A 72089-nucleotide genomic window follows, 5' to 3' on the forward strand; every position below is an offset into this window, starting at 1 on the left:
CTTTAGTTCCTCTCAGTGGTCTGTCTGTTAAAGTTTGTTTATATTTATTCAGAATACAACGACTGGTCCCAGGAGTGAGAACCCCAAAAAGAGGGAATAAGGGAAAGCTCTATTCTTTAAAGACCTACACTTGAAAGTCACACAGCATTATTCTGAAGTATATCAAAGTCCCAAAGAGCATGTGAGATGGGATAAATATTAGTGTGACCCTCTTTGGAAAATCCAATCATTCATGCCAGGCAAAGAGATGGAGACTAGGGAACAACACAAGGGATAACCCAGATGAGAAAAGTACAGATGGTGGAGTTTGGGTATAAGAAGGGCCTCGTGGTTAGTGTGGCAGGGGCTGGGGCAGTGATTGACAACCAAAACACCTCCCTTTGCCTCCAATGGATTCTTTGCTTGTGGCTTCAGTGTGTGTTTCTCATGTCGTGGCATGATGACATTTTGGACTGGATAATTCTGTGCTGTAGAGGTGGCAGGGGCTGTTCACAAGCATAGTAAGATATCTAGCAGCATGCCTAGGCCCTACCTAGATACCAGTAACCACACCCCTTGCCAATGCGCAGTTATGGTAACTGTTGAAGAACAGTAGAGAGATCTACTTGGGTTTATGACAAGCACCCCAACTAGCAGGCACAAAGCTCCTGCTGCAGCCACTCCCCATATACTGGGAGACTTCTAGACATCCATTCATTTTCCTAGAGGGCCCAGATTTTCACCTATGACCCCATGACCCTTTAGCCTTAGGCCTGGCAAACAGGTTATGCCCTAATTCACTTTTTTAAAAAAAGATTTATTTATTTTTGCATACAATAGCTGGGGTGTAGGGGAGAGGTGCTGGGGGGGGCGGGTGGAGGGTGAGAGGATTCACCAGAGACAGAGTGGGGAGCAGAATAGGCAGACTGACTGAAATACACTGCTGAGGGGAGCAGTGGGCAAGACAGGGGAGGTCTGCTGTGCCATGTGGGTCAGCTCCCTGGCTGGGGATCGAATTCTTGCTGCTGTGGCTGCAGATAGCTTCATTGTGCTGATACTTAACCCCTTGCACCACCTGAGAGGCCCCCTAATTCACTTTAAATTCAGATTGATTGTCTTCCATAGACAATACGCATAAGTTGATACATACAAGAGGATATAGGAAATATCTCTGCAAGGGCTTGTGCTAACTGAAAGGTTTTTATAGTTAGAAAGCATGTGGGAGGTGGTTATTAGCAAGGGAAAGAAAGATGATTTCAGGCAATGCCACATTAGTTCAAAGGAAGGGTTGGGGAGCATCTTACCATGCAGGGCCTCACTAGTGCCAATCAGGAAATTCTGATGGAGGAAGATGGCGCCATGCACTTCTGGGACATTTGGAGCAAGCACACCTGGGCTAAGTTTTGGGCTCAGTTGAAACCACAGTTAAGTTAGATGTTAAGCCTGGGTAGGGCCTGGCATGAAGGACTCCGTATTTTCAATTTACAATTATAATTTTTTTTTCTATTTTTTAACACAATCGAAAGTATCACCAGGGAGAAATGGTTTCTCCATATCTGGCACACAAATAACAAGTTTTAAATAAGTGGTTGCTTAGAATGAATTGCATGTAGGAAAATGTCCCTCATCCAGAAGAATGCCCAGGACCACCTCTCTGAGAGCAGTCAGATCTGGGCTCCTTTACTCTACTTTTCAAGTCCATGCACAAGTGTCACTTCCACCATGAAGCCTTCCTCGATTGACCTCATCCCAGTTGTATAAGTTTCCCACTCAACCCTGACACCCATTCGTTTTTCTTTCTTTTATTTTTTTTATAAATTCTTTTTTTTAATTAATTTATTTATTTATACATACAAGCATTGGGTACAGTCAGAAGCGCAGGAGGGTGAGAGAATTCACCAGAGCCAGAGCAGGGAGCAGAGCAGGCAGAAGGACGGAAGTACTCTGCTGAGGGGAGCAGCAGGCAGCAAGGGAAGTCTGCGCGCCATGTGGCCGGGGATCAAACAGGCGCTGCAGAGGCTGCAGGCAGCTTCGCAACCCAGCACTCAACCGCTGCGCCACGGGGGAGGCCCCTCTTTTGTTTTTTTTAAAGATTTATTTTATATATTTAAACAAGCACTGGGTACAGTCAAAAGCGCGGGAGGGTGAGAGAATTCACCAGAGCCAGAGCAGGGAGCAGAACAGGCAGACTGACAAAATACACTGCTGAGGGGAGCAGCCGGCAAGACAGGAGAGGTCTGCCGTGCCATGTGGGACCCTTGCCGGGGTCCAGGGATCAAACCGGCGCTGCAGAGGCTGCAGGCAGCTTCGCAGCCCAGCGCTCAAAACTGCTGCACCACTAGGAGAGGCCCCCCATTAGTTTTTCATCTTTGACACTAGTTATTTAGTGTCCTAAATATTTATACACATGTCTTATCTCCACTATTCACAAAGTACCAAGGGCTTTGGAAGAACTTTGGGACCATCTGTTTCCTCAGCCTACTGCTTTCCCCACAAAAATAATATTCTGTCACATTACATTTGACATTTTCTAGAGCATATATGAATTATGAAGGAAACTTTCCCAATTTGTATTCCTTTGCAATGTACAACCTAGGAATCATTTTCTTAATAATTATTGTGCACTTACGTGGATGGAACTAAAAGGAATTATGCTCAGTGAAATAAGCCAGAAGGAAAAAGAAAAATATCAGATGGTTTCACTTATAGCAGGAATATAGGGGAACCCAATAAGACATCAGTGTAAAAAATATAATAACAGTACAAAACACAACAAAACAAAAATGGACAATTATAAATCAGAGCCATCCTGCAGGGGAGGAGAAGGGAGAGGGATCAGAGGGAGGGAGGGAGGAGCACAGGGGACTGAGGTGATGGTGCACGGGTGCATTGGGGAAGGAAACTCTATGGGGACTACACCTGAGGGGGTGGGGGGAAGCAAATATTGTTTAAAAATGAACAATGATGTAAAAAATTAAAAATATATATATATAAAAATTATTGTGCACTTATCAGCGCTCAGGACCTAGCCAACAAACCTTTACATGGATTAACTCATTTTATTCTTCCCATAACCCTATGAAGTAGAAATGTCCTTATGTCCCATTTTACAAGTGACTCACCGAGAGATCAATTAACTTGCCCAATGCCCAGTAGGAAGATTTAAACCAGGCAGTTCATCCCCTGTCTGCACATTCCTAACTGCTGTGACCCACACTGTCCCTAAGCTCTTCCTAGACCTACACCCCATCCAGTTCCCAGCAAGACCACAGCCTCCACATTTTTCCTGCATAGAATTTCTCCAGCAGCAAGTGACTGGGCTGCTGTCACCAAAGACTGGGACCTGGGTTATGAATTCACTGTGTTGCCCAATCGCAGGCCGCATGCTTTGCACGAAGCAGGCTCATCATTTTTGTTAAATACACAAAGGGGGCCTCCCTGGTGGCGCAGGCTATTGAGCGCAGCGCTGTGAAGCTGTCCGCAGCCTTTGCAGCGCCGGTTCGATCCCGGCCCTCTGGAGAGGGTCCCACATGGCGGGCAGACCTCTCCTGTCTGGCCCGCTGCTCCCCTCAGCAGTGTATTTTGTCAGTCTGCCTGTTCTGTGCCCCACTCTGTCTCTGGTGGCTCCTCTCACCCTCCCGCACATCTGGCCTGTACCCTGGTCCGTGTATTAATTAATCAATTAACACATCTGGCCTGTACCCTGGTTCTTGTATAAATAAATAAATAAATAAATAAACACATCTGGCCTGTACCCTGGTTCTTGTATGTATGTATGTATAAGTAAGTAAATAAGTAAATAAGTAAATAAGTAAATAAATAAATAAATAAATAAACGAAGAACGTAATGCTGGAAGTTCCTCCTGAGGTCTAACCCCTGGCCATCTGCCAGAGCCTATAGCGGGCCCTGCGCGCGGGAGCCAGACGCGGCACCTGCGGTCTTCGGCCACCAGGGGTCGCCGCGGCGCCGGGGAGACGGAGGGCGGAGCGGCCGAAGATCGCGGGCAGCATGTGGACGCTCGGACGCCGCGCGGCTGCCGGGCTCCTGCCCCGATCGGCCCAGGCCCGCGCCGCGGCCCCGCAGCCGGCGAAGGGCGCCCGACCGCATTCCCGCCCGGGCTGGCGCGCCGGGAGCGCCGCCGCCTGCGCGCCCCGCCAGGCCGTGAGTACCCGCGCGGGCCGCGCGCCGGCGGAGGGAGTTGGGGGGGGGGAAGCGCCGCGCACGTCCGGGGCGTCCCGGGCACGCGCCGCGCGCCTGCTCCCGCGGGGCCCGGGAGCGCGCTCCGTGCGGCCGCGCGCAGGCTGAGCGCACCGCGGCCCGGAGCCTGCGCGCGGCCCTGCAGCCCTCGCGTCCTTGGCTCGCGCTTACGCTGGCCCTGGCGTGTGCTTTGTGCTGCAAAGCAGGGGAAGTGGCATCCTGCCATGCAACTGCAGAGGCCGGGGTCGGGGGTGGACGCAGTCTGCTCTGTGGGACCAGCGGTCGTCTATACGCTTGCCACGTCTCTTTTCCAGAACTTAAATTTAAGCAGTCAATATAGAGTAGGGACTGTCCTATGCATGCCTGTACTATCTGCATTATCCGGATGGGTTACGAAATACAGAAACGTAACAAAATCCTGTAGGTAGTATATATGTAATATCTGTGCAAGCCTCAGCTGCTGTGAACATGTTTCCTCCTGGAAGAGAAATGTCCAGGCCGCTCAGTCCAGTAGCTGGAGAGCAGCCCTTTTGGAAAGTGGCCTGCGGCGGGCTCCAGGCAGAGGCGTGGCTTCTTCCTTTTCTGGGAAGGGAAGATAAAGGGTAACCAACACCCTTTTTGCGGAGCTGCTGTGAGGGTTGAAGTAGATTCACTTATAAAGTGTCTCTTCAGCACTTATAATTCCACTTTCTTGCCTTGGGGTGCAAAATAATGTTTGTCCCAGGGACTCCACGGCCTGAAAGGAGGAAGCCCTAACAGTGACTGTGGGGTTGAGGAAGATTCACAGGAGCATGGACCTGCTGTTTAACCGGGTTTTGAAGATGTCAGGAGAGCTAAGTGCGGTCCAGATGGGGAGAATGGCAGGGCAAAGGCCAGGAGGGAGGCTGCCTCTCTGTGTAGCTGGTGGCTGGGTGTATGAAGACAGCAGGTGAAGATCCTCACACATTTGGAACTCTGGAATTTGGACTTTAGCTTAAACTCCCCCACCTTTCACCCCCACATGTGATATTAGGCCCATAACATGTCTAGTAAGCTTTGGCATGGGTTGCCAACACTCCAAGTTGGGACCTAGATGATGAATTTCCCAGCTTCTTTAGAAAAATAGACAGGCCAAGCTGGTCTGGCATCCTTCTCTGTAGAAAGAGGACATTTATTATTTTTATTCCTTCTGAGCTGCTCTCCCACAGAGCTGCCAGGACCTGCACTTCACCCCCGCCTGTGTGGGTATGTGGATTGTTAGCAGTTTTTAATTTAGGAGACTGACAAGATGTGACATGGACTTTTGGATGGTACCTAGTGACTACTGTGGCTGAAGGCTTGTTGATTCAGAAGCTTGTCCAGCTCAGGGCTGGCACCCAGTAGGTGGGCACTCAATACACAGTGGGATGGCTAAGTGGTTGGCAACCTCTGTGACCTTAGGCCTTTTCCATACTAAGTTAATCATGATCATTTAACCTCCCCAGCCCACAGTTCCCTTCCAGGCCTGCAATACTTGTTGGGCTGGGTGGAATGACAGTGGCAGCTCCGATCTTTGTCCTGTTTCATTCTTTTTCAAGGTCTTACTGTCCTCCTGTTGATGCCTCAGGACGCCTACGTTCCAAAATTCCTCAGGACCTGAGTTCATTTAGGGGTCTCTTCCCTCTCCTGATTTTCTGTACCTCTTACTTCTCATTCTACAGCAGCTATCCAAACAGACATAGAATGGCAACTACGTATATAATTCCAAATTTTCTAGCAGCTACACTGAAAACAGTAAAGAGAAATAGATGACATTAATTTCAATAATATATTTATGTAATGATAGTATATCCAAAATATTATCATTTCAACATGTCATCAATACTGAAAAACAATTACTAGATATGTTACATTTCTTTTTGTGATCATTCCTCCAAATCCAAATCCACTTCCAGCTAATGGCAGTTCTGATGTTAAATTTTTAGCAAAATATATTAGATTTTATGAAATTCACAAATGAAAAGGTTAATTACACACTCAGGATGTTTCGAATACTCTCAAATTTTACAATAATGTCATTTTTTAATTTTAAAAATTAAGTAAAGCTTGGGCCTCCCTGGTGGCGCAAGGGGTTAAGACACAACCTATGAAACTACCTGCAGCCTCTGCAGCACGAGTTCTATCCCTGGCCAGGGAGCAGCCCACATGGCGAGCAGACCTCTCCTGACTCGCCCACTGCTCCCCTCAGCAGTGTATTTCAGTCAATCTGCCTGTTCTGTTCCCCACTCTGTTTCTGGTGAATCCTCTTAACCCCTACCTCTGGTCTGTACCCCAGTTCTTGTATGCATAAATAAATCTTTTAAAAAATTAAGTAAAGCTTAACATCCAATTCCTGAGTCAGTTTCAAGGGTGTAAGGGACACGCCCACAGTGATAGCTCCAGAGTGGGGCTGTGCAAGTCAGTGAGGCCCCTGGGGATCCTCATCTGAAAACAACTCCAAGTCTTAGAAGCCTTGCCACAGGGAGTTTTTCTCCCCTTCCTCAGAGCCAGCCTTTCTGTACCCCTATTTCCTCCTCTGTTCACCTCAGCCCTGTGCTCTCTGCCTTCTTTTTTCTGAGCCTGCAGGGAGAGAGGGGCACTATGGCCTAAGAGAATAACTGACAACCTCTAACCCCTCTCCTAGTGACAATCAGAGAACCTCTGGAGAATGTAAATCTTACCATAAACCTCATAAAGCCCCTGATGCCTCTCCAAGATAAAATCCAATAGTTTGCCTTCAAAGGCAGCCAGCCTCTCTCCATCACCTGCCTTGCTGTCTCCACTCTGTCTCTTTCATTTTCTCTCTTAAGGGGCTCCACCCCTCTCACCTGGGGCAGGTCCCTCTGCCAGAGCCCCCTCTCTGGCTTTCTACTCGCTCTCCTCCCATGATTTCATCTGTTTATCCACCTGGGCAGTAGCACTCACAGGGATCAACTCAGATCCATCTCCTGAGAGCTGGGCGCCTGGACACTCAAATAAGGAGGAAACCAACAGGTCATGCTGTCTCCTGCAGATCAGGTTGGGAGGACAATAGCCTGCAGTCAGAACCTCTCTCCTGGACATCAGCAGGCTTCTGCCTCCTCTACTTTTTACTTTTTTTAGTCAAATTGTAGGAGCGTAGTTGATGCTTTGCCTCTGCTCCTGGCATAACCACTACATACCACGAGCAGCCCAGAGCAGTCCTTCTAGTAGCTTCCATTGTGGTAGACTTGTTCTGTGTCTGTGCAAATAGCTGCATGAAGCCACAGGACACTTGACCTATGGCCAGTATTACTGAGGGACTGACTTTTTAATTCATTTCAGAAAATTTAAATAGCTGCCTGGAGAACTCAAAGTAAGATTCTGAAGAAATATTCCTGCAAAGCATTAACACGGTTACTTTTTTTTTTTTTTTTTTAGAGGCATGTATTTTTATTTATTTGTTTGTTTGTTTATACAAGCACTGGGTACAGTCAGAAGTGCGGGAGGGTGAGAGAATTCACCAGAGCCAGAGCGGGGAGCAGAGCAGGCAGAAGGACCGAAGTACACTGCTGAGGGGAGCAGCGGGCGGCAGGAGAGGTCTGCGCGCCATGTGGGACCCTCCTCCGGTGGCCGGGGAGCAGCCGGGGATCGAACCGGCGCTGCAGAGGCTGCGGGCAGCTTCGCAACCCAGCGCTCAACTGCTGCGCCACCGGGGAGGCCCTGACACGGTTACTCTTGAATACAGAAGTGGTGATGTTTAAACTGTGCATTAAGGGACTATAATTACTGAAAAATGGTAATGTTCTTAATTTTGGATTTTAGAATTTAAGCCTCCATTGCCTCAACCGAATTTTGAATGTCAAAAAGCAGAGTGTCTGTCTGATAAATTTGAGGACAACTGGAACTTTGGGGGACCCTGGGTAAGATAAAACACCTTCTCTATCTGAAATCACTTCCCCCTCCTCTCCTGCTCTTCCCCCCTTATATTACACAGCATATACATACATATACACACTCCTAGTACACATTATTTTCAATGAAATACTAAATTTTATGAATGTACCATAATTCATTTACCCCTTATTGTTGGGCAATTATGTTGTTTCCAGAATTGTGTTATTCTATTTGATATCTTAGTAGCTACAGTAGGCCAAGCTTCTATAACAAATAGACCCACAAATGCAGTGGCTCAAACTGTAGTGGTTTTGTGTCCCCTCTCTATGGAAATCCAGACTGTACTCGCGCCTGTGAAATGATGACAGGAGGCGGCTCCCTCTACCTTCCAGCTTGGCTATCACTATGTCTTCCTGTCCTCTGCATGGTCAAGGCCAGGTCACCCTGTCCAGGTTCCATTTGGCAGGAAGACACAGGCGCAGGGAAGGCCTGGGGGTATCATTTTACCTCCAATTACATTTAGTGGGTTACGTGTGGTCCCATGCACCCAGCTCCCTGCAGTGATGCTAGAAAATGTAGTGTAATGGGTGCCCTAGAAGAAGGGCCATGGGTTCCAAAGGGTGCCAGGCACTGCTGCAATCTACCCTCTGCCACTGATACTCACATGGACCTCCTTATACACACACGGGGATGGACAGATGGAGAGGAGCACCATAACTGCTACACACTCCCATTCAGAAAAGAGACGTGTCCGTGGCCCATGGCAGCAACAGAGACCCTCTGGGCAGCACTGGGACAATCACCGTCCTGGGAGAGGGGACCATCCCTCCACAAAACTCCAGTTCTGCGCCCTGGAGGTGCCCCCTGGTTTGTCACCTCTGTGTCCCTAGGGTGGCGAGCAGTGGAAATATACCCTTCTGGGAGAAAGCAGTCTTGCCACCCACTTCCTGCTGCTGGCAGGTTTGTTCCAGAGGCTGACTTCAGCTCTGGTAGGGCAGGCTTATTTGTCTTTGATAACAGAATTTTCTCAAAACATTTATTAGGCTTCTGATCTCTTAAGTCCCAGTCAGTCCCACTGCCAGTGACCACAATCAAATTTCTGCTCTGCATAGGAGCCTCCAGCTGCCTTCTTTCTTTGCATCCTCACCCCATGCCCAGCCCGCTCATCCTAAGGGCAAGCACATTGACTGGGGACCAGCCACCTGAGTTTTGCAACAGGAATGAAGTCTCTTTTTTGGCTTAATGAGAAGGCTTTGTTCTTCAAAGTCTTTACCTCTGCCTTTGCTTTCCCATCTCTCTGCTAGTGCTATATTCCATCCCCCTGCTGATGTGCCAGATTGCTCCTGCCTCATTGTTTCCATGTCACACCTGCAACACAACAGCAAGAGCCACCCCTTCACGGGACATTCTGACTGTCCCCAGAGCCACAGGCTTAGTAAGCGCGCTTACTAGGCCACTAGGTTAGTGCAGAAGCAGGTGGACAGTGGCCTTGCAAGCTTCCAACAGCAGTGTTTGTGTTCATGGGCCCCTCCACGGCCTCTTGGTGCTAGGGCTGCATTGGCATAGGGTGGGGTTGTCCTCTAGTGGCACCATTTCCAGACTCCCCCCTATACAGACTGTTGGGTGTTGCCCCACATCTCTCCAAGCGGTCCTTTTTTTTTTTTTTTAAGATTTGGGTTTTTTTAATGCATTCAAGAACTGGGGTGCAGGCCAGAGGAGCAGGGGGTTAGAGAATTCACCAGAGACAGAGTGGAAAACAGCACAGGCAGACTGACTGAAATACACTGCTGAGGGGAGCAGCAGGTGAGACAAGAGAGGTCTGCTGCGCCATGTGGGTCACCTCCCTGGCTGGGGATTGAACTTGTGCTGCAAAGGCTGCGGATAGCTTCATAGTGCTGAGACTTAACCCTTGCGCCACCAGGGAGGCCCCCAATCAGTCCTCTTTAGGTAGGACCCTTGCTGGATGCCCTAAGTGCAACTCCATTTTCAGGGTCTGCCTCTGGCCTCTGGGAACCGTGACTGGTGGCAGAGGACAGCCAGCTTCAGCCACGGCTCGACCCTCTGCAGTTAGGAAGCACCCACCAAGCTCTTTAGACTTGAAACCAGAGTCAGGTGTGTCTGTGTTTACCCCAAACACCTGCAGGCACATGTCACCCTCTCCTCTAGGTTCTCTCCAGTTCACCCTTCACTGGCTGGGATGGGTCCTGTAGCCTTCCCCAAGTTGTGCCCTTGATGGGGGTGATGGGCTAGGTGGGGAGGGGTGACATGGCACATCTTCTGTCTTGCATTGATTATCTAGTCACCACTGATAGGTTACTTTAGGCCTCTTAGAAACTCTCAGATGATGCAGTGGTCTGGGATACATCTTGTCATCTACAGGTAGATGCCCAAAGGGCTCTAAAACCCATACATCGATGTTTATTATAGCAAAATGTCTTTTGTTAACATTCATATACATAAATTTTACCACTTAAAAATATACCATTCAGTGGCTTTTAGTATGGTCACAAGATTGTATGACTTTCGCCTGTAACTAATCCAGAACATTCTCATCACTCCAGTTAAAACCCCATACTTGTTAACATCCCTCCACCCTGTCTCTGGCTTTATAGCAATTTTTAAAAACTAAAAAATAGGGCCTCCCTAGTGGCACAAGGGGTTAAGCACAGCACTATGAAGCTATCCACAGCCACTGCTGCAGGAGTCAATCCCCAGCCAGGGAGCTCTACACATGGCGCAGCAGGCCTCTCCTGTCTCACCTGCTGCTCCCCTCAGCAGTGTATTTCAGTCAATCTGCCTGTCCTGTTCCCCACTCTGTCTCTGGTGAATCCTCTCACCCCCTGCCCCCGCAACTCTGGCCTGTACCCCAGTTCTTGTATGCATAAATAAATCTTAAAGAAAAAAAACCTGAAAAATAGTGTGTATATCCAGGAATGTCTCCAAGTCATGTATCTTTGATAACTTTTCGAAAGATGAGCAGACCATGCAACTCAAGAAATACTGACAGAATGTTACCAGCCCTGAAAGCAAGCCTCCTGCTCACTCTAGTTATCTAGAAACTAGTTAACTCCTGCCCCCACCCCAGAGTAACTGCTTCAGTTAGCTTTGCTTGGATTTTTACTTTATATAAACCATATTGTGAAATATAAACATGTTTGTATGTGACTTTTCAGTCACAATATTGATGTGATATTGGTCTATATTTTTAAATTTATATGACACAGGGGTTAACATCTCAGTGCTGTCAAGCTATTGCCAGCCACTGAGGCATGAGTTCAATTCCCGGCTGGGGAGCTAACCCACATGGTGCAGCAGACCTCTCCTGTCTGCTCCCCTCAGCAGTGTTTTTCAGTCAGTTCGCCTGTTCTGCTCCCCACTCTGTCTCTGATGAATTCTGGATGCATAAATAAAAAATAAATCTTTGGGAAAAAAAGTATAAAGCCTACCTATGCTAATATGAAATAATTTCCAAGACATATTAAATAAAAACTACAAGGTATTTCATTTGTATATGAAAAAGAATATAAAATCCTGGAGGAGACTTCCTTCATAGTTGCTCTGGATAGGGACAGCCTATTTGGGAAGAAGGGCTCTCTCTTTAAACCCTTTCATGCTTTACTCTGTGCTTGTTAGATATTTGCTATAGACTTAAAAAATGTGTTGATGTTAATAAAGTGGAACAGTTTTACAATGTATGTTTTTGATCGTTTTGTGTTTCTCCTGCAGTTCTCTAGATGAGACCACCTATGAAAGACTGGCAGAGAAGACACTGGACTCCTTAGCAGAGTTTTTCGAAGACCTTGCAGATAAGCCTTACACATTTGAAGACTATGATGTCTCCTTTGGGGTACTTCTTTGCTTATTTTCATTTTTCTGTTCTCTCCCTAAGAATTTTAGCTCAGAGATTTCCCCTCCAGCAGAGTTAAACAACCAGCAGCAAGCAGTTATGGGTGGGACCAAAACACCAGGGTTCTTGTCCCATACCAGCTCCATCAGGCTAATGATGTTGAGTCTCTCACTTAGCCTCTTTACGCATAATTTCTGCTTAAAAATACAGATTCTCAAGCTTCACTGAAAACCCATGAAGGCTAGTCAGGGAGGGACCTAGTCTATGTTGTCTCGTCTTGCAGGCATGGGAACACTGCACGGACTGCTAGTTCTGAGCACAGAAGAGATATAGTCCAAGAGGTATTCAGACTACAGACTCCACGCCCACTCCCGGGAGGTTCTGATGAAGTGGTCAGGATGCATACTTTTGGAAAGCTCACTTAGGATTTTAATGTGGATCTCTGAGTTCCACCCCCAGAGATTTTGATTGAATTGGTCTGGGTGCGGCTCAGGCACTGAGGGTTTTCAAATCACTTCCCAGGTGATTCCAATATGCAGTCTGCATGAGAACCTCTGGGCTGGATGAAATTTGAGCCCCAGTTCCGGAAGTCTAGGGAGTGCTGTTCTTTATCAACTGGCCACTGGGTGGCAGAGTTGAGCAAGAATCCACCTATGCACTTAGAATTTCTGTCTATGCCTTAGGGAGCAACTTTTTTTCCCCAGTGGCCTAAAATCCCCTACAGAGGGTTAATCCTCTTCATAGCAATTAATATCAGGAAATGTAATCAAGTGTGCATCTTGGATTAAATCATGGAATTATTGAGGTCTGGCTAAAGAAACAGAGATGGTGTTGGCTATTGTGTGGGTTGCTGGAGAGAAGGGACCCCTCAGATGTAGCAGCCAGCACAGTCTTAGAGGTATCAAAACTGTTTGTAAGGACAGAGAAGAACTTGGTGGTAAAAATTGAGGCAATAGTGCAAAAAAGGGGTTGATTTCAGGGCAGGACTTTAGAGATGCTTGGGAATCACAGCCTCGCCAGCTTGATCAGCTGAGGGGTGAGCAGAACTGGGGAAGTCACAGATCTCTGCCCCAGCTTTCCCATGGGTAAAGAAGACTTGGGGAAACCAAGTCTCTGGCCAAAGTGCACACTTGCAAATATTTATTATCATGCCACAAAGCCATTGCACACCTATTTCTATATGATCAGTGAAGCCTAGCTTGACCCAAGCTCCTCACATGAATATCTCATTAGAAGCAAAGGTGCCAGAATTCTAGCGTCCGGACTGTATTTATCTCATTGAATCAAGCAACAAAAAGCTCTGCTCAGTTGAGGGTCGCAGGCCCTTACCTGATCCGACCTTCAGAGTTCCCGTAGAGAATTCAGCTGCTGGGCCTTCCAGATTCTATAACACGTTCCTGCAAGAGAAGAAGCACCTATTTTCCTAGCCAATCCATATACTTTGAGTATCATTGCACTCACCCAGGCAAAGTGATTTTTTTTTTTTAAGATTTATTTATTTATTTATACAAGCACTGGGTACAGTCAGAAGCGTGGAAGGGTGAGAGAATTCACCAGAGCCAGAGCAGGGAGCAGATCAGGCAGACTGACGAAATACACTGCTGAGGGGAGCAGCAGGTGGCAGGAGAGGTCTGTCGCGCCATGCGGTGGACCAACCGGTGCTGCAGAGGCTGAGGGCAGCTTCGCAACCCAGCGCTCAACCACTGCGCCAACGGGGAGGCCCCAGGCAAAGTGATTTCTAAGAAATCTTCACATCTCTAGTGCAGATGTGGAAAGCTAAAGGTACAGAGCAGCAATTTGTATAGCTTGGCCTTCTGATTAAGTACTTTGAAATGCTGTTTACCCTGGACTATGAATTCCTTGAGAATCCTCTCAGTGCTACCTTATATATTGTACATACAAGATAAATCAACTGAAAGTGCATTATAAACAACAGAACACCTGTAACACTGTCACTTGGACTTTGCTGGAGTACAGTCTTTCCCTGCCCTCAGCATCCAGTGGGATCTAGCCTTGTCCATGAAGCCTTTCTCGATGCTCCAGGCAGATACCACCCTCCTCCCTTGCCCCACACTGAGGCTGACTTTGTGGAGCACTGGCTGCCCTGTGCTGTAACTCTCCATTTACACATCAGCTCCCAGGCTGGACTGAGCACCTTTGCACCAGGACACTGTCCATTCTCGGTATCCCAGTGCCTGGAACAGCACCAAGTACATAGCAGAGATTTTTTTTTAAATATTTATTTATGCATACAAGAGCTGGGGTATAGGCCAGAGGTGTGGGAGGTGAGAGGACTCACCAGAGACAGAGTGGGGAGCAGAACAAGCAGACTGATCGAAATACACTGCTGAAGGGAGCAGTGGGCGAGCCAGGAGAAGTCTGCTGTGCCCTGTGGGCAGCTCCCTGGGCAGGGATCGAACTCATACTGCACTGGCTGCGGAGAGCCCCATAGGTTGCATCTTAACCCCTTGCGCCACCAGGAAGGCCCCATGGCAGGGATTTGGTACATGTTTGATTCACTGCACTAAGGAAATGGGGCCCATATCCTTTTCCAAACACACCTTCATTGATGCCACTCGGCCTTCATATCTGTTTTACCAGCTTGCTACTAGCCAGGTAGGCAAAGGAAAGCAGTAACCCAAGAATGCACTTGTTCTGTTTTCTCCCTGTGAAGTGGGAGAGTTGAGTAGCTTCTTGCATCCTGTGGTCCAGTGGGGTGGGTAATGGTGCATGTCAGTGTGGGGTTCCAGGCCTAGCCAGTAAAGAGGACTGTCCCCCAGTGCTGAAGGTACCTCCCATCACTAGGTAAACACAGAGTCCACTGCACTTGACCCCAAAGGTCTGACTGGAGACTGTGAGAAGCACCAGCTGTTTGAAGAGTTGCCTGGAAGCCACCTTCCTTTTATTCCAGGTGGAGCCCAGTCCTCCTAGAAAAAAATTTTTTTTTTGAAGATTTATTTATTTTAATACAAGAACTGGGGTATAGGTCAGAGGCGCGGGAGGGTGAGAGGATTCACCAGAGACAGAGCGGGAAACAGAACAGGCAGACGGACTGAAATGAAGTACACTGGTGAGGGGAGCAGCGGGAGAGACAGGAGAGGTCTGCCGCACCATGTGGGAATCTCCCTGGCCGGCAGGAATCAAACCCACGCTGTAGAGGCTGCGGACAGCTTCACAGCGCTGCACTCAACCTGCTACACCACCTGGGAGGCCCCTCTTAGACATTTTAATAAGAATTGCTTGCTGCCTTGTCCTTCCTTCACTAACTTGACAAGTAACTGCCATAAGCACAGCCTATTTTAAGATCAGGATCCCATGTAAGAATTTTGGACATGGGAGCCTCCCTGGTGGCACAAGGGGTTGGGTCACAGCACTGTGAGGCTGTCTGCAGCCACTGTAGCATGAGTACAATCCCCAGCCAGGGAGCTACCCACATGGCACAGCAGGCCTCTCCTGCCTCTCCGGCTGCTCCCCTCAGCCGTGTATTTCTCCGGCTGCTCCCCTCAGCCGTGTGTTCTGCTTCCCACTCTATCTCTGGTGAATCCTCTCACCACCACCCCTACCCCGGCCTGCATATCTGGCCTATACCCCAGCTCTTGTATACATAAATAAATCTTTAAAAAAAAAAAGAATCTCTGGGCCTGGGAAAAGATTTCCCCACCCATTGACAAGTACAATTTCAGCTTCAAGGTAGGGACTGTTTGCAGACCCCTGAAGACTCTCTCTGGATCCTGGGTTATGACCTCCCTGCTCAGGGGCATCATTTTGTTGGATGTGAAGACAGGGTCTGGGTTAGCATCCTGAATTTGTATTTTCTTTCTAACACTCCCTAAATGAATTACTTGCATTTTGTAAGCAGCAGGTTCTTCAACTATTAAGTGGGTGACATAAGCCTCAAACTTCTCCAGATTTTACTTTAGGACTAAATAAAACCAAAGTGCTTCAGATGCATTATTTTTATTCCATAAGGGAAAGTCAGTGTTTAATATTAGGAGTGTGAGAAACCACACACGTGAAATCCTCAGACTGCATGTACTATCTCATGTGTGTCTGTTTCTCCAAATGAGTTGGCAGCAGCAAAAATCACTGTTTTTGCTCCCACTGTGTGCAGGGCTGCTGTTGACTGGCAGGATCACCAGCTGTGGCCAGGCTCTGTTCTCAGAGGTTAATGCCCATGTCTCAGCAGCTGCTAAATATTTTGACTATCTCCCTCCTCCTCTTTCCCCCGCAAGTTTACCCATGCACCTAAAATAGACTCAGGTTGCCCCTTAAGGAAGAATAATAATAATGAGCAAAATACCCTCTTGATCTGGTCCACTTGCAGATAGTGTCAAGCGCATAAAGAACCAGTGAGGCAGAGCTAAGAAGGCAGTTGGGAAGAGTTTCCTTTCTCCTCTTGCCACTTTCCTTGGGAAATGGCTTCAAATACCAATGAGGGAAAATCTCATTACACTGAACAGGAGCAGGGGTGGTGGGGGTGGGCAGCAGTTGAGTGTTGAGATTGTCTGCCTTGTGCTTAACCTTGGCACATGTTATCACAGCGCCTGGTTGGCATCCACTCCCTTAATTCATTTGCAAATATGGTTTTTGCATTCATTCAGTATTTTGCAGGGAGAATGGATGTGCTAGGATGAAAAGATAAATCTGTTTTCCAGGAGCTTCAAGCATTAGAAGGAAGGGGGCAGGTGGCCCATAAATAAGCCAGCAAGTCAGATGTAGCAAGGACAGTATAGAGGCTGTAGGGACATGTGCAGGTCTTGGTCCCAGCTGAGGGGCAGCAGGTCCCAGAGGCACCTGAGCTGTGACCTAGGAGGAGCTGCGTGTCTTGTGCAGGTACAGGGTAGTTGGAGCAGGTGTCAGGTGCAGGACACAGCTTGAAACTGAGTTCTGGAAGTCTTCTCATGGTTCTCTCATTAATATGTTCTTCAAGTTTCGGGGTTGGGAAGATTGGATTTTGGCTTTCAGCAGATGTACCACCCTCCCCAGATTTGACCTCCTGTTCTAAGGTGTGATGGTGATCAGGAGCTGGTACAGAGCCCATAGCAACCATCAGCCCCTCGTACTGAGTCCCTGGAGAAGGCAGCTCGGATGTCATCCTGAGGATGGGGTGCAATAAATAAGACTCAACCTAGAACCCACATCTTTAGACCCGGCTCTCTGCCCTTTCCACTGCATCCTATCACTCCCCACATGAGGGTATAACGCACTGTGGGGCATTCAAGGGCCACAAATAGTCAAATTAGAAATGTGCCTTCATTCCCTGAATGTGGTATCTCATGAAAAAATAAGGCATGTGAAAGTATTATGGGAGGAGGAGAGGATGGAGAGTGGCCACTGATGAGTGCAGGGTTTCCTTGTGGGGTGGTAGAAATAGTCTGGAATTAAACAGTAATAGTGTTTGCACCTTTATGTTGTTTTTATACTAAAAACTGCAAAACAAAATTTCTTAGTTTTAAGAAATTTTTAAATCAATGAGATGTAGTTTTACCAAAATAGTAAACTTTCAGGAGAAAAAGAAAACAACTCGTATATACTATGATCCAGGCCCATTGTTAAAAATGCATTTAAAAACCAGCAGCCAGTACCCGAGTGTGAACAGTTCATGTTATTGAGAGAGTGGGATCTCTGAGCCCAAACAGACCTGGGTTTAAGATAAGCTCTGCCAGTTACTAAGTAGTCATTATCACACCTTTTGTTTCCCTCACCTGTAAAGTTGGGATAATGACCCCTACCCCCATGTGGTTCCCATGGAAGCAATTATACAAAGTGCCAACACAGTGCTGCCTCTGAATAGGTACTGAATAATGGTTTATATTTTCTGTTGATGCTTTCATTTTATTTATGCTCTCTGAATTCTCAATATCTCTATAATTTCTCTACATTTTTTCAATCAAAAAAATGTTTTTTTTTCACTCAATTATGCCCTCCCTATCCCACAGCTATCAGTTATATTACTATTAGGACTTTCCCCCTCCATTTCAAAAGTTTTCGTGTTTGTGAAAGTGTGTGTAAGAATGATTCAGGGCCCCACAATTGCATGGGGCTTTGAGGGGCACAGAGAAAGGCTGCCACATATCTGCCGCTTATAGTAAAGAGGGCTCTTTCCTGCTCACCAGTCCCAATAAAGCTAACTTAGCTGGTAGCTGTTTCTTTAATATCCTGTCCATTCTGAAGACCTAAGGCCTGGGGAGTAAAGGGCTTCTTTGTTGAAAGGGTGTTTTCAAATTTAAATGAGCATTTATTGAGCAAAAAAGTCCTAAGGGTCTTTGAAGAATTCAGATTCTATAGAGGGAAATAAGCTGGAATGGAGAGGCTGAGGAGCTTAAGAGATGCCTGGGAAGGGTTTGGAAATAAAAAGTCTGGTCTGGAAAATCTGTCTTCTACCAGCAGAGCTGGTTACTGCAATGCAGGTGATTTGCTTACTGCTTTCCTTCTTACTTTTTTCCTTTTGTTTGTAATGAACTTGTCATCTCTATGTTTTAGGCTTATTTGTACTCTGGTAGTATTGGTGCCTATATTTTCCACCTTCTACTATAGGTTCTGGCTGGTAGCAGAGAGAAGCAATATAGTGTCCTCATTTGGCAGCAATTAGATTTCAGAGGATCCCAAACATCGCCCAGGGTTTCTGTTTCCTTGTCTCAAAACAGCAAGTGATCATTCTCACCTTGCTGACCTCAGAGGGAACTGGGGAAATCACAGACACCTCGAAGATCTTTCGGGTTTCGTTCCAGATCACTGTAATAGAACAGATATCATAAAAAAATTGAGCCACACAAAGCTTGTTTCCCAGTGCATATAACTTCCGTTTACATCATATTGTAGTCTATTAAGTGAGCAATAAGAGATTGTGTCTAAAAAAAGAACATACTTTAATTTAAAAATACTTTACTGCTAAATGATGCTAACCATCATTTGAGATATTAGAAAAATGGCACCATCAACTTGCTAGGTGCAGGCAGGTCACAAACAATCGATGTGAAAAACAGTATCTGCAAAGTTCAAGAAAATGAGGTACAACTGCATTAGTGTGACTAATCATAGTCTGATTCTGAGAACAATCTTCTGTTTACATAATCTCTTATTTCTAATCACTAAATTAAAGACATTCCTTTATGGTGTTAGTGTGTACCTGTATACTTGGAAGTGTTGAAATCTAACAAAATATGACGCTACTATGAAAAAGTGGTAACTTTATCTTATTTTCCTCCTGCCTTTTTTCCCACTTGCTCCACTAGAATGGAGTTTTAACAGTTAAACTAGGTGGAGATTTAGGAACCTATGTGATCAACAAGCAGACCCCAAACAAGCAAATCTGGTTGTCTTCTCCATCCAGGTATGTTCAGAAGTCAATCTATCTTGACAAACTTGATATGACATTGTATCCCATTTAAGAAATGTTACTTCGTATATTAGTATCTTTACAAGTGAACCTTTCCTGGTGTTTTACACTCTCACTAGGAAAGCTGACACTGTTTATGTAACTCCCCTGGTGATAGTGTTGTGGTTTTTGGAGTCTGTGGGTTTGGAGTGCAGGGTCCTTGGGTTCACTCTGGGAAAGGTTTCACCAGAGCTTCCGTATCAATGACACGTGGCGAGTTTCCCTGGCGATTTTCTCCACAAGACAGAGACTTTAGTTATATTTAAAGGGCAGGTTTATTAGGGAAGGGATAAAACAGTTAAAGACATTTAGATAGACACAATGGGCAGGAAGAGCTGTCCCAGAAGGGACAGGTTTGCTAAGAGAGGCCTGCATGGTTGCAGGCAGGTGACCTTGACAGGTCATGGGCAGGCAGAAAGGCTGCTGCCCTGCAGAGGGAGAGAATTGGTGAAAAGAGGCACCTGCATAGTCACAGGTGGGCAGTGGGCATGCTGCCCCAAGCCTGTGCAGAGACTGCAGTGATATAGTCTTCTTCTGTTTGGGAGGGCTCACTCCTTGTGAGTCGTCAGTTGGTTGCTAATTTTGGAGAACTATGTAGAATTTGAAAAGGACCAGAGATTCTACAGTGGGCTCAGTCTCCATATCTTTACCTTTGGGGTCTGTTGGGCTCAATCGCCTTAATATTTCGACCAGGCCTCGGGATACTAGTATACTAGTGTCTACCATACTAGTTTCCTCTGTTCTGCCCCCACCTCCTCGTGTGAGCCAGGTTTCTGGTCTTGTGGCACATCCTTGTTCAGTTTTTTTTTTTCTATTCGTGTCCTCCATCAATAGTTTCACTGCTGTATGCAGACAGATAACACGATATGAACAAGATTCAAAGTGAAAAGTTGATAACTTTTCAAAACTAGGCCTAGAGCATTTTTTTCTCTATCAAATCATCGCCCTGCCTTATAAAAAGCTACTTTTGATATTGCAGCATCTGACAAACTGTACTTTGTCTTCAAAGCAAGTTAAAGTTTAACCTCTAGTTTGTTTTGAGCACCTCAGCAAAGGGCTGATTGAATTCCTTTTGCAGAACTGGACTGTGCTCTTTGTGGGGCTGGGGAGCACTTTAAGCGGCTACTCCAGACATTTAATCCCTCCTGCCTTTTCCATTGATGTGCTTTCCATCTAGTGGAAGAAAAGATTGTGTTGGGGCCACCTGCCCTGCAACTCCAGGCCTGAGAACAAGCAGGAAGAGAGCTTGTGGCTGCTGTTGAAGTGGTTGTTAGAAAGTATAAGAGAATCATGCACCAAAAGCTTCCAGACCAGTCTTCCTGGGTCATTCATTAGCATTTCCAAAGAGAACATATTGACTGTGACTTGGGAAAAGCCCAAATATAACAAGCCTGCAGTTCTTTGAAAGAAAGCCTAATGGTGTTTGCATTAAAAAAAAAAAAAAAAAAAAAAAAAACCTCCTCTCCTGCCCCAACATTGTCATCATTTTTAGGCAGTTAATATTACACTGTTTATCTTACTATGAGATATAATTCTTTGTTCAAAATAAATAAAGCCCAATGCCTCCCTCCTCCCAACCCCATCTAGGAATTTAGTCATAATTCAGCAAAAACAACTGCAGAAATCATGTCCTTTCTAGCAGTCTTCTTCCAGAGATTATACTGCTTTTTACACTTTAGATGACTTAAGTGGGGGGCCTTTACCCTTTGTGGACCTGTTATCTATCCTGTTATCCTGTTCTCTTTGGCCTCTGTCTTACTAACCCTGTCGGTGGCTTGAGGAGAGATGTACATTCTCATCCTTCATGTCCAGAGACCAGGTGAACCAGCTCAAATGGAGCTATTAGCTTGGGAGATAGTGGCTTTCAAAATAGTAGGCAAGGCGCCAGAACCAGCTATTGGCGATGATATAGTTTTTGGAATTAATGGGTTTGGAGAGCGGGGTCCTTGGGTTCACTCTGGGAAAGGTTTCACCAGAGCTCCCCTTTCAGCATGTGGCAAGTTTCTCAGCCCACCGGTGACTAGGCAGGTGCTCCTTTCTGCCAACTCTCTGTCCCTCTGCAGGGCAGCAGCCTTCCTGCCTGCCCGTGACCTGTATCATGCCAGGCTTCTCCTCACTGACCTCCCTCAGTGGAGGCTGCTCTCCTGCAACCATGCAGGCCTCTCTCTTAGCAATCCTGACCTTTCAGAGCAGCCCTCTCTGCCCATTTGTGTCTATGCAAGTGTCCTTTATTCTTCTGTCCTTTTCCCTAATAAATCTGCTCTTTTAAATATAACTAATGTCTCTGTCTTGTGGAGAAACTTGCCTGGGAAACTCATTGCATGCCGCTGATAGGGGAGCTCTGGTGAAACCTTTCCCAGAGTGAACCCAATGACCCCATTCTCCAAACCCATCAACTCCAAAAACTACATCAGCTCCACTGAAAGAATTTCCTCTGTATTGTTACTGGAAAATGAAAACGTCCATATCATATTGGACACACCTACCAGCAATATGACCTACCACAGGCATATTTAGAAACATATGCTACTAGAGAAGACCAAATTCCTAGGAACTCCAAGTTGTGTTTTTTTATTTTTTTTTTAAAGATTTATTTTATTTATATAAGAACCAGGATACAGGCCAGATGCGCGGGAATGTGAGAGGAGTCACCAGAGACAGAGCAGGGAACAGAACAGGCAGACTGATGAAATACACTGCTGAGGGGAGCAGTCTGCTCGTCATATGGGTTGCTCTGAGGCGGGCGTGGATCGAACCGACACTGCAGAGGCTGCGGATAGCTTCACAGCACGGTGCTCAACCACCTGCGCCACCATGGAGGCCCCCTACTTTTTTATTTTTTTTAAGATTGATTGATTGATTGATTGATTTATACAAGCACTGGGTACAGTCAAATGTGGTGCTACCAAGAAACTGACAAAAGAGAAACTCTAGAGAGTAATAACTAGGCACATATTTTTTTTCTTTGGGTCTTTCTATTTAAGACGAATGACTAGTGTATCCTCTGGAACAATTCAGGGGATAATGCTCGAGATCTGAAAATGTGTGAACCCCAAGGATGAATCCCCAGGTGTCAGATTCAGATCTTTTGCTTTTCCTAACTCACCGATGACAAACTATGTCCAACGGTGTTTTTGAATTTTGGCCATTCATACACCATTGATATGACTTATCCCTTAGCTGTCATCACATCATTTTAGTGCATTCATAATGTACAGCCACTACCTCGAACTAATTCCAAACCATGTTCATCACCGCCCCCCAAAAACCCACCCCTGTATCCACTAAGCAGTCACTCTCTATTCCCTCCTATCCTCAGTCCCACCAGACTATTTTTTATTATTAAATTTTTATTTATTTTTGCATAGAAGAACTGGGGTGTAGGTCAGAAGTGCCGGGTGGGGGCGGAGTGAGAGGATTCACCAGAGACAGAGTGGGGAACAGAACAGGCAGATCTACTGAAATACACTAAGGGGAGCAGCAGATGAGACATGAGAGTCTGCTGCGCCATGTGGGTTAGCTCCCTGGCGGGAAATCGAACTCAGGTCTTCTCAGGGATAGCACTGAGACTTAACCCCTAGGCCACCAGAGAGGCCCCAGACTGTTATTTTTAAGAGTACTTTTCTTAAAGGGCTGTGCTCGTAGACTTACTGTTTATTTGTATTATCTCCTAGTGGGCCCAAGCGGTATGATTGGACCGGGAGAAACTGGGTGTACTCCCATGACGGGATGTCCCTCCATGAGCTGCTGGCCAAGGAACTGACTGAAGTCTTAAAGATGAAATTGGACTTGTCTTCCCTGGCCTATTCTGGGAAAGGCACTTGATATGCAGCCCATTCTAAAGACATTAACAGCTCTCTAGTGAAGACCCTGGCTTCCTTCTTCATCTGAGCATCCAATTTTTCCCAACCCTGCTTTTGAGGACAGTTGCATCATGTGTGGCAGCTCTGTGAAAAGACTGTGTCACCTCCCACCCTACCCCTGAGTTCAGATTTGTTATTTCCATAGATATTTTGGATTTATGGTCTGCTTTGCTACCTCACGGGATATCCCTATCTCTGATGATGTTCACTCATGCCTTTATTTATTATCTTACAACAAAAAAATAAGAGGAAAAATTCTGGAAGAAATTAATTTGGTTCAACATTCATTCCTGGAAGAACTTAACCACAAAAGCTACATGGCCAACCTCACCAATCTGTCTCAAAACAGCTTATTAAAGGGTGGCCAGTAGATGCTCCTGTGCCTCAAAACATGTAAACACTTCTAGCCCTTGACTATTGAAGTTCACCAACGATCTGGGAATTCTCAAGCCTAAGACTATTCCCCCTCTGTACTTTGTGTCTGCCAGCTGTGGCTGCACAGGGTAACTCAGAGAGAAGTGTGTGTGTGTCCCATACACACATACATATACATACACACAGTTAAATATGCGTGTGTGGATTTTTTGTTTGTTTAATCTAAGGGTCAGTTTAGAACCAACTGCTATAGCACAGGTCTGAGAATGCAAAAAATTTCCCAGTGACCAAGGGAGAAAAGCCATCTTCATAAGCTCATAGATACAGTATCACAAACAAGGTAATGGAGCTGAAAAAGTGCTTTGTATAATGGAAAGAGGTTTGTGTTAATGAAAAGAACCCTGGTCCTACACTTGGCTCAGCCCAAAAGTAGTTGTCTGTCTCTAGGTAAGATTCACAAATTCCTGAACCTCTTTCTCCACATGTTTTGTTGTTTTGTTTTGAAATATTTTTATTTATTTATGCATACAAGAACTGGGGTACAGGCAAAGGTGCAGGGAGTGAGAGGATTCACCAGACATAGAGTGAGGAGCAGAACAGGCAGATCTACTGAAATACACTGCTGAGGGGAGCAGGGGGCGAGACAGGAAAGGTCTGCTGCCCCATGTGGGTTAGCTCCCTGGCTGGGGACTGAATTCATTGCCACAGTGGCTGGTGATAGCTTGATAGCACTAAGACTTTAACCCCTGAGCCACCGGGGAGGCCCTCTTTCTCCACATGTTAAATGAGGTTGAACAGGATAGAATAGATTCCCAACTCAGGCATTATTCAGTGTTCCTTTCAGGCAACTCAACAGGTTAGCTTTATTTCCCTGAGGCAGATAATGGGATGATAATGAATAATTTTTTAAAGTTATATGGTAAATACATGGTTATTGATATTGTTCTGCTTGAATTCAGGTTCAAACAATAACCATCCTTAATGTGCCCTTACCATGTTTAGCCTGTACTACAAACTGAGTGTTTCCCCTGACATTCACAAAGATGGCAGTCTTAAAAGGTGGGGCCTTGGAGAGGGGATTAGGTCATGAGGACAGAGGCCTGGAGAATGGTATTAATGCTCTTATAAAAAGACCCCCAAAGAATTCCCTCAACCCTTTCACCATGTGAGGACAAGCCACCTATTAATCAGAAAGCAGACCTTCTTCACCAGAGACTAAATCTGGAGGCTTGATCTTGATCTTCCAGACTCTTCCAGAATGTGAGAAATAAAGTTCTGTTTTCAAGCCACCCAGTCTATGGTGTTTTGTTATAGCAGCCTGAGTGGACTAAGATCCCCTGCCACTTCCCAGGACCTCATTTCAATCTTTACTGACTCACTTTACAGGGGAAGAAAGCTAAGGGATGTTCAAACTCACCCAAAGTTATGCTCCTGTTCTTTTGTTTACTCCAACAAGAAAGATTTATTGTGACAATTCTATGCAAATGTGGAGCAAAGACTTTGGCAGTGGGTAAACCAAAAACACATTCCATTATTTTTAAAAAAGGTCTTAACAATAGAACAATATAAACACATGCTAAAGGGGTATTTGAAATGTTTCCTTTCTTCAGAAATAAAAATATTTTTTCCTCTGATGGAAATTTTTAAGTATAGTAGGTCAGAATCAGGGGGAAAACAAAATGTGTGTGTGTGTGTGTCTCAATTTTTTTTTTAAATATTTTATTTTATATAGTTCTTACATCAATTTTCATTTTTGCACAATGTATGCATTTTCATTTTGGTTATGTTCCCCATACAATTGCACACCCCCTTATTTTGACCCTAATCCTTCCTCTCCCTGCTCCTTCCCCACCCCCCACAGTGTGTCTCTGGTCCATAATTGCTTGTTGATTTTGATTTTTACTTTGTATTAATTAGTCTTTTTCCTGGTCCCTTATTTAGGTTTTCTAAATTCCTGCTATGCTTGAGACCATCAATGTGTGTGTCTAAATTCTGATGAAAGTTTCAGAAAAATGCTGTAAACATTCAGTATAACATGTTAAAAGAGGCAAAAAAAGATAGTATAATGTAATTTTTAAAAGCCTTCTATTAGGTTTAGCTTCTTGAATGGACACACTATTCAGAATGACTTACATCTCTGAAGATATACAGAAGCACTGGGGTGTGTTAAATAGAAACAGTTTTTAATCATAATTTTAAAAATTTAAACTTCCCACTTGTTTATTGACAATTGCTCAGTTTTTTTGAAACAGCTAACCCCTGGCGCAATACACTCAATACAAATCATTTCAACACAAGAGCAACTTAATTTCATAAAAAATATTTTCAAGATGTCCTCTACTCAACCTTGAATTTAGTTAAAATAAATGCTCATTTCATTTACCTTGGTGATAGATTCTGATTCCCTAGGACAATTTTTCTTATCACCTGCAAGTCTTGATTTTTGTTTTTAAAGATTTATTTATTTATGCATACAAGAACTGGGGTACAGGCCAGCGGTGCAGGGGGTGAAAGGATTCACCAGAGACAGAGTAGGGAGCAGAGCAGCAAGATCTACTGAAATACGCTGCTGAGGGGAGTGGCAGGCAAGTCAGGAAAGGTCTGCTGCGCCATGTGGTAGCTCCCTGGCCAGGAATCAAACTCATGCTTCAGAGGCTGTGGATAGCTTCATAGGTTGCGTCTTAACCCCTTGTGCCACCAGGGAAGCCCACCTATAAGTCTTAATGAACACTTTACCCCTTCTGCATATCTCCTAAAAATAATTTGACCAACTTTAAGTTTGATAGTTTGTATTAAGTAAGAGCTTTACAATATGTTTCTCAAACTACACCTGCCCCCAAATCCTAAGTAACCCCACTGCTACTGTTAGGGGAGAAAAGGATGTCCTAAAGCTAATTCCATACAGGCTTTGTGGACTTCACCCCCACCCCAGGCCAAAGCCAAAAGACACTGGGAACTCCAAATCCCATCACCACCAAAGGGAAGGTGGCTGGGACCTGAGGGCGGGGTTAAGCAGCCAGTTGTGGTATAAAGCCAGACACGTGGGCTTTGGAGGGGATCCCCCATTTTGGCTCTCTGCCAGCTCGAAGCATTCAGCCAGCTCTGAGAGTGCCTTTGGGTTTCCAGGTCGGCAAATCGGGTAGGACGCATTAAAGACTTTATTTCCCTATTTTCTCCCTGAGTTGTACATTTCCTTATTTCCTTTTCCCTTGTAAATAAACCTTTTATTAACCTTTTGTGTGTGCCTGTAGTGGAGTATTCATAAGTCCCTTTTAAGCACGCGCTTGAGCACCCACAGCCAGGCAACCCGTTTTACTTTATATCGGGGTTGCCCTATAACACTATCTCTAAAGAAAGACCCAAGCTCATAAATGTTAAGTTTGTATGGATTGGCTAGGAAAGGTTGCCAAAGGAGAATGGCTTCTTTACCCTGAAGTACACACTAAGATTAAAGTTATTTTAGGTTGTGTCCAGTTGAATTCTTGGCATGGATTTATCTTCTGCAAATGAAAGCAGCTACATACCAGAGAAGGGAAGGAAAGGCAAGGTATGAAATATCATATAAACGTGTTCTGCTATTCAAAACTATTATTCATGACTGTCTTTCTGTTTTTAGCTATTACTGGAATAAGAAATACTTTCAAATCTTTGGTTTAACTTAATTAGCCACAATATCCTAAGGATCCTAATTAATAGCCCCTTTGGCATATTTATGAGTGAACTAACCTGGTGGTGCAGGCGGTTGAACGCAGCGCTGTGAAGCTGTCCACAGCCTCCACAGTGCGGGTTCCATCCTGTCTCACCCACTGCTCCCCTCAGCAGTGTATTTCGTCAATCTGCCTATTCTGTTCTCTGCTCTGTCTCTGGTGACTCCTCTCACCTTCCCGCACATCTGGCCTGTACCCTGGTTCTTGTATGCATGAATAAATAAATCTAAAAAAAAAAAGTAAACTCACCTGCATCTTGCTGTCTGCTATAGAAATAATCAGAGTTTGTGTCTATCTTCCTTAATGTATAATTTAAGATATAGAATGTTGCACATCTCAGCAAACTGGGTATAGAAGGCATGTTAACTCAGCATAATAAAGACTACATGTGTCAAAAACACAGCTAACATCATAGTCAACAATGAAATGTTAAGAGCTTTTCTTCTAAGACAAGGAACAAGACAAGGGTGCCTACTCTAGTCACTTTTATTCAACAGAGAGAAAGTAATCCTTTTTTGGGGGGATTTATTTATTTATGAATACAAGAGCTGGGGTACAGGACAGAGGTGTGGGGGGGTGAGAGAATTCACTAGATTCAGAGCGGGGAACAGAACAGGCAGATTGATCAAAGTACACTGCTGAGGGGAGCATGGGCAAGTCAGGAGAGGTCTGCTGTGCCATGTGGGTTGCTCCCTGGCTGGCTGGGGGATCAAACTTGTGCTGCAGAGGCTGCGGACCGCTTCATAGGTTGCATCTTAACCCCTTGTGCCACCAGGGAGGCCTCCCTTTTTAAAAAAGAGATTTATTTATACAAGAACAGGGGTACAGGCCAGAGGCATGGGAGGATGAGAGAATTCACCAGAGACAAAGTGGGGAGCAGAACAGGCAGATGAACCAAAGACACTGCTGAGGGGAGCAGCAGGCGAGACAGGAGAGGACAGCCATGCCATATGGGTAGCTCCCCATCTATTTAGGAATCAAACCGGTGCTGCAGAGTCTGTGGACAGCTTCACAGCACCATGCTCAAACTGCTGCACCACTGGGGAGGCCCGGAGAGAGTAATCTTAATGAAGGCTAGGTCTCTTCAAGATGTCCAGAACAGGCCTTCCAAGACGCATCACCTTAGCAAGTGAATTTCTTCAACCTAATGTCAATTGAGGACCTGCAAACTTTTGCCCTTACCATGAAGATTAATAGTATTATAGTATTATAAAGATTTGGGTGGGCCTCCCTGGTGGTGCAAGGGGTTAAGCAGAGCACTTTGAAGCTATCCGCTGCCTCTGCAGCACGAGTTCGATCCCCAGCCAGGCAGGGAGCTACCCACATGGCACAGCAGACCTCTGTCTCACCTGCTGCTCCCCTCAGCAGTGTATTTCAGTAGATCTGCCTGATCTGTTACCCATTCTGTCTCTAGTGAATCCTCTCAACCGCCCCCACACACACCTCTAGCCTGTACTCCAGTTCTTGTATACATAAATAAATAAATCTTAAAAAAAAAAAAAAGATTTAGGGTTACAGCCAGAAATAATCTCTATATTGGAGAAACATATTAATGTGACAGGGCAAACATCTATCAGAGGATATGATTTTGTCACATAAGTCACACTCTTCTCTCCTATAAGCTCCCACACCATCCCTTAATTCCAGACAAAAAGGGTTGTTTAGCCTTGTTTAGGATTTATAGCCATTAGATTCTTTATCCATATGTAGTTTAATTTGTTCATTTCTCCTGCTAATCTAATATTTATTCGATTATTGAACCAACATGAGAAAGACCCCATCATATAAAACTTCAAAGATGCCACCAAAAAAAGATAGAAACAATAAATGAGTACAGTACATACAGTAAAGTGGCAAGGTTTTAAAAATTAAATTAAAAATGGACAAACTCTCAAGAGACATTCCTCCATAGAGGATAAACATATGGCAAACAGACACACAGAAAAAGGCTCATTTTCATCTCTTATTAGGTAAATACAAATCAAAACCACATGACCTACCTATCAGCTCACTCACACTTGTGAGTGATTTATATTTAAAAAAAAAAATGGAAACAAGTGTTGGCAAGGGTGTGGGTAAGAAGAAATCCTTGTACATTGTTGGTGGGAACATAAATGGACACAATCATTTTGGAAAACAGTTTGGACCTTCCTCAAAAATGTAAAAGTACAGCTACCATACAACCCAGCAATCCCAATTCTGAAGCGTATGAAATCATTAACTCAAAGAGTTATATGCACTGCAATATTTATTGTAGCATTATTTAGACTAGCTAAGATATGGAAACAACCTAACTCTTTGTTGATAGATGACTGAGTAAAATGTGGCATATATACATGATGGAATATTACTAAACTATTTTTTAAAATAGATGAAATTCTGCCATTTGCAGCAAAATGCAAAGAATTTGAGGGCATTCTAGAGTAAAATAAGTTAGGAGAAAAACATATTAGATGATTTTTTTCCTGTACGTGCAATATAAGGAAACAAAGTAGATAAGTGATAAAAACAAAATAAAAATAAGCTAGTAGACTTCTAAAACCAGGCGAAAGTGAAGTGTACCCAGGAACCTCAAACTGTTAAGTGAAGAAAACCCACTTTGTCTATTCTAAGGGTCTGGCCACCCTTTGTACAAGACAAAGAAAGCAGATTCCGGAGCCTCCCTGGTGGCACTAGGAGTTAAGATGCAGCAGTATGAAGCTGTCCGCAGCGACTGCAGCAGGAGTTCAATCCCTGGACAGGGAGGTGACCCACATGGTGCAGCAGACCTCTCCTGTCTTGCCCGCTGCTCCCCTCAGCAGTGTATTTCATTAGTCTGCCTGTTCTGTTCCCCGCTCTGTCTCTGGTGACTCCTCTCACCCCGACACCTCTGGCCTGTACCCCAGTTCTTATGTGCATAAATATTAAAATAAGAAAGAAAGCAGGTTCCTAGTGTGCTCAAAGATCCTTAATTGGTGTGAAGTTCAAAGAGCAAAAGGATTTCAAATAACAGACTTCTGATCAACTCCCAAAAATCAGTATCCCCTCATGGACAAATGTCCAGCCAAACAGACTAGGCACGGAGTACAGCAGCTGAGGCCTGAAAGCTTGCGGAGAATCCAAGGCGCCTCCTAGAAGGTAACCATAAGAAAGAGGTTAGGCAGTTTCCAGACAGCTTAGGCAGGAGAGAGCCTAAATTCACAACATACCATATAACCCACGAGGTCAAAATGATGATTGCCAAAGAGGTAAAGCCCCAGGAGTGACCTCTCCATGTCCCTCTCATTCCTCCTTTTTCCACCTCTCTTTATATCTGTCTGCTCTACCTTCCATACATCCATCTTTGCCTCACATCCATCCATCCACCCATCCATCCTTGCCTCACTCCCTCCTATTGTTACAGGGCAGGGAGAGGGGCAGCCCAAACCCCGCAAACCTGCCTATTTTAAATGGGTTCTGCCATCCGCCGCATCAACACAAAACATATGAGACTTCACTGGGAAGGAACTTTAATACAATTAGGAAACAATACAGGAAAGGCAAAGAATATAGTTTCTAAATCAAGTACCCAAAGTTACCCGTCCCCTCGTGGGTTAAAGTCCACCCAAGTGGGATTGGCCCAGAGCAAGGCCCCAAAGCCTGCCCCAAGTCTAAAGCATCTGCCAGTGGGGACCCACAGAAAAGGATCAGAAACCACCGGACAAGTCTGGAAGGAAAATCCAGAGCAAAATCAAAATCAAGACAAAAACCACCATGGTCACCTCCCATGGGTCTTTCACCCACATCTGTGTCACCCAGTCCACGACCAAAAGGCAAGCGCAGTTTCTTTATGTGTCTCTCGGCTCCATGTGCCTCCCCCAGGTCTCCTTCTGGCTCCATCCTGTTTCCTTCCTTCCTCAGTCTCCTCTGCAGCTTCTTCTCTCTGCTCAGCTCCACCCTCCATTTGGGGGGGGGGGCAGGGAACCTGGAACCTCTCCCTTTCCTGGGGACTACCCTGTTGCACTATCTGCCCCCCATTCCAGATGGGCCATAGCATTGGGCGCTGTAGTCCTGAGGTCCTGAGTTCCCTTCGGGTCTGGAGATGGGGGTGGAAGCCATTCAGGGCATCATTCACTGACTCAGAATTTGCTCCTCACTGTTCCTCTGACACATAGACAACAGCTCTGAGGTTACCAGAGGTGAAGAGAGTGGGACAGGAGCCAGGAAAGAGGGAGTGTAATGGTACATGATTAAGTGAACATACATAGAGTGACAGAGAGGTAGACAGATGGATAGACAGAAGAAAAAGAAATCAAGCTATTTGGAACAATATGGATGAACCTGGAGGGAAATGCTAAGTGAAATAAGTCAGAGAGACAAATACTACATGTCATTATTGATTGTGAAATCTAAAAAAAAAATTTTTTAAATGTCTGACTCATAGAAACAATAGAAAAATAGAAAAAAAAAAAAAGTAACCAGTAACAGGGGAGTAGGGGCAATAGGAAGAGGTCAGTTAAAGAGTATATATCGGGCCACCCCTGGTGGTACAGTGGTTGAGTGCTGGGCTGCGAAGCTGCCCGCAGCCTCTGCAGCGCCAGTTCGATCCCCGGCCGCTGGCAAGGGTTCTACATGACGCGACAGACCTCTCCTGCCGCCTGCTGCTCCCCTCAGCAGTGTACTTCGTCAGTCTGCCTGTTCTGCTCCCCTCTCTGGCTTGGTGAATTCTCTCACCCTCCTGCGCTTCTGACTTTACTAAAGAATATATATAATCTTTCAGTAATTTTAAAAAATGTTTTTTTTTCTACTTTTATAGCAGAGTTAATAAACCAGAACCAGAAGTTACAGAGACATTTCCAAAAATAGAGGAGGTACCATGTTCCTAGGCTCCAGGGAAGCTCAGTGGCCAGTGAAGCTACATAAGACAGTCGGCAGGTGGGCTGGGGGCACACTCTTGCTTTTTGGTTTTTGATTAGCACCAGGGACTTGGGGACTTGCAAGAGACCTATGAAACAGAGACATGTAGAGACACTTGTAAGATACACATGGGTGAGAGACACATGGGGAGGCTGAAAATAGCAGCCATTACCTTGATCTATCTTTGATTTTGCTCCTTTCCTTCCACACTTTCATGGCCCCTTTCAGCCCCTTTCTTTGGGTCACCCACCAGAAGGTGCCTTAGGCTCATGGCAAGATCTCAGGCCTCAGTAGCCCTACTTCTGGCCAACCCTGTTTGGCTGGACATTTACCAACAAGGTGATGGGTAGTTGGGGTGTTTTATTGGGAAACCAATATCCTTTGATTATAGGACAGGGTGAGGGACACCCCAGGACCCACCAAACCTGCCTGCTCTAAATAGTTTCTTCCATCTACTACATCAAGACAAACCACACTCAAGTATGTAAGATCTTTAATGGAAAGGAACTTTAATACAATTACTGTGCAATAAAGAGGAGATAAGAAAAGGCCAAAGAATATAGTTTCCAAATCAAGCACCTGAAACTCACCCATCTCCTCAAGGGTAAATGCCCAGCCAAACAGGCTGGGCCAAAGCAGGACCTCTGAGGCCCTAGTTTGCCACAAGTTTAAAACACTTTCTGGTGGGGACTCATAGAAAAGAAGCAGAAGGGGCCAGACAACTCTGGAAGTAAAAGAACAAAATTAAGGGCCTTCCTGGTGGCGCAGCGGTTGAGCACTGGGCTGCGAAGCTGCCTGCAGCCTCTGCATTGCCGATTCGATCCCCAGCCACCGGGTGTGGGTCCCACATGGCGTGCAGACCTCTCCTGCCGCCCACTGCTCCCCTCAGCAGTGTACTTCGTCAGTCTGCCTGCTCTGCTCTGCTCTCCGCTCTGGCTCTGGTGAATTCTCTCACCCTCCCGTGCTTCTGACTGTACCCAGTGCTTGTATAAATAAATAAATCTTTAAGAAAAAAAAGAAGAAGAAACTCTATATCAAAATGAACTCTGCCATTATTAACCTCGCCATGGATCTCTCAAGTGTCTCCATCTGTTAGGGGGAAAGGAAGTCCTAAGCTAATTCCATACAGGCTTTGTGGACTCCGCCCCCACCCCAGACCAAAGCCATGAATCAGGACATTGGGAAAGACAAATCCCATCACCACCAAAAGGAAGGTTGCTGGGACCTGAGGGTGGAGTTAAGCAGCCAGGTTTGGTATAAAACCAGACACGTGGGCCTTGGGGGGCTCCTCTTGGCTCTCCGCCAGCTCGCGGCTCTCCGCCAACTTTGAGAGTGCCATTGGGTTTCCAGGTCAGCAGATTGGGTAGGACTCATTTAAGACTTTATTTCCCTATTTTCTCCCTGAGTTGTACATTTCCTCATTTCCCCTTCCCTTATAAACTTTTTATTAACCTTTTGTGTGTGCCTGTAGTGGAGTATTAATAAGTCCCTTTTAAGCGCATAGGTGAGGACCCACAGCCAGACAACCTGTTTTGTATCGGGGCTGCCCTGTAACACTTCCATGTCGCCCAAGTCCCCAGTACAAGTCCAAGGCTGGAGAGGCAAGCACAGCTTCTTAACATGTCTCTCTGCTCCATGTGCCTCCTCCAGATCTCCTTCTTGCTCTCCCCTCCAGCTTCTGTAACAGGGTGGTCCCCAGGAAAGGGGGAGTTTCCCTGCCCCACCCAAGGGAGGGTGGAGCTGAGCAGGAAGAGGAGAAGCTGCAGAAGAGACTGAGGAAGGAAGCAGGATGGAGGCAGGAGGAGACCTGGAGGAGGCACATGGAGCCTAGAGACACGTGAAGAAACTGAGCTTGTCTTTTGGTCGTGGACTGGGTGACACAGATGTGGGTGAGACCCGTGGGGAGGTGACAATGGCAGCTTTTATCTTAATGTTGATTTTGCTCTTTTCCTTCTGGGCTTGTCTGCTTGTTTCTGACCCTTTTCTGTGGGTCCCCACTGGAAGATGCTTTAGACTTGTGGCAGGCCTTGGGGCCTTGCTCTGCGCCATTCCCATATGGATGGACTTTTACCCACGAGGGGACGGGTAACTTTGGGTGCTTGATTTAGAAACTAGATTATTTGCCTTACCTGTATTGTTTCCTAGTTTTATTAAAGTTCCTTCCCATTAAAGTCTCATATGTTTTGTGTTAATGCGGCGGATGACAAAACCCATTTAGAATAGGCAGGTTTGCTGGGTTTGGGCTGCCCCTCTCCCTATCCTATAACACTTCCTTCCTTCTCTCCAGCTTCTCCTACTGTAACAGGGTGGTCCCAGGAAAGGGGGAGGTTCCCTGCCCCACCCAAGGGAGGGTAGAGCTGAGCAGGAAGAGGAGAAGCTGCAGAAGAGACTGAGGAAGGAAGCAGGATGGAGCCAGGAGACCTGGAGGAGGCACATGGAGCCTAGAGACACGTGAAGAAACTGCGCTTGTCTTTTGGTCGTGGACTGGGTGACACAGATGTGGGTGAGACCCGTGGGGAGGTGACAATGGCAGCTTTTATCTGGATGTTGATTTTGCTCTTTTCCTTCTGGGCTTGTCTGCTTGTTTCTGACCCTTTTCTGTGGGTCCCCACTGGAAGATGCTTTAGACTCATGGCAGGCTTTGGGGCCTTGCTCTGGGCCAATCCCATATGGATGGACTTTTACCCACGAGGGGACGGGTAACTTTGGGTGCTTGATTTAGAAACTAGATTATTTGCCTTTCCTGTATTGTTTCCTAGTTTTATTAAAGTTCCTTCCCCTTAAAGTCTCCTATGTTTTCTGTTGATGCGGCGGATGGCAGAACCCATTTAGAATAGGCAGGTTTGCGGGGTTTGGGCTGACCCTCTCCCTGTCCTATAACACTACCTCCCGCTCAGCTCCACCCTATCTTGAGTGGGACAGGGAACATGGAACATCCCTCTTTCCTGGGGACCACCCTGTCACAATTTCTTTTCTACCTCTATGCACACTAATCCAATTAAAGTTCTTTTACACTAATAATCTCCTTTGTTTTTGTGCACACAGATGGCCAGACCCCTTAAAAGCCTGCGAGTTTGGTGGTCCCGGGGTACCCCTTGGTTTGTGGGCTAACAGAGTTTAAGCTATTGGGGAAAATTTTTTTTTCTCTACCCTTCTAGTTTTTTCAATTGGAAAATAATTAAATTGACTCCAGACAGATTTAATAAGATGGGGGGGACAACTAATTGCATAGGGGGTGGGAGGTGGGTTGGGTATCCACATAGATATAAAAGATTCCAAAGACAGTTCTGGGAAATGAGGTATACAAGCCATGCTGAACTAAAGAGAAAGGGGTAGGGGCCTATGACTTTAAAGGGAAGGCAGGCAATTCAAAGAAGATAAGATCAAAAGTTGGGCAAATAAATGTTGGACGAGCCATGAATAAACAAAAGGACCCAGGAAGGAATCTCACCAAACAGGACTGGCTGAATTCCCCAGTCTATCACACTATTCATATTCATTAGAATTAACTTCACGAAGACTGCAGAATTGAGGGGGACCTAGAGTCAGGGAGGAAGCAAGAGAGGAAGGGCCCTCTAGTCTGGTAAAGGACTAAGGGGCTTGCATGTCTGGGCTGGGGGAGGAACATTCACTTGAAGAGAAGTGCACCTGCTCCCCTCAGTCATACAGAGTGTTGCAAACCAATGTTATCTCAGTAAAAAATAAAAAAGAACCCCACCAATAGCTGACTTCCTAGACAGGGCCTTCAATCTAAACTCCTGTAGGAAGTTAAGAGGGAGGAGCAAAGATAAAGAGCTCTTCCTGGATCTCTGCTAAGTTTTGATTGCCCTCAGCTCCAAATAATCTTCATGCCAAAGTGATACACTCTGAGGCCACATATGTGCTCTCTCTGAATATGTACGCATGCATGTAAGTAACCCAGGAAGACTGAGTAACTCCCCCAAATGGCCCAAAACCACCTCCTTAAATAAATAACACTTTCAGTCAAATACAAAGATTATGGGGGTAAAGGGGGTAGGGAAGACCAGTAATGTGAGTTTACTAGGAAGGGCACAGTAAATAAGGACATGGTTGTTATGCAGATTTATGTTGCTGCCTTCTCCATAGATGAGACAAAGAGATTAATCATTTGGCTCTTCCCCAGTATAACCAGGGAGACACCCTTACAAATGCAGATTACCTTTCTTAATATAAATAGCTCTTACAAATGGGTAAGTTCTCAGTTTTCCCAGCTTTTCCTTCCTCCTATTTCTTAAAAATAAGCTGCCTACAATAATGTTTATGCTGTAAATATTAGTATACAAAAAGCCTATTTAAATGAGGCGGAGAAAGAGTACACATTCATGTGTAAATCATACTATAGCATCCAATATGCCTTGTTCCTCCACAGGAAGTTATGCTGTTTCCCTCTCTAGTGGAACTGAGGGGGAGGCCCTCCAGAGGCTATTTAGTGGTTCCCTGTCCTTCAATTTGTAACTGTAATCTAAATAAAAAGGGGAGGTTCCATGTTTCCTGCCCCACCTACGGAAAGGTGGAGCTGAGCATCCAGGGGAAGCAAAAAGCCTTGGAGAGGACACTGGGAAGAGAACACTGAAGGGGGGACCTGCAGCCCCAGGAGACCTGGGGGACATGGAAGGACACATGTGGGTTAAGACATGTAGAGACTTGAGTGAGAGTTACATGGGGAGGCCCCCCCCAACCTTTTTTTTTTTCCTTCACACAATAGAAGCTCTCCTGAATGACTGACACCAAATATTTTTCCATCTGCTATCCTAGTCCCTATAAAATCTTTTAGCTGATTGCTACTCATGTAACTCACATTATAATAATTTTAACCAGTAATACTCTTGTTAGGGGGAAATGATGTCCTGAGTGAATCCCATACAGGCTTTGTGGACTCCACCCCCACTCCAGACTAAAGCCATCAAGACATTGGGAAAGACAAATCCCATCACCAACAAAGGGAGGGTGGCTGGGACCTGAGGGTGGAGTTGGGCAGCCAGGTTGGATATAAAAAACCAAACACGTGGGCCTTGGGCTCTCTCTGGCTCGCGATCGCTCGCCTCCTGGCTTCACCGCTCCTGGCTGGCGGCCAACTCTGAGAGCGCCATTTTGGGATTCCTGATCGGCGGATCGGGTAGGACTCATTTAAAACTTTCTCTCCCACTTTTCTCCCAGAGCTGTACATTTCCTCATTTCCCCTTCCCTTGTAAATAAACCTTTTATTAACCTTTCACGTGTGCCGGCAGTAGAGCATTGATAAGTCCTTTTAAGCGCGCGGGTGAGGACCCACAGTCAGGCACCCCGTTTTGTATCGGGGTTGCTCTACAACACTCTGCCTGCTGTTACCAGCACAGTTTGTTAGGGGGAAAGACTCTCCTGACCCTCTTGGGGGTCAGTAAAATACTCCTTTGGGTGATGCCGAGATCTCCTGGTTCATGGGAAGTTTGTATTTAAAAGGTGAAAATGGTAAATATTGTGCTGGATATGCAGTATCTACACTCATTTTATCATTGAAATGTCACCTTTGCCTTTGGCTATACAGTCAAACACCTGAATTATAAGTGCTCACCTGGAACTGTGCCCTAATCCAAGACAAACCTTCATCATTTACATGGATAGTAGATAAGCTTTTGAAGCAGCTCCTAATTTTAAACTATTGTACAAACACCATAGCTTCCAAGTCATATAGGTCCAATTGGCCATGTGGCTCTGCCCCTACTTTCCAGCAGCTCCCCTGCTCAGGAAGTCCAATTCATGGCACAGTGGTTTTGGCTTCTGGACTTACACTACTATTTAATATTGTCTCTCCGTGCTTACTAAGTTTACTATTTGTTGTCTATAAACTTTGTGGAAAAAAATGTGCCTAATGAGGTGATGCTGGATCGGCACTTGGAGAGAATCTCAACAGCCGACAATTTGAACAAGATACAGATTTTAGTAAAGAAATATCTGAGGGGCCTCCCCGGTGGCGCAAGGATATAGACACAACCTATGAAGCTATGCGCAGCCACTGCAGCACGAGTTCGATCCCCATCCAGGGAGCTGCCCACATGGCCCAGCAGACCTCTCCTAACTCACCCACTGCTCCCATTAGCAGTGTATTTCAGTAGATCTGCCTGTTCTGTTCCCCGCTGTGTCTCTGGTGAATCCTCTTACTTCCCACATCTCTAGCCTCTACCCCAGTTCTTGTATGCATAAATAAATAAATCTTAAAGGAAAAAAAGAAATATCTGAGATCTGTTTTCTACCCTCATTATACTAAGGCAACCTCACAAAATTCCCAGCCTGTGTATATTCCCTCTGATGTGGGTCATGAAACTCAGAAAGGTCCCAGCCCTCTGGAGAGGGTCCCACATGGCGCGCCAGACCTCTCCTGTGTCACCCGCTGCTCCCCTCAGTGTACTTCATCAGTCTGCCTGTTCTGCTCCCCGCTCTGGCTCTGGTGAATTCTCTCACCCTCCCGTGCTTCTGTCTGTACCCAGTGCTTATATAAATAAATAAATCCAAAAAAAAAAAAAAAAACTAGGAATAACTAAAAATAGGTAGCAATAATTAAATTCCAACTTGTGATTGTTGGATCAGTCTCAAGGAGTGAACTCTGCCAGACTTATTTCCATGTCCAAATCCTCACTTTAATTATATAATAAATTCTGTAACTATAAATGAGACTTTTTTTTTTTCAGTTATTACCCTGTTAGATGGTACAAAGGAAACGTGGACACCAGGGCTAACAAGAAGCAGGTTTAATGCACCAGTGCTGACTCATCAGATTCGCATCCCAAGGTTGAGCCCCCTTTGTAGGAAGGCAGGAACTTATATACACTTTCAGTTTCTACAAGGTTCTGGGTGGGTTTGCATTGGCAGCTATACATGGCCAGATATGACGTGGCTGAATACTGAAAGATAAGTCGTACAGTTTTATACCAAGGGTGAGTAAAGGGTCAGCAGTCATGGGGACTCCCTCAGGTCCATCCTGCCTCATGATCGTATATGGTCTAATATTCATATCAGGGATTAAGTTGCAGACCAGGAACTGAACAAAAGGTTGTTACTGAGGTCCCCAGGCTGCTTATCCCAGGTCACCATGCTTCAACCCCTGCCCCACACTTGCACACTTTCCAAACAAATCAGTACCTTTGCTAAGGTTGATGAACCTGCATTGATACGATATCTGGAAGCATCAATCCTAATTCCAGAATTAGAATTTTTATCAGAAATTTTTCTGTTGGAGGAAGATGGAACCACGCCTATATGATAGGGCAAACATGTAATCACAGATTATCTGGTCTTTGTCAAATGAGTCACCTCCTGTCATGTGAGTCTCCTTCCTCTCTCCTTGAACCTTAATATATATAACCTTATTTTGCCTCATTTGCTTTGGAATTTATATTCACATAGATTCTCCATACATATTGTAAAAAATGAAAAAAAAGGGGGAGGCATACCAAAACTTAATACTCAATCTAATTGCAGTTTTAGCCACTCCCAAAAGTGGAATCTTAAAAGCAATTAATCTGGAGTTTCCTGGTCAGCACTAGGGAGATAATATGGTTGACCATACCCCCTGCCTTCCCTTTAGGGTAGGTAACTTTGCCTATGATATTCAATTTTTTATTTCTAGAAAATCTTTTCATGTCATACAATCCTTTGCGGAGGCTTTCTTTCTTTTTTTTTTTTTTTTTAAGATTTATTTATTTATTTATACAAGCACTGGGTACAGTCAGAAGCACGGGAGGGCGAGAGAATTCACCAGAGCCAGAGCGGGATATAGCACAGGCAGAGTGATGAAATACACTGCTGAGGGGAGCAGCGGGCATGGCAGGAAAGGTCTGTCATGCCATGTGGGACCCTCGCTGGTGGCCGGGGATCGAACTGGCACTGCAAAGCCTGCAGGCAGCTTCGCAGCCCAGTGCTCAACTGCTGCACCACCAGGGGAGGCCCTGCAGAGGCTTTCTGCTGGGAGAAAGGATGTCCTGAACAAACTCCACAAACTGGTTTTATGGACCCCACCCGCACCCCAGACCAAAGAGATCAAGACAAGAAGGACAATGTCATTATCACCTGAGGGAGGATTGATGGGAACTGAGGGTGGAGTTAAGCATCCAGGCTTGGTATATAACCAGACATATAATCACAAGTGGGCAGAACTACTGCTAGCCCATCTGATGCTATTTTGATTACTCATCCAGACCAATAAGAACCTGAAACGGAGAAGAGCATCACAGCACAGTGAATGGTGGCCCATTTCTTCACCCCCACTTACATGTAGCCACCCTGGATTACAAGTTCCAAGGTGCCATGAACCAGATTTCCTGAGCTGGGAACCTAGGGGTAGAATCAAGCAGCCATACTGGATATGTAACTGAACATATGTGGAATTGGGCTCTCGCTTGTCCACCTGGACTAGTACCCAAGACTTGGAAGCAGATGCATAGAGACGAGATACATAGAGAAGCTTGAAAGAGATGTGGGTGAGAGCCACATGGGGAGGTGACAATGGCAGCTGTAACCTTGATGTGGTATCTTCTATTGTCCCAGCTCTTCAAGACTTGCCTTACCTCTTTCTGGCTGTTGCACACCAGAAGGTGCCGTAGATGTGTGGCAAGCTTTTGGCCCTCAGTGGCCCTGCTTCAGACTGACCCTGTTTTGCCTGTTTCAGGAGATGGGTAATTTTGGATGTCCTATATTAGGAAGTCCTTTCTCTCTGTACATTCTAGTTTATTAAAGATCTCATACTCTGAGAGTTGGCTTCCTTTGTCTTTATGTGGCAGATGGCAGGACTCCATAGCATGTACCCCTTAAATTCAGGGCCCCTGATAGCTCTTTAGTTGCAGGCTAACAAACCCAGAGGAATGGGATATTTCCTTTGCACCTGACAATGGCTAAGGCGCACCACCCTGTATCTGCTCTAACATTTGCTTCCAGTGAGAGCTTCCAGCCTCAGTGGACTCAAGGTCCAAAAAGGCAGAGCAGCCCTAGTAAAGGTTACAGGGCAGGGAGAGGGGCAGCCCAGACCCCGCAGACCTGCCTTCTCTAAATAGGTTCTGCCATCTGCCGCATCAACACAAAACATGAGATTTTAATGAAAAAGAACTTTAATACAATTAGGAAACAATGCAGGAAAGGCAAAGAATATAATTCCTAAATCAAGCACCCAAAGTTACCCGTCCCCTCGTGGGTAAAAGTCCACCCAAGTGGGATTGGCCCAGAGCAAGGCCCCAAAGCCTGCCACAAGTCTAAAGCATCTTCCAGTGGGGACCCACAGAAAAGGGTCAGAAACAAGCAGATAAGCCTGGAAGGAAAAGAGCAAAATCAAAATCAAGACAAAAACCACCATGGTCACCTCCCCACGAGTCTCACCCACACCTGTGTCACCCAGTCCACGACCAAAAGGCAAACACAGTTTCTTCACATGTCTCTCCGCTCCATGTGCCTCCTCCAGGTCACTTTCTGGCTCTCCGCCCTGCTTCCTTCCTTCCTCAGTCTCCTCTGCAGCTTCTTCTCTCTGCTCAGCTCCACCCTCCTTTTGGGTGGGGCAGGAAACCTGGAACCTCCCCCTTTCCTGGGGACCACCCAGTTACAAAGGGAGGAGTCTTTCAGGGGTTTTATAGAAGAATTGGTAAGAGAAACAATGCCTCTCTAGACGCTCATTAGAATGTAAATGGTTGGGGCCCCTCTGGTGGAGCAAGGGGTTGAGTGTCAGCACTATGAAACTATCCACAGCCACTATAGCTTGAGTTGGATTCCCCGCCAGGGAGGTGACCCACATGGCACAGCAGACCTCCTCTCTCTTATCCCCTGCTCCCCTGATCAGTGTATTTCAGTAGATCTGCCTTTTCTGCTCCCTACTCTATGTCTGGTGAATCATCTCACCCCCCACACCTCTGGCCTACACCCTAGCTCTTGTATGCATAAATAAATCTTTTTTAAAAAAATGTAAATGACACTCTACTTGCATCCCCCCACTGCTGACCCTGTAACAGGGTGGTTCCCAGGAAAGGGGGAGGTTCCAGATTCCCTGCCCCACCCAAGGGAGGCTCCCTGCCCTGTAACAACCCCTCTATTATCTTTGTGACTTTCCACCTCTCTGTGACTTGGGAAAAGAACTCCAGTTTCTGTGCTCTTCCTTGCCTCTGGAAGTTGTATCACTGTTTAAGAAAGTTTTACTTGGCTATCCTTAAGACAAGGTAAAAAAGTGCAAGTCATACAGACAGGTAAAACCACCAGACTCCCAAGGAGAGCGTTCACCGAGCAAAACCCCTGGACAAAATAGCAGCAGATCATCTTTGACCAACTATGCTGGGGGATTCTTAGGTAAAACTAGAATCAGAATCCCACCGCAGGAGGAAAAACAGGGCCTTAGAGATGCCTAGGAGGCTTATTTGGAAAATATTAAAGTAGGGTAGAGTCTCCAAAAGGAGTGTAACAGGGTGGTCCCCAGGAAAGGGGGAGGTTCCAGGTTCCCTGCCCCACCCAAATGGAGGGTGGAGCTGAGCAGGGAGAGAAGAAGCTGCAGAGGAGACTGAGGAAGGAAGGAAGCAGGGTGGAGAGCCAGAAGGAGACCTGGAGGAGGCGCATGGAGCCTAGAGGCACGTGAAGAAACTTCGCTTGCCTTTTGGTCATGGACTGGGTGACACAGATGTTGTTGAGACACCCATGGGGAAGTGACCATGGTGGTTTTTGTCTTGATTTTGATTTTGCTCTGGATTTTCCTTCCAGACTTGTCCGGTGGTTTCTGATCCTTTTCTGTGGGTCCCCACTGGCAGATGCTTTAGACTTGTGGCAGGCTTTGGGGCCTTGTTCTGGGCCAATCCTGCTTGGGTGGACTTTACCCATGATGTAAGGGGGAACAGGATGTCCTAAAGCTAATTCCATAGAGGCTTTGTGGACTCCACCCCCACCCCAGGCCAAAGCCAAAGACACTGGGAATTCCAAATCCCATCACCAACAAAGGGAAGGTGGCTGGGACCTAAGGGTGGGGTTAAGCAGCCAGGTGGATATAAAGGCAGACAGGTGGGCTTTGGGGACCCCCCATTTTGACTCTCCGCCAGCTAGCGGCGTCTGGCCAGCCCTGAGAGTGACTTTGGGTTTCCAGGTCGTCGGATTGGGTAGGACGCATTAAAGACTTTATTTCCCTATTTTCTCCCTGAGTTGTACATTTTCCTTATTTCCTTTTCCCTTGTAAATAAACCTTTTATTAACCTTTTGTGTGTGCCTATAGCGGAGTATTAATAAGCCCCTTTTAAGTGCGTGGGTGAGGACCCACAGCCAGGAACCCATTCAATATCGGGGCTGCTCTATAACAGCTTGGCGCCCAACATGGGGCTCGAACCCACAACCCTGAGATTAAGAGCCTCATGCTCTACCCACTGTTTCTGGAAATATAGGGAGAAAAGGTCTCAACAAATTCCTATGGAAAGAACTGTTGAGAGTAAAACTTTCCTACAAAAGACTAAATAGACCTGGAAATACACCTGACATTTACTAAGTTTTCTTTGACATAATACTGGTAATTTTTTATACATTTTGTCCTGAATCCACAAAGTTTTTGTTTTGTTTTGTTTTAAGTAACCAGGATCTGCAGCAAGGTTGCAATTTTTTCCAGCAAAGCTAAATTGTCACATTTTCTCTCCCCTTGATACCAACACAGCATACAAATAGTGGTAGTAATTTTTGCTACTTATCTCAGAGTCTGTTTTTGCATAACTTCCATAGGAATTTTGTCTGCTTAAACAAAAATTGGATGTGAGTTTGATTGTGTGGCTTTGTGTGGAGTTCTTCCAGAAAGTTGAAAAAGAACTAAACCAAGAAAAGAAGAACCTGTTTGCTTTGTCTATAGGGTTCCAGAGCCCTCTAAAGAAGGTAAGGAAGCTTGCCTCCATTGGCAGAACTGGACAACCCAGCCAACGAAAATGCCTTGGTACCCTCTAGAAGAAAAAAGCCCAGGTGGAGTCTGATGAGACCAACTTTGTACCTGAAGCCTACATCAACCGGATGCCACTGGTTCGCTCTGATCCTATATAGAGTATTTCAACAAAGCCAGCTGAAAATTGCTGTTAGTTATTTTCTGCCCTGTGATTTTATACAAAAATAAAAAAAAATGGTTTAAAAGTAAATTTAGTTTGCAAACTTTTGCTATGCTGTTAAAAGTTTGGGATCAAGGTTAAAAAAATTTGTGTTTTACATCAGTTGAACCATTTTAAAATTTTTTTTTTTTTTTAAATAGAGGCATGCTTTTTATTTATTTATTTGTTTTTTGCTGGTTTGTTTGTTTTGTTTATACATGCACTGGGTACAGTCAGAAGCGCGGGAGGGTGAGAGAATTCACCAGAGCCAGAGCGGGGAGCAGAGCAGGCAGAAGGACCGAAGTACACTGCTGAGGGGAGCAGCGGGCGGCAGGAGAGGTCTGCGCGCCATGTGGGACCCTCCTCCTGTGGCCGGGGAGCAGCCGGGGATCGAACCGGCGCTGCAGAGGCCGCAGGCAGCCTTGCAACCCAGCGCTCAACCGCTGCGCCACCGGGGAGGCCCCATTTTAAAATTTTTTTACCTGTAATTTTGACATATCTACTATCTTGTTTTGGCTAATACCTCCAGATGTTTTTTTGTTTTTTTTTTTGGCTTAAACTGATAAACTGTTTTTCCAGGAATAGAGGACTTTTTGCTTTCCACAATGGACAAATACCTGGAGGGACTAGTTTTCTTTCACACTGGAACATGGTAAAAATGTTCATCTGAGACTGCATCCCAACATCCATGTATTTGATCTTCATCACCATGGAAATGGTGGCAAAGAGTGAAAGGGGGGAATTGTTAGGGGGAACAGGATGTCCTAAAGCTAATTCCATAGAGGCTTTGTGGACTCCACCCCCACCCCAGGCCAAAGCCAAAGACACTGGGAACTCCAAATCCCATCACCAACAAAGGGAAGGTGGCTGGGACCTGAGGGTGGAGTTCAGCAGCCAGGTTGATATAAAGGCAGACAGGTGGGCTTTGGGGACCCCCCATTTTGGCTCTCTGCCAGCTCGCAGCATCCGGCCAGCTCTGAGAGTGACTTTGGGTTTACAGGTCGTCGGATCGGGTAGGACGCATTAAAGACTTTATTTCCCAATTTTCTCCCTGAGTTGTACATTTTCCTTATTTCCTTTTCCCTTGTAAATAAGCCTTGTATTAACCTTTTGTGTGTGCCTGTAGTGGAGTATTAATAAGTTCCTTTTAAGAGCGCGGGTGAGGACCCACAACCAGGAACCTGTTCAATATCGGAGTTGCTCTATAACAATGAGAGGACGGGTAACTTTGGGTGCTGGATTTAGAAACTATATTCTTCGCCTTTTCTGTATTGTTTCCTAATTGTATTAAAGTTCCTTCCCATTAAAGTGTCATATGTTTTGTGTTGATGCGGCGGATGGCAGAACCCATTTAGACTAGGCAGATTTGCGGGGTTTGGGCTGCCCCTCTCCCTGCCCTGTAACAGAAGGAGAACTTAAACACTCCCTCTTTTCCTACTCAGAGAAGGGCAATTATTTCCTGGAACCAGTAGCCCTACCTTTGGTGGGAGGAAGTGGACAGGGCAGGGAAGGGAGGGAGAAAGCTGGCACTAGACATTAATAATCCCTGCCTCGCCCCTCACCCATCCTGGCTTGCTCCCAGGCAGGCACTGAAATAGAGAGAAGTAGGAGAGGTTGGATGCCTGGTGGGGTGACAATTCCCCTGAGGGCGCCAGGGTGTGTCAGTGATAAGGAGACCTGAAAGAAAAGGAATCCCAAGGGCAGTTTGAAAAGGAGGAGAGAATTCCAGTGGTTTTGGAAGGAGGTCAATATGGGAAGGCAGAGACTCCAAATTGAAAGCAATCTGTGTTGCATTTGGCGGCAATCCTATATTCTTCTCTAAGATAGGATGCAAGGGTTTAGAAGACAGGCCATTAAAAAAATAAACAGTATTAATAATATTAATAATCATGAGTGTCTGTGGTGTTGAAATTTTTCTGGAACACTTTCCTGAGTTGCCTAATGTCCAGAGAAGGAAAATAACAGTGTTCAGAAGACAAATTATAGGATCAGTGCACAGAGCTATGAAGATGACGTGTCAGGGCTTGTAAATTGGTATTGTTTTGGTCTTTCTAATTAGATGTGTGTGTGTGTGTGTGTGTGTGCGTATGTAATTTCGTGACTTATTTTTTTGCTTCTGGCTGTCCTGATTAAAAAAAAAAAAAAAAAAAGGAGGAGGTGACATATAGCCTTAATGGATCTGTGTTTATATTTTAAAAAATTGGCTTACTAAATTTAACTGAGAAAAGGAAACTGTAAGCTCAGTGGTTTTGCTTTATTTAATGATTCCTTAATTTAACTGACTTTTATTTATCGCCTACTTGATCTCTGTCACATGCTAGGACACCAAAGTAAACTCCCTCAAAGAAGTCATGGTACTGTGGAAGAAATAGAAAGGTAAACGTGGGCTGTGAAAGAGTTATGGTCTTTGTGACAAGATCTATTTACTTAAAGTACAGTGCAGGGTGACTACAGGCTGCCCAGAGAGTGCCTTTGTATTTATATAAGTGATGGAGAATAAGAATAGAAAAACTGAAAGGAGATACAAGGTCAAGAACCTAACTCATACAAGGAGGTAGGGGTAGAAAGGATTAGCATAATCCATTAACCCACTTACAGAAATCAAGACCCTCAATCACCAAAGCCCAGATCAGGAGGTATAACACCCAGAAACTATGAGACTGCTATAGGGAGTGTCAGGGGCACAAATCATCCACCCACAAGGAGTGAACCCCCCCTAATAGAAGAAGACTGTATCAGTGCAGTCTCTGTACAGAACCGGGCAGCACGCCCACTGCCCACCTGTGACTCTGCAGGTGCTTCTTTTCACCAACTCCCTCCCTCTGCGGGGCAGCAGCCTCCTGCCTGCCTGTGACCTGTACCGTGCCAGGACTTCTCTTCACTGACCTCCCTCAGCGGAGGCCGCTCTCCTCAAGGCCGCCTGCTGCAACCATGCAGGCCTCTCTCAGCAAACCTGCCCCTTTCCCCTTCCCTAATAAAACTGTTCTTTAAATATAACTAACATCTCTGTCTCATGGAGAAACCCACCTGGGAAACTCGCCGCGTGCCACTGAAATGGGAACTCTGGTGACACCTTTCCCAGAGTGAACCCAAGGACCCAGCACTCTACAAACTCCCTCAGAAGCATATGTAAGGCTGCTCTTTAAGATATGAAAGGTGATTCACATACAAACTTTGGCACAATGGGTATGGGATTTTTGTTTTGCTTTACATTTTATCATACAATATACCCTAGACATCATCCCATTATGTAGCTATGCATTCAAATAGATCCTCTGGTCATAAGTAGTGGGCAGCAGAAACGGGAAGAGTGGAGAGTGAATTTGGGAGTAGTTAGAAACGGAGACTGCCTGAGCAGCATCTTTATGGCTGGGTGCCTGATTGGAAGTGGAGGCAGGCAGGCTAATGCTCAATCTGGTGGAGATTTTACTTTTTCTTTTCCATTTCTTTACAGCTTCTCTAGTGGAAAAGTCATTTTACTGTTAGGGCAAAACCTAGAAACTATTTTATTTATGCTGCAGATCTGATGAGCTAAGCACTATGCTCATGTTCAATAAATCACTGCTGATTGCCCATTAAATATGATTTATTATAAAGTTTAATATCTAGGTGTGTAAGTCCATAGGAGAATGTTAAGCATTTGTATTTCTGTTATGTAGCCTCTTAGGAAAAATAAATTAAGATCTTTAAATTTATGATGTCTACTCTAAGGTTCTCTAAGTCTGTATAATGTTTGGGAGCAGGAAATCTCCCCTTACACCAGGTTCTTTTCGGTTCATCACCCAAACTGGTAAGAGAAAAAAATAAATTTAAGTACATTAGTAAGGGGAATCTTTGATTTTGGTGATGCAATCCATCAACCAAACCTATGAGTTAGAAGAGAACACAAAATTTGGCAAGAGGGCATACTGACATTAAATTGTAAAGTTCTTTGTCAAGGTGATTCATAACTTTGTGGTCATTACTATTTTACTGATCTAGAAAAGGCTTGATATTTCCATTCAGACAATAACTCCCCAAGTCTTTACTCTCCTGCTAGCATCTGCTATGTAACTTCATAAATTTGATGAGCTACAGGAATGGCGTTAGATAACCTAAGCTGTGCTCACTGTGCTTATAAAGCAGTGATGCTGGAGAAGCAAACCCAGTGTGCTGAAAGATAAATAGCAAGTGGTTCTCTAAAGGGAAAATGCCCTAATTCGCAGGGTTTGCCAGTTTCCACGGTGTAAATACTCCTCCCAAAACTGTAAGGGTCACCAATTTGTTGCAGTTGCCTGAAACTTTGCCATTTTTAGCACTGAAAATCCCAAATCCCAGGAAACACCTAATTTCTCAGGAAACAGGATGGTTGCCATCTGAGTGGCTGGTTCCAAGCCACCAATGTGAAATCACTGAACATGGAGTTGGGAGGAGAGGGGCACATGTGCAAGCCTGGTGAGGACCCATCTCTAGCACATCCCTGCCTGGGGAGTCCTTTGCCTGCTTTTGTTCATATCATCTCTCAATTTAGTGCACCACCAGGAATTGGTTTTCTGGAGCTATCTATCACCAGCCACTGCAACATGAGTTCGATCCCCGACCAGGGAGCAACTCAACATGGTGCAGCAGACCTCTCCTGTCTCACCCACTACTCCCCTCAGCAGTATATTTCAGTAGATCTGCCTGTTTTGCTCCCCACTCTCTCTGATGAATCCTCTCACCACCACCCCTCCTTGTACCTCTGGTCTATACCCCAGTTCTTGTATGCATAAATAAATGAATCTTAAAACAACAACAACAAAGTATCACAAACTGGGTGATTTCAAACACAGAAATGTACTGTCTCACAGTGCTGCGGGCAATAATTCAAAAATCAAACTGAGCGATGCCAAGCCCTTTCTAGGGAAGAAGATGTTTTACATCTTTCCCAGGCTGGCAGCTGTGCACTGCAATCTCTACTTCTACCTCAGTCTCTACCTATATCACCTGGCATTCTTGCCTGTATGTCTTTGCACCTTCACATGAGTACCTTATAAGGAACAGTCATACTGGATTAGGAGTGTATCCTACTACCATAAAATTTCATAACAATTTAACTGATTATATCTGCAAGGACCCTATTTCTAAATAAGATCACATTCAGAGGTATTAGAATTCAGGACTTCAACATATTTATTTTGGGGTACACAATTCAATCAGTAACAAGCCCCTGACCAGTATTACAATAACCCTAATAAGTATGTCTAGACTCAATGTTTTAGAAATACAGGAATATTAAAAATTCAATGTTTTAAATATTTTGCACCACATACATGTGTAATTGAATTATTAATAAATTTAAAAAAAGGCCAATTGAATAGAATCTTCTGGCTCAATTTAAAGCTGTTAGCTTTTTTTTTTTTTTGCACTTTTTGTGTTAATTTTAATGATTAATAAGGGCACAGGAGTAAAAACCTGATATTTCACTTATTTTGCATAACAAAGCTAACCAAACTGGACATGGAGGATAAAAAAAATATGGAACGCTTCACAAATTTGCATGTCAGTACACTGCTGAGGGGCGCAGCAGGCGAGTCAGGAGAGATCTGCTGCGCCATGTGGGTTGCTACCTGGCCAGCCAGGGGATCGAACTCGTGCTGCAGAAGCTGCGGACAGCTTCATAAGTTGCGTCTTAACCCCTTGCACCACCAGGGAGGCCCTGTTTTGCTTTCTGTACAGTAAAAAAAATACAAGTCAATTAAAAAGATGCCCAATTGAATAGGGGGAAATATTTACATGACATATAACTGTTAAGGAGTTAACATTAAAGATATATAAAAATCCCATACAATTCAACAATAAAAATTTAATCACCCAATTAATAAGAGGGCAGCAGATTTGAACAGACAATTCACCAAAGAGAATATCCAGAAGGCCAAAAAAAAAATGAAAAAGAATGTTCATTATTGGGCCTCCCCAGTGGCACAGCGGGTGAGCGCTGGGTTGTGAAGTTGCCCACAGCCTCTGCAGTGCTGGTTCTATCCCCAGCTGCTCCCCGGCCACCAGAGGAGGGTCCCACATGGTGCGCAGACCTCTCCTGCCGCCCACTGTTCCCCTCAGCAGTGCACTTCGGTCCTCCTGCCTGTTCGGCTCCCCGCTCTGGCTCTGGTGAATTTTCTCACCCTCCCGCGCTTCTGACTGTACCCAGTGCTTATATAAATAAATCTTAAAAAAAAAAAAAAAGAATGTTCATTATTATTTCTAAAAAGGGAAATGCAAATGAAAACCACAATGAGTTACTATCTCAACAGTGAGATTGCTGGTCCAACAAATATTGGAGAGGATACAGAGAAAAAGAAATCCTATTACACACTCTTAGTGGGAGTGTGAACTGGTGCAATCATTAAGGAAAGCAATCTGGATTTATCTTAAAAAACAAAAAGTGGAAATACAATGTGACCCAGTAATCCTCCTCCTGAGCATATATCCAAGGATTATTAACACTAAAATCCATATGTTCCATAATGCTCAAAGCAGTGTTACTTCCAATGGCTAGGAATTCCATGGAAGCAGTCTAAATGTCCACTGATGGTCAAATGGATCAAGAGGATGTGGTATAGACACATACCCCAGACTATTTTAAAGACATAAGAAAGGATGAAATACAGTCATTTTCAACAAACTGAAGGGAATTTGAGAGAATTATGTGCAGCAAGTTAAGTCGGAATGATAAAAACAAATAATGGACATTTGCATAGCAGACAATTTGATAATGTAAAACACTTTCAAAAACTAGTGGACTCCAGTAAACATCCTGGGGACTATGAGGTTAAAAGAGAGGGTAAAGGGAAAGGAACAAGGGAAATAAGAGATGGTGGTGGGGAAAAATAAACCAATTAAATAATTATTTAAATGTAATCCTGAAAAGAAATGGAGATGTTGGAGAATAAGATCACATATAAGATCAGTAATCACCACCACCACCAAACACACACACACACACACACACACAAATAAATAAAAATGCTTTGGGGGGCCTCCCTGGTGGCGCAAGGGGTTAAGCACCACACTATGAAGCAATTCACAGCCTCTGCAGCATGAGTTTGATCCCCGGCCTGCCAGGGAGCTAACCCACATGGTGCAGCAGACCTCCCTTGACTCGTCCACTGCTCCCCTCAGCAGTGTATTTCAGTCAGTCTGCCTGTTCTGTTCCCCACTCTGTCTCTGGTGAGACACCCCCTGCATCTCTGGCCTGTACCCCAGCTCTTGTATGCATAAATAAATCTTAAAAAAATAATAAAAATGATTTGTAACTTAGCATAATGATTTTAAGATTCATCTAAGTCATAGATATTAATAATTTGGTCCTTATTATTGCTAAATAGTATCCTATGATACAGATGTTCAATCAATGAAAATGATTCTGAGTATTAAGAATTTTCATTTTCTTTACTTGTACTTCTTAGAGTGATACAGGCTTACTTGGATGTGCTTGCTTCTTTCTCCTTGCATGTAGTCTTAGAAATAACAACACTAGCAATAGTGCATATATGTCATTGCTTAATGATTAACATCAAATCATTATTTAATCTCTGTCCCTAGTAACTTGTTTGTTTAAGCCATCAGTCCAATGACTACAAAGCACAACAGTTGCTGGCCTGCAGACAGACCGGTAGGGCCAGTTGGTAGCATATGCATCTTGAGAAGAACCCTGAACTTGCTCAGACCTTATGTTCATTATAATACTAAGATCTCTGCCTCTGGATGGGATCTGTCTTCCATTTTCTGAACATGTGACTCCTGCAGAAGCATGTTCTCTGCTACAGCTGCACCAGGCTGCTTCAAAACTTCCTCCCTTTCCTTCCCCACCCTCCCATGTAGAATAAGGTCATCCCTTGTATTTGGCTCCTTGTGGCCTATATAAGGGAAAGGCTGTTGGCCATCTGAGAGACACTCAACTTGGAGTATACCTGGAGCTTTCTGTTGCTCTGTCAATTTAATAAATCTCACTTTAGGGCCTCCCAGGTGGTGCAGCGGGTTGAGCTCCGCACTGTGAAGCTGTCCACAGTCTCTGCAGCATCGGTTCAATTCTCAGCTGGTCAGGGAGAGTCCCACATGGCACAGCAGACCTCTCCTGTTACACCCACTGCTCCCCTCAGCAGTGTATTTCAGTCATCTGCCTGTTCTGTTCTCTGCTCTGTCTCTGGTGAATCCTCTCCCCTCCCATGCCAGTGGCCTGTACCCCAGTTCTTGTATAAAAATAAATAAATCTTTAAAAAAATTCTGTCAATGGTTCCTTTTTTTTTAAATTTTTTTTTTATAGAGGCATGTTTTATTTATTTATTTGTTTGTTTGTTTGTTTGTTTGTTTATACATGCACTGGGTATAGTCAGAAGCTCGGGAGGGTGAGAGAATTCACCAGAGCCCGAGGGGGGAGCAGAGCAGGCAGAAGGACCGAAGTACACTGCTGAGGGGAGAAGTGGGCGGCAGGAGAGGTCTGCGCGCTATGTGGGACCCTCCTCCGGTGGCCGGGGAGCAGCCGGGGATCGAACCGGCGCCACAGAGGCCGCGAGCATCTTCGCAACCCAGCGCTCAACCACTGCGCCACTGGGGAGGCCTGCCAATGGCTCCTTTTAAAAAAAATAAAAATAAAAAAAATAAATCTCAGCTTCAAAAGAGGAAATCAAGAACCCACTATGGCTGGTCAGTAACAATATTGTCTGCATTTTCCCCTGCAGATAGTCATATAACTCTTACATTTTGACATTAATGACGAATCTAGATGTTCAGAGAAATGAAGGGATTTGGGTTATTCCATTTGTGCTGGGAATATGACCACTGAAGAGCAAGTTGATGGGACACACGTAAAACAAGATAGACCACAGTAGAAGCCACAGTGAGGCCAGGCTTCGGAAGGGAAAGTAAGTATGAATGGGAACTTAGACATTCTCCAGTCAACATCTTCCCCAGTGAATCCCATGGGTTCTGTGAGACTAATTCTGTGGCCAAGTAAATCTGGAGCACCAAACACTACTCTTGAAAAGTTACAAGGTATACATCCGAGAAGTCCTACAGCAGAACCCTATCTGGTCCAGAATTTCCCAGACATCTGGATGAGAACCAAGTTCTTCTTCTGCTCTAGTTCAACTCTCCCACGTTATAGATGAAAAAATGGAGCCCAGAGTTGAACCAAGGCAAAACAGGGACTATAGCCCAGGCCTCCTTCCTGATTATTGACTAATAGCCAATCCCTCTGTGTCTTGCATACTTTTCATGGTCAGGGTTGGGAGTGTTGGGGAAGAGAAAGATAAGTAGGACCTCCCTATTAAACAAGATTTAAGAAGGAAGGAGTAAAGATGAAGTGAGAGCAATAAAAGTATATCTGTTTAGGGCAGTTACAGGGTTTGGATTTATGGGTTTTGCAACTATAATAATTATCAATTTTTTTTAAGATTTCTTTATTTATACAAGAACAGGGGTACAGGCCAGATGCGCGGGAGGGTGAGAGGATTCACCAGAGACAGAGCAGGGAACAGAACATTGGCAGACTGACAAAGTACACTGCTGAGGGGGGCAGCAGGCAAGACAGGAGAGGTCTGCTCGCTATGTGGGTTGCTCCGAGGCTGGCAGGGATCAAACCGGCACTGCAGAGGCTGCAGACACCTTCACAGCACTGCGCTCAACCACCTGCACCACCAGGGAGGCCCCTCAACAAATTTTTAAGCTTTATTTATTCTTCCTGTTACTCCTTCATAACCCAGAAATAAGCCATATTTTGTGCATCTGAAATCGCAGCCTACGCATTGAGTCTCTAGTTTATCACCATCTAATCTTCCACTGGTCCCTGGGAGAAATCTCCCTTGTGACAGATGTCCCTTGTGACATGAGCCACACAATGAAACTTCCCGTGGGTGAACACTGATTACTCCCTTCACACTGAGTCAAAGTCAAACATGAACAATGCTCTGCCTTTCCCAATTTCAGGATGAGATTATCAAAAGTCCTCTTTTTCCACTGATGACACACAGCAAACAACTGCCTTGCTGAATTCCTTGGAAATTCCACCAGGCCTGAGGGCTCCATCAGGTGAGCACAGACAGGGCCGTCTGCTCTCCACCAATGGGCAGCTGCCATGAAGTCACACCATATTGGCGCCATGGCGTTCTGGTTCAGCATAGCCACAAGAACCCACACTTAACTTTTTGAAACAATAGACCTGATTGAGTGTCTAGAAGTGGAGAGTGGAATGTTCTCCAAGAAGTCAATTCCCATAAGCTGACTTTGAGCACCAGTTTGCAGTCCAGTGGAGAGGAGAGGTAGAGGCAAACATGACTTTGATCCCTAGCCCAAAATAGTGCTCTAAGAGAGGCTTAAAATAAAATACAAAGGCAACTTGCAATTCCTTTTGACTTAAGGGAAGATTGGAGAAGGTCTGAAAGGATGAGTAAGTACACTTGTGGCAAGGAGAGAGAGGAGGAGGGGATTCTTTCTTTCTGTTCTGTGCAAAGATGTCAACAGGAGAGCAAAGTGGGGCATTCTGGATAGGGAAGAGATGTGAGCAGAGGTGGGAACTTGGGGGGAATAATGTAAATGGAATGAAGTGAGTAGAGATGACTACTTGCTGGAGTGTGGCACTGGGTGAAAAGGGGATAGAAAAAATGGAGAGGGGATAGTGTTGGATTGTAGAGACCATGCACCAATACACAAGAATTTGGATTTATGCCCTTATATCCCTGCTTTATGCAGTTGATTTGGGAAAAGAGACAACATGCTTATAAATTATATGGCTTTGCCAATTATTATCCTGGAACATTCAAAGAGATTTAGATATGCCCTCTAATCAACATGTTAGTTACTCAACCATAGTTAGTAATATGCCACAGTTAGTTTGGGGAATTTGTTATTATTTACGGCAAAGGTTTGCTCATGACCTAGTATCTGTTTTATTTTTATTTTTAAAAAAATTTAAGATACATTTATTGAGGTAATGTTGATTCACAACACAGCATATGTTGTAGGGTTATAGGTTCACACCTCTACAAATATGTTATTTCCCCATACTTACCACCAAAGCTCCAGGAATCATCATTGGACCCCCACCTTTTGCCCACACCCCACCACAATCCCCTTCTGATAGCTTTAGTCATAGTCCATTGCACTCTTCCCCTCCTGTTTTAGTCCCTCACCTCCTCTGTCCCCTCCTTCTCCTCTCTTGAATGACTCAGAACTGTGGTCAGCTTTCCAGGTTTATCTTTTATCTTTTGTTTGGTTTCTCTGTATTCCACAAGTAAGTGAAACCATACCGTGTTTTTCTTTCTGCTTCTGACTTATTTCACTTAATATAACCCCATCCAGCTCCATTCATGATGCCACAAAAGGCATGACTTTATCTTTTGAGATTGGTGAGTATATCCCATTGTGAATCTATACTATATATTCTTGATCCATTCACCTGTTTGGGTTGTTTCCACAGCCTCACTGTTGTAAATAATGCTGCAATAAACATAGGAGTACAGGTTTCCTTTCAAATTAGTGTTTTTGTGTTCTCTGAATAGACGCTTAGGAGTGGAATGCTGGGTCATGTGCAGGTCCATTTTTTGAAGACTCTCCATATAGCTCTCCATAGCAGCTAGACATTCCTAGCAGCCCTATAAGAGGGTTCTTTTTCTCCACATCTCACCAGCACTTTTTGCTTTTGGTTTTTTTAATATGGGTCATTTTTTTTTTTAATATTTTATTTATTTATTTATTTGTTTATTATTTATACAAGCACTGGGTACAGTCAGAAGCGCGGGAGGGTGAGAGAATTCACCAGAGCCAGAGCGGGGAGCAGAGCAGGCAGAAGGACCGAAGTACACTGCTGAGGGGAGCAGCGGGCGGCAGGAGAGGTCTGCGCGCCATGTGGGACCCTCCTCTGGTGGCCGGGGAGCAGCCGGGGATCGAACCGGCACTGCAGAGGCTGCGGGCAGCTTCGCAACCCAGCGCTTAACCGCTGCGCCACCGCGGAGGCCCTAATATGGGTCATTTTGAGTTGTTTTTTTGAATGGTGTGAGGTAGTTGTCTAGTTTCATTCTTTCACATGTAGTGGTCCAGATTTCCCAGCATCATTTATTGGAGAAACTATCCTTGTTACAGTGCATATTTTTTGCTCCTTTGTTAGAATAATTGAACATATACATGTGGATTTATGTCTGGATTTTTTTTTTAAGATTTATTTTATTTATTTACGCATAAAAGAACTGCAGTCGTGTGTTACAGTGGCTGCTGATAGCTTCACAGTGCTGAGACATAACCACTTGCATCACAAGGGAGGTCCTTGCTAAGATTTTATTGAGCGTTTTTGCATCTGTGTTCATTAGGGAGACTGGTCTATAGTTTTCTTTCTTTGTGTTGTCTTTGGTTTTGGTATTAGTGTAATAATGTTGACCTCATAAAATATATTTGGAATTATTCCTTCTTTCTCAACTTTTTAAAAGCAGCTGAGCATGACAGGAATTAATTTGTCTTTGAAAGTTTGGTAGAACTTACTTGTGAAGCCATCTGGTTATGACTTGATATCTTAATTAAGTCTTATGTGTATCTTTTGCATGCAGAGAAATTAGGATGTCACTTCTCAGAGTCACCCTATGTACATTCTTTAGTTAGCACTGATTTTTTTCTTCTCTTTTTTAGAAATAGTGTTTGGAGCCTCCCTGGTGGTGCAAGTGTTTAAGTCTTAGCACTATGAAGCTATCAGCAGCCACTGCAGCCCTAGTTCAAGCCCCAAACAGGGAGCTATCCACATGGTGCAGCAGACTCTCCTGGTTAGCCCACTGCTCCCCTCACCAGAGTATTTCAGTAGATGCACTTGTTCTATTCCCCACTCTTTCTGGTGAATCCTCTCACCCCTCACACCTCTGGCCTACACCACAGTTCTTGTACGCATAAATAAATAAAATATAAAAATGGAGCTTTCATATGATCCAGCAATTCCACAACTAGGTATCTACCCAAAGGACACAAAAACATTAACTCAAAAGGACACCTGCACCCCTATGTTTATTACAGCACTATTTACAATAGGTAAGCTATGGAAACAACCCAAATACCCAAAAATAGATGACTGGATCAAAAAGATGTGGTACATATACACAATGGAATATTACTCAGCATTCAAAAAAGATAAACTCATTCAATTTGAAGCAACATGGATAGAGCTGAAAGGGATCGTGCTCAGTGAAATAAGCCAGAAAGAAAAAGAAAAATACCGGATGGTCTCGCTTATAGCAGGAATGTAGAGGATCCATACACGGGATCAGGAAAAAAAAACTAATTATAATAAAGTAAATATCAAAATCAACAGGCAACTATAAACCAGAAACATACTGCAGGGGGTGAGAAGGGAGTAGGATCAAAACAAGGGTGGGAAGAACACAGGGATCATGGTGATAGTTCACAGGTGAATTGGTGGTGGGAATTTCATGGGGACTATAACCAAGATGAAAATGCATATATTGTACAAAAATGTAAAATGATGTAAAAAGTGTATAAAATAAAAATTTTTAAAAATTAAATAAATAAATCTTTCAAAATAAATAAATAAAAATAGTGTTTGTTTTTCAACTAAACATGGAGCATTTTGGGGTATGGTTACAATAAGATCAGATCTATGTTTAAAAATTATATCAGGGCCTCCCCGGTGGCGCAACGGTTGAGCGCTGGGTTGCGAAGCTGCCCGCGGCCTCGGAGGCGCCGGTTCGATCCCCGGCTGCTCCCCGGCCACTGGAGGAGGGTCCCACATGGCGCGCAGACCTCTCCTGCCGCCCGCTGCTCCTCTCAGCAGTGTACTTCGGTCCTTCTGCCTGCTCTGCTCCCCGCTCTGGCTCTGGTGAATTCTCTCACCCTCCCGCGCTTCTGACTGTACCCAGTGCATGTATAAACAAAAAACAAACAAACAAACCAGCAAACAAATAAATAAAGCATGCGTCTATTAAAAAAAAAAAAATAAAAATAAAAATAAAAATTATATCAAAGGTCTCAGCATTACAAAGCTATCTGGAGCCACTGCAGCAGGAGTTTGAACCCTGTCAGAGAGCCACCCCCATGGCGCAGCAGACCTCTCCTGTCTCACCTGCTGCTCCCCTCAGCAGTGTGTTTCAATCAGTCTGCCTGTTCTGTTTCCCACTCTGTCTCTGGTGAATGCTCTCACCCCCCACACCTCTGGCCTATACCCCAGCTCTTGTATGCATAAATAAATTAGTCTTTTTAAAAAATTATATCAAAGATAAGCCTAGGATAAGTGTTTAGGATGGATTGGACTAGCAGGCTAGAGGGAAAGAACTAGTGCTTGCTTCAGTCCTAGCTTGCTTACTTGCTTTCAATTATTCATTCAGAAATCCTTTAGGAGTTATTACAGTATTACAGACACTGTTCTAGGCATCATAAATATAAGGGTGAAAAACACAAATGAAGCAACTGCTCTCATGGGACTCCCTTTCATCTGGAGTATACAGACAGTCTATTATTGATAAGTATTATGAAAAATGAAGCAGGTAAGAGGATGGAGAATGGTTGGTGGAGCCTATTCTTTCTTTTTTATGGTAAAATATAAATAAAATATAATATCATTTTTAAATGTTCAGTTCAGTGGCATTACATATATTTACACTGTTTAACCATCCCCACCATCCATCTTTAGAACTTTTTTTGGTGGAGCTCTTTTTGATCAAGTAGTTGCTGTTCTCTCTGTCTCTGTCTCTAAGACAGTAGCATCTGAGAAAAGCTTGAATGAAGAGTGAGAACAGATTTTGAGCTCAGGGAAATAATGTACCAAGTCCTGGAAACAGTTAAAACAATGGCAATAGCCAAGATGAGAATTGATACAGGCGAGTTTGCTGTAGCTGAAATCCTACCTCCAGAGCACAAAGAACAGTCCTTTTGCTTCCTGAAGTAATTTATTTAGCAGAGAGGACAATCCAGATCTTTGAAGAGACAAATAAGCACAAAGTCCTTAATCAAGGCGAGGATTTGCATGTCTGTCCTAGGATCCTGCATCAAAGAGCACGTGATGATCATGAATGTAAATTTATGAGGCTAGGAAATCTACTGAGTTTCCTTTTTTGAATTACAGGACTTTCTTCCATCAGATATGATCAAGGAGTCATGGGTTTCCCTTGGAATGTCCTCTACTCTGTTGGTACATGTTTTGCCTATGACAGGAGCAATTAGTCACACATTATGAGAACATTCCATTTTTCTGAGTATAGAGGACAACAGAGAAATGCTGATATCTATTCTACTTGGCCAACAGAAATACCTTAAATCCATAATCTGCTTATCCAATCTAATAATTTTGTCATCCATGAAACCTTTCTGTGTTTCTCATTCTGCTCCTGATTCTTCAATGAAAGAGTCAAATCATGATTTCTGATCAACCTGAATATTTGAAAGATTAACTTGCTCTGGCAATACTATACAGAAGCCACAAATGCAAACCCTTTACAACCACTAAGGGAAATTAAGGGAAACACAAAAGAAATCAAACATATTCTCCTCCTGTTGTTCTAATTTGCTTCCCTTGGAAAATTGCAGAGAAACTTGAGTATGTTTGCCCTAGGGTGGGTGTTTGTTTTCTTATTGATAGGAAAAGCAGTAAGAGGAAATGGAGTCATTTTGTCTGTAAGGAAGGGCAGCCTTTGTAAATATAGGCAGAGTCAGTTCAAATTTATAGTGTATGGGGCCTCCCTGGTGGCGCAGTGGTTGAGCTCTGGGTTGCGAAGCTGTCCGCAGCCTCTGCAGCACCGGTTCGATCCCCGGCTGCTCCCCCGCCAACCGAGGAGGGTCCCACATGGCGTGCAGACCTCTCCTGCCGCCCGCTGCTCCCCTCAGCAGTGTACTTCGGTCCTTCTGCCTGCTCTGCTCCCCGCTCTGGCTCTGGTGAATTCTCTCACCCTCCCACGCTTCTGACTGTACCCACTGCTTGTATAAATAAATAAATAAATAAATCTTCAATCAATCAATCAATCAATAAATAAAATCCTGGGGTTGTTTTAAAAAAAAAAAAACAAACTTATAGTGTATGAATTTTGGGCTGTGTATAATCAGTTTGCAAAATATATAGTTATCCATATACAACAAGGATTTGAAATAAACAGGTTTACATATATTTGGATTTTTAAAAATAAATATATATAAAAATAAAAATACTTGTATTTTTAAAAATAAATGGCCCTCCATATTTCCAGGTTCCACATTCATGGAGACAACCAACCTCAATGTCTGTTGGTTGAATCTGTAGATGAAGAACCTGGGATAATGAGGGTCTTTTATAAGGAACCTGGGCCTCTTCCAGTTTCAGTGTCTGTAGATTCCTGAAGCCAGTCCTCCTGCTGACCACATAGGGGAGGACTGGAATTAAGTTTTGGGGAAATCAAGTTACATGCAGATTTTCAACTGCACAGAGGGTTGGTGCCCTTAATCCTCTTCAAACCTCAACCCCATGACCAAGCATGTGCAACTGGAGGGCCAACTGTATTGTATGTTTGCTTTGGCAGGAAAGGCAGAGACTATACTCTGAGAAGATGCTAGAAGTATGACTTATCACACCAAGTAACTCCTCAATAACTTCTCATCTTTCTGAAGTTCAATTTTACAGGTCCACAATCTTTTTTCTAAGACCTTTAGATCATAGATTTTAGAATTCAGAGTTTTCCAGGAGTATAGTACATATACTGCATAGCATTATGTAATATTTCCAGCAGAGTCTAGGGTGGTACTCCATAATTAAATCTACGTCTATAACCCCCAGCGAAGTGTATGATAATACCAAGTAGGATAAATAAAGAGCATATATACATCATTAGTTCAAGTCAGATTTTGCTGCCAAATTAGTTTGAACACCAAAATTTTTTTTAAGATTTATTTATTTATGCATACAAGAACTGGGGTACAGGCCAGAGGTGTGGGGGGTGAGAGGATTCACCAGAGACAGAGTGGAGAATAGAACAGGCAGATTGACTGAAATACACTGCTGAGGGGACCAGTGGGCGAGATAGTAGGTCTGCTGCGCCATGTGGATTGCTCCCTGGCCAGGGATCGAACTCACACTGCAATAGCTGCAGATAGCTTCACAGTGTCACGTCTTAACCCCTTGCGCCACCAGGGAGGCCCTGAACACCAAAATTTTGACTTCAGAGCCAAAACTGACACTTCAGAATCACAGTTAAGGAACTGTGGATGTATATAGCCTTCCTCTGTGTTATTTCAAACAGCAAGCATTTGCATGAGCCAATCTCATCAGTAGCTTCCATTCTATGAATCAAGCATATGAATCTGGGTGGGAATGGTTCTCTCGATACCACATCCTTCTACACACAGTGGATATATAGGTAAAAGGAGGTCTTCTGTTGGGACACGGGGAATTTATTCTGTATCAATGGGGCATGAAAGCACACAAGAACTACCGTGCATTTGCTCTGTGCTTTTATCTTGCTCACCACAAGGCAGAACCCCTACCAATCATATCCAGCCAGGCAGGTGTAGGCAACAGATAGCTCCCAAGTGAGTTTGAAAGGATCTTATTACCCAGGATCCTAAGGGGGTTGTTGCTTTGTTGCCTTGGGAACCATAGGTAAGGATAATTACCTCAGCTCCTCATTTTAGTGAGCCTTCAGTTCTCAACACAATTTCTAACAGACATGGCTGTCTAATAGTCACAAGACTCACACTCAAGTCGTATTTCTTCTCCTGGAAGTTTAACGTGGCACTTGTGACTGCTCTATCCCTGAAGAAGTGCTTAGACCATGTTCTCCAAACAGGCCACACACTGGACTACCTCTGGCCTCCTGGGTTTCAGATTAACAAGTGCAAGGCAAAGCAGTTTTGACAATGTGGTTCGTAAGATGTCTTGGGAGCCAGGTGAGTTGCTTTTTGTTCCTCACTGTGGGTTTTTATTAGTGAAGGAATGTATAGAACTTTCTTGACAGGAGTACTTAGTCATATCAAGAAATTAATATTTCACTTTGGTCTTATAGGAAATCATACCTTGATGTGAAGACAATCCACTTTTAATACAACACATGCTATTTATTGAGCACATATTTTATGTCACTGGGCCAGATGTCGTTCTATCTGCAGAGTTCAGAGGCTAGTCTATGTGTGTGAGTATATGTGAGTGTGTAATTTAAAATAACTTGAGGTCCCAATGTTGACTAATGTAATAGAAGCAAAACAACTTAGAGGAAAGCTTCTAGATGCCTGAGGGTGGAAGAACCATCTTGGATCTACAACAGTCAAAACCACAGGCAAATATGGCAGAAGAGAAAGACTGAAAAGCCTTGTGCCCTGTTTCAGTCTTAGAGTTGCTGTACCAAAACTGGACTGTCTGCTGCAGATACTATATAATGTGAAGTTAAATAAAGGCCGATCTTGTTTGGCTGGGGTTAAGATTCTGTTATAATATCAGAGCTTTTTCTCTGTGTATATAGATTTATAATTTCTAACACTAACAACAATCTATAAGGCAGGCTATGTTATCCTCATGTTTAAAAGGGAAAACAGATTCAAGTAGGTCCAGGGAGCTTACCTCAGCCACACAACTAGAGAGTAACCCCACTGGGGTGTCTGCCCATGCCTTTTCTCCCACACCACAGACTTCTCTTAGAGTTCTTGGACTGGCAGAAGAGAATCCTTTTGGTCTCTTTCAAAGGTTCACATTGTCACAACAATGGAACCCACAACATTAACATACATTTGTTAAAAAATGAATTCAATTATGTCCTAGCACTTTCCATAGTTTTTTCTGCACACTTGTTTTCAAATGTATTCATGTGCATGCAGAATTGTGCTATTCTTACTTATTTTGCTTGTTTTAGTAATAATAGTGTTTTGTTGATGTTTCTACACATCTCACAGTAGTGTAAATTAAAATGATACTAAATCCAATCTGTAAAATGATGAAAATAGGAGAAACTTAACTGGGTTATCATGACTCCAAATAAAGAACATAAAAATGATTTGCATTTGGGTTTATTTTGTTCCCATCCTATTGTCTAGACATTTTATTTTTGCATAGTGTGTGAATTTTTAACATCATTATAAGTATTATCCACAAGCTACTCAGGGGCAAAACATCCATTTTTGTTCCTCACAATATTATCTGAGCTTAGCATGGCATAGTCAACCTGGTTCAATAAATACCCTTCCTGGTGGTGCAAGGGGTTAAATTCTCAGCACTATCAAGCTACCGCCAGCCACTGCAACGTGAGTTCAATCCTCCGCCAGGGAGATAACCCACATGGCACAGCAGACCTCTCCTGTCTTGCCTACTGCCCCCCCCTCCAGCAGTGTATTTCAGTAGATCCACCTGTTCTGCTCCCCACTCTGCCTCTGGTGAACCCTCTCACACACACCAACCCCCTACCCCTACTCCATACCTCTGGCCTACACCCCAGCTATTGACTGGGCCTCCCCGGTGGCGCAGCGGTAGAGCGCTGGGTTGCGAAGCTGCCTGCAGCCTCTGCAGCGCCGGCTGCTCCCCGGCGGAGGGTCCCACATGGCCCGCAGACCTCTCCTGCCACCTGCTGCTCCCCTCAGCAGTGTACTTCGGTCCTTCTGCCTGCTCTACTCCCCGCTCTGGCTCTGGTGAATTCTCTCACCCTCCCGCGCTTCTGACTGTACCCAGTGCTTGTATGTATAAATAAATAAATCTTTAAAAAAAAATAGCTATTGACTAAATATTGCAGCTACTTGTCAGTTAACACACATATATATATATTTCCACATTATGTTCCTTTTAGTACATATGCTTTAATTTACTTAACTTCCATAATTGCATTATGTTGTTTTTGATTTTTTGCTGTTATGAATAATGCATTGTTGAAAAGTTTTGTGCATATAGTTTTCTCTGAATTTGTACTATTTTCATAAGATAGGGGTCCTAGGACAAAATCACAGTATCAAATGATTTGGGCATTTTTATAAGGCTTAACACATTTTGTGAAATGCTGGATCCATTTATAATGGCAACAGCCAGGTAGCAGTTTCACCACACCCTCAGCTGCCCTGGTTTTTGTTGTGTTTTAAAATTGTTGCAATTGGTTTATGGAGATGAACCCCTTGATCAATTAGCATGGTTGTATAATCTCAGTTTAGTGTCATAGGCATACTATGCCAACTATGTATTCATTAAAGCATGAGCTTATTAACTTAATCATGTCCCTAATCCCCGCACTATTACCCAAAGCATAATAAGCGCAGGTGCAGTTCAACTGTATCTGAGCCTCTAATTTCTATCATTTGTCCTATACCTGTAAATACCAGTTGCAATTATTACAGAATTACTATTTTATTGTGTAGAGCTTTTAGAGCATCACAACGAGAATGCTGGGTTTTACATTAGACGCTATAAGTAATTATATCCTTGTTTTCCAAAGCTGTTCAGTGAATTTGTCTTTCTCTATGTCAATGTGTATTCTTACCTTCAACTGTCTCCCTGGAAATTCACAGGCAATGCCAACGCCCAGGGAAACTACACTTTTCACGTTATGTTTAATATTAACGTTCACCAGAGACTTACCTAAAGCTACAGTGATCTTTGGACTGTTAACAAGTGAGCAACACAAAATGCTCTTTATGAGCTGTCTGTCAAAGTCCAAATAACTAACATTGTTGAATGTCATAAAGTAGGCAGTGTGCCATTTCATGAACTGTGTATTTTCTTAGAGAAAACCTTTCCAGAGTGTTGGCCAGATAAACAATACGTCTAGAGGTAACCTCTGGCTCTAAACAGAATTAGAAATTGAACGATTTAAGGTATTACACCAAAGTAGAGTGGGCTGAAAGTGTTAAAGGTGATTAAATAACCTCCCACCCAGAGACTGCTGAGCAGTCCTTGTACCTTTCTTTGCAACTCCTGTGCTGTGGGAGGGGTGTTTACCTGCCCCATTTATGCCTTTGCATGGAACAAGGAAGGTGGAGTTACAGACTGCCAAAGTCCCAAGGAGGAGGGCCCTGGGATTTCTCCAGGAACAAGCCAGCCCTCAGGTCAGACAGGTGTGGCTGGGAATGGGGTGAAGGAAAGGGGTGGTGACAGAATACTCAGCAGTCACATGGTCCATACAGTAGTGGCCAGCCTGTTTCCTGAGAACTGTATCTGACCCCAGTCAATCTTCAGGAAGCACCAAGGCCCCTGACCGTGAACTCTCTCCAAGTCCTGATCAATACATTAGGATCCCATCCTATTAGGATCACTACTACTGTCAGTCAGAAGGTACCTGGAAGATCTTATTTTAATCTGCTTTTTTTAGTTAAATTCCAAACAATACCCCAAAATTGCAGGTCTGTTAACCATTCCTCCATCCCCCTAAATCACAGCCTTTCCTATTGGCCTATCCAGTTAATTACTGTTCCCAAAATGTTGAGCATCCTTCCAGTCCTTTTTCTGTACATTTGCATTGATTTATAGCATATAACTAGGTTCATACCGTATGTATTGCAACTTACCTTTTCCCTATCATGGAGAACTTTGCGTACTGTGGACTAGATTACTATTTTTAACTGGTAGAGAGCATGAGTAGGTCAGCAGAAATACATTAAAAAGGATGACTTCTTCCCCCAAATCAGACATAACCAAGGACATCCAGAATTGAATTCAATTCAACTCCTCCTCCTACCATTCTTACACAGAAGACAGTTCAAGCACAAAACTTTGTGGAAAGGCTACTAAACACCCATACACTCTCCACAAGACTCAATGATTGTGACCACTTTCTTTGGCAGTGATTTCAATACTTGCTAGAGTTACATGGTTCTAAAATAACAAGTTTAGAAAAGAAGCAGGATTCATCAAATCCCAAGGTCTTAAGAATTAGGAAGAAAAGACATTTACAAACCATAATAACCAAAGAAAAACAAAAATCTGGGGCCTCCCTGGTGGCGCAGCGGTTGAGCGCTGGGTTGTGAAGCTGCCCGCAGCCTCTGCAGCGCCGGTTCGATCCCCGGCTGCTCCCCAGCCACTGGAGGAGGGTCCCACATGGCCGCAGACCTCTCCTGCCGCCCGCTGCTCCCCTCAGCAGTGTACTTCGGTCCTTCTGCCTGCTCTGCTCCCCGCTCTGGCTCTGGTGAATTCTCTCACACCTCTGACTGTACCCAGTGCTTGTATAAATAAATAAAAATAAATCTTAAAAAAAAAAAAGAAAAACAAAAATCCACTCAACTGATTGATCTGGGAAGAACAGAAGAATGAAAAAGAAGGAAGAGTAATCTAGGGGATGTGGGCTAAAAGACTGCCCTTCTTGAAATTATGGAGTATCTAGTGCAGGCATACATAAGATTTCATGAGTTCTACCTAAATGTACTTTTTTTCAAAAAGATTTATTTATTTATTTATACAAGCACTGGGTACAGTCAGAAGTGTGGGAGGGTGAAAGAATTCACCAGAGCCAGAGCGGGGAACAGAACAGGCAGACTGAGGAAATACACTGCTGAGGGGAGCAGCGGATTGCAGGAGAGGTCTGCACGCCATGTGGGACCCGCATCCAGTGGATGGGGATCGAACCGGAGCTGCAGAGGCTGCGGGCAGCTTCGCAGCCCAGCGTTCAACCGCTGAGCCATCGGGGAGGCCCCTAAATGTACTTTTGGTAACTATGCAACTTCAAATATACTTAGAAAGCAAAACCTCAATGACATGGGATGATAATGTTATTCTCTTGGTGGGTGAGAAGAATCATTCTGTTGTCTTCAAATTCTAATCTTGCAATGATCTGATATCTTTTCTCTAAATTTCAACAAGAAAGTAATTGTTTGCTTAGAGAATGGGCATCTTTTTATGCAAAGGAAAATAGATTCAAGTATGGAAATGAATCTTACACACGAGTAAAACTGGATAAAATACAGCTATTTTCAACACCCTGAACACATCCTAGAAACATAATTTGCAATGGAAAGTGCTGAGAGCTGGCTTCAGACTACAGTGTGGTTCTATTGACATAAAGCTCAAAAGCAAGCAAATCCAAACAATATATTGTTTTGAAAGATGTACTTTACTGGGAAAATGTTTTTTTATTGACTGCATAATTTAGGATAGTGATTATCTTGAAATGGAGGGGGTAGGGGAGTGGTTCAGATTTGGAAGCACATGGTAATGTTCTATCCACTAATTGTGTGGTGGGTTCACTTTATTATATGGTTCCAAGTTTATGTAGATGCTACTTATATTATTTTGTATGTATCAAATATGACATAATAAAATGTAAGTGGAACAAAAATGCCATTCACATAAAGTAGAATAATAAAACATGTAAAAGTTAAAGCCTAGGGGTCCTCCCTGGTGGTGCAAGGGGTTAAGACGCGGCACTATGACGCAATTCACAGCCACTGCAGCACGAGTTCAATCCCTGGCCAGGGAGGTGACCCACATGGCGCAGCAGATCTCTCCTGACTCTCTCGCTGCTACCCTGAGCAGTGTATTTCAGTAGATCCGCCTGTTCTGCTCCCCACTGTCTCTGGTGAATCCTCTTAGCCCCTGCACCTCTGGCCTATACCCGTCTTGTATGCATAAATAAATAAATCTTTTTTTTTTTTAAAGTGAAAGTTAGAGCCTAAAGAAGAACTAGAGTTTTAGATTTGTAACTTTAATTGAAATACTCATTTTGGAGCCAAAGCAAACCTCTGAGTAGTCCCTAGAGAAAACCAACCAAAAGGCACAGAAATCCACTGAGCAGTTCTAAATGTGCCATTGTTTTCTGACCATCCTTTCCTGATATTTAATTGTTTTCTATTCCATACATATCGTGTGAGTATTTGGGGACTGGGGGGAGAGATGCAAAGCTCAGGATCTTATAGACAGCAGGTAGTAGCCAAATAAAGGCCAGAAATACACTCTTTTGGGGGCTCTGGTTGCACCTATTTTCAGTAAACAAAACACCTGTCTTATTAGGCAAGTGTCCCACTTCAGACTGTGATCTGCCCCTTTCCTTCTGGTGTCTTTCCAACCTCAGGTGAAACACAGTATCAATTTCAGAACCCAGGACATAGAACACAAGAGCTCCCTGTCATAAGAGGCTGAATAGGGCTTTGTCTCCTGAAAGGCGCGCTGGCGTCCCTGGGACGCCTTGGTGCCTGTGGCAGGGCGGCAGCGATGCTGGACTCCAAGTCAGAATCCAGAGCTCTTGCCCATTTTTCATAGAACCGTGCCTGTGTCTCGTGGAGGCGTCGTTTTATTTTTCTGAGCAGAGTTGGAAATATTTAGTCTTCAGAGTGGAAATGTTCGTTAGTCACAGAAAATGTTATTTTGCTGATTACAGGAAAGCACAGACAAAGGAATAAATACAGTATGTACCCAGAATGAAAAGAGTAGGTGGGAAAAACAAAGATAATGCCAGCCAGAGTCCCTTTCTTCCTACCTGAACAGTCAGAGAAAATCCAAAATGCAAGTCTTCTTTGAAATATGCATTCTATTTCCTGTACAGAAAGAAATTAAACAGTTGGTTTTTGTGTGTTTGTGCATATAATAAAAATATGTCTGTATATAAAATAAATATGCCACCCAAACACAGATAGTAGCAATATCAACTCCATATGCTAATGATTTAAAACTTTAAAAATTTTCCTAAAATTTTACTTAGGGAATATTGAATGTCACCAAATATGTCATACAGTTTTAGTGATTGGTTGATTTGACTTAGGACCCAAACAAGAATGACACATAATATTTATTTTTTTTTTTTAAAGATGAATTCATTTTTATACAAGAGCTGGGGTACAGGCCAGAGGCGCAGGAGGGCGAGAGCACTCACCAGAGACAGAGTGGGGAACAGAACAGGCAGACTGACTGAAATACACTGCTGAGGGGAGCAGCGGGCATGACAGGAGAGGTCTGCTGCATCATGCGGGATTCTCACTGGCTGGCCAGGATCGAACCTGCACTACAGAGGCTGCTGACAGCCTCACAGTGCTGCGCTCAACCCACCGCGCCACCAGGGGGGCCCGACACATAGTATTTCATTGATAAGACTTATGTTTTTAATCTATAGGTTCCTCTTCCCTTGCTATTTGATCAGGAAACTGGGTCATTTGTCTTTTCAAGTTTCCCACATTCTGGGTTTTGTTGATTATACCTGTAGTGGTGGAGTGTTTATCATGTACCTTTATCTGGTAGTTCCTATACACTGGTAATTGGATCTGGAAGCTTCTTGGCAAGAATGTGCCTCATTTGTGATGCTCTTTATTTGCATCCGAGGGCACCTGATCTCTGGTGGTCTTTTCTGTGAGGCTAGTGGCCATTCATGACCATTGTCTCGATTCATTATGAGAATTTTGCAAGATGTTGACCTAAAATTTTTGTCATTGTTTATTAGCTAGCATAATTGCCTCAGCAGCTATATATTTAGCTATCTTGAGATACGGTTTGTCCATGACTTAGCATCTGTTTCCCAGGAAGCAGAGCGTTGAGACATGGACTAGGGAAAGAAGTGAGGGACGAAAGAGAAGCAGGAAGAACCAACTCGTGGGAACAGATTCCCTCATGATTTGTTGATTCTGTGTGATTATCTGAGAACCTAACTGTATAGAATGAGTCTCAAAATATGTTGGGGGGAAAATGGAAGAATGTTTATCAGTTTTGATGTCCCACTGATGGAAGGTTAGATTGTGAAACATTAACTCATCCACGCTGCAGTGTAACTAGATCATTTTCATGGATCCCCACACAGCCATTAATAGAGAAGTCCAGAGATGGGAGGTAGGAGGTGCATTTATTTCAGGGTGGTCATGCATAAAGCTGGTCAGACCCTAGAACTTGTTGCTGCATCAGTGGCTAGTATAAGAGACAGGTGAGGCAGAGTATCCAAAGTGGTATGTAAGAAGAGTTAGATACAGTTGAGAAAAGGCAGGCAATATGTTGCTTATTTCTAGCAGGAAAGTCAGTGGCATTTTCAGCCATTAGATCTCAGTAACTTCTTAAAATAAAAGTTTATCATTATATCAATTATCTAAATGATAATTCCAATTCTATTTCAATATTGTTTAACTTCTTTGGTTTTCTATTTCTCTTTTTAAAACTTTGTTTTTATTTCTAGTTTTTTTTTTAAGATTTATTTATTTATGCATACAAGAGCTGTGGTGCAGGCCAGAGGTGCAGGGGGTGAGAGGATTCATCAGAGACAGAGTGGGGAGCAGAACAGGCAGATCCACTGAAATACACTGTTGAGGGGAGCAGCGGGTGAGATAGGTGAGGTCTATTGTGCCATAAGGGTAGCTCCCTGGCTAGCCAGGGCCAGCTGGGGATCGAACTGATGCTGCAGAGGCTGCGGATAGCTTCAGAGTGCTGTGCTTAACCCCTTGCCCCACCAGGGAGGTCCTCTTTCTCTTTTATACTGGTCTTAATGCTTCAAAACATTAACAAAAGTACTTACTACTAATCTTATGATTACTAAAAAACGCTTGATTTTTAAGACGTTCTCTTCATCTTTTTGTTATATACCAAAGAGTTGTAGAGTCAAATAATTTTGCTTTCTTGTCACCTGACATTAGTTCATTTTACTTGGGTAAGCCACCAACTTGATACCTACTGCCATCTGTATTTTGCTTAAGATTTTGACTTAAATTTTCAGAACTGGATAAATTTTACATTATTTCAAAGTCAAATCTATAAATCAAACTATAGCCAGAGAAGTCGAACTTGCATCCTGTACTCGCTCTCCTTCCAAATAAGTAATCACTTTTGAAATAATTTATTTTTCCATTTTATAAAAGCATAAGTAAACTCATGTCTATTTGAGTTTCTGCTTTCTGAGCAAAACAGTTTCATACTCTTTTATTCATTTTGTTAACACTTTGTTTCTGATACGCTGTTTATCTTTTTAAAACTGTACTGTTCGTTAGGCTCAATCTTTCCACTTCCTTGGAGTAACTTGTTAGTAGGCACCCTCAGAAAACTCAACCAGATGAACTTGAATTTAATAAGGTGCACTATTCTTCACTCTATTGCTTCTGAATGGTTTGTGTAGGGAAGGAAGGAGAGCTTGGGAGCCATAAAGTTGTCCTGAATGAATAAGGGTATGCATGGCCTTCCCAGGAAAATTTAAAAATTGTGATAAAATGGACTATTTTAACCGTTTTATTTTTTAAAGATTTATTTATTTATTTATACAAGCACTGGGATATGGTCAGAAGCGTGGGAGGGTGAGAGAATTCACCAGAGCCAGAGGGGTGAGCAGAACAGTCAGAATGACAAAGCACACTTCTAGGGGGAGCAGCGGGCAGCAGGAGAGATCTGCGACCCACGAGGGACCCTCGAGGCTGTGGGCAGCTTCACAAGCCAGCGCGCAACCACTGTGCCACCAGGGATGCCCTATTTTAGCCCTTTTAAAGTATACAATTCAGGGCTTCCCTGGTGGTGCAAGGGGTTAAGCACAGCACGTTGAAGCAATCTGCAGCCTCTGCAGCACCAGTTGGATCCCCAGCTGGCCAGACAGCAACCCACATGGCGAGTCAGACCTCTCCTGTCTCGCCCACTGCTCCGCTCAGCAGTGTATTTCAGTCACTCTTCCTGTTCTGTTCCCAGCTCTGCCTCTGGTGAATCCTCTCACCCCCCAGCACCTCTGGCCTAAACCCCAGCTCTTGTATGCATAAATAAATAAATCTTTAAAAAATAAACTATACAATTCAGTGACATTAGGTACATTTATATTGTCGTGCAACCAACGCAACTATCCATCTCCAGAACTTTTTCACCATCCCTAATTGAAACTCTGCCTCCATGAAACAGTAACTCCCCAAGACCTCCTTTAACAAGATTGCATGGAAGGAGCACCTGCTTGCCAGGTGCAAACTTGGGCTCTAGGAAGAGATTGACTTGCGGACTGAGTTCCACCCTCACTGAGCAGGCGCTGGGCTCCGGGTTCAGGCGCTACCTATTGTCCCAGCGCGAAAACCGGTATTTCCGGATTGGGGCCTCAGACCCAGTGATCCCAGCTAAGGGTGAGGTTGGTGGGGGAGGGGAGCGGAAGCAG

General features: G+C 44.3%; 1 protein-coding gene across 1 annotated transcript; it reads left to right on the top strand.

Annotated features, from left to right (window-relative positions):
- Positions 1 to 3988: 3988 nt before the first annotated feature.
- Positions 3989 to 23079, top strand: FXN (frataxin; the record flags this gene model as incomplete). Its single annotated transcript, XM_084238476.1, has 5 exons — positions 3989 to 4141; positions 7958 to 8055; positions 11756 to 11876; positions 19112 to 19209; positions 22929 to 23079. The coding sequence occupies 5 exons, from the start codon at positions 3989 to 3991 to the stop codon at positions 23077 to 23079; spliced, it is 621 nt and encodes a 206-aa protein (XP_084094602.1).
- Between the last annotated feature and the right edge of the window lie 49010 nt (positions 23080 to 72089).

The sequence above is a fragment of the Talpa europaea genome (assembly GCF_964194135.1).
Source record: "Talpa europaea genome assembly, chromosome: 7".
Taxonomy (NCBI): domain Eukaryota; kingdom Metazoa; phylum Chordata; class Mammalia; order Eulipotyphla; family Talpidae; genus Talpa; species Talpa europaea.